The sequence below is a fragment of the Canis lupus genome, chromosome 1, assembly GCF_003254725.2.
Source record: "Canis lupus dingo isolate Sandy chromosome 1, ASM325472v2, whole genome shotgun sequence".
In the NCBI taxonomy this organism is placed as follows: Eukaryota; Metazoa; Chordata; class Mammalia; order Carnivora; family Canidae; genus Canis; species Canis lupus.
Genome location: NC_064243.1, coordinates 98241341 through 98312809, shown reverse-complemented (window position 1 = coordinate 98312809; position 71469 = coordinate 98241341). Strand labels below are relative to the sequence as shown.

Sequence of the window (71469 nt, the reverse complement as noted above, 5' to 3'; positions counted from 1 at the left end):
GTATGGTACTGGCACAAAAACAGACACATAGATCAGTGGAACAGAATAGAGAACCCAGAAATGGACCTCAACTCTATGGTCAACTCTATTGGTCCAACCAATATTAGACATAGCAGGAAATACTATCCACTGGAAAAAGGACAGTCTCTTCAATAAATGGTGCTGGGAAAATTGGACAGCCACATGCAGAAGAATGAAACTGGACCATTCTCTTACACCATACACAAAGATAAACTCAAAATGGATGAAAGATCTAAATGTGAGACAAGAATCCATCAAAATCCTAGAGGAGAACACAGGCAACACCCTTTTTGAACTTGGCCACAGCAGCTTCTTGCAAGATACATCTATGAATGGAAACAAAAGCAAAATGAACTATTGGGACTTAATCAAGATAAAAAGCTTTTGCACAGCAAAAGAAACAGTCAACAAAACTAAAAGACAACCTACAGAATGGGAGATGATATTTGCAAATGACATATCAGATAAAGGGCTAGTATCCAGGATCTATAAATAACTTATTAAACTCAACAGCAAAGAAACAAACAATCCAATAATGAAATGGGCAAAAGACATGAACAGAAATGCACAGAGGAAGACCTACACATGGCCAACAAGCACATGAGAAAATGCTCCACATCCCTTGCCGTCAGGGAAATACAAATCAAAACCACAGTGAGATACCACCTCACACCAGTGAGAATGGGGAAAATTAACAAGACAGGAAACAACAAATATTGGAGAGGATGTGGAGAAAGGGGAACCCTCCTGCACTGTTGGTGGGAAGGTGAACTGGTGCAGCCACTCTGGAAAACTGTGTGGAGGTTCCTCAAAGAGTTAAAAATAGAGCAGTAATTGCACTGGTGATGAATGATGCTGAGCATCTTTTCATGTGTTTGTTGATCATCTGGATGTCTTCGTTGGAAGAATGTCTCAAGTCCTTTGCCTGTTTTTTAATTTGATTTTTTAATTTTTGGTATTGAGTTGGAGTTCCTTATATAGTCTACATATTAATTTCTAATCAGATAGGGGGTTTGCAAATATTTTATCCCATTCTGTAGGTTGCCTTTTCATTTTGCTGATTGTTTTTTGGAGTGCAGAAGTTCTTCAGCTTGATGTAGTACCACTTGTTTATTCTTGCTTTCATTGCTTCTGATTTGGTGCCATATCCAAAAATTTTAGGCATAGATTAATGTCAATGAGCTTTCCCTCCATATTTTCTTCTAGTTGTTTTATAATTTTGGGTCTTTCATTTAAGCCTTTAATCCATTTCAAGTTAATTTTTGTGAGTGGTCTGAGATGGGATTCTAACTGCATTCTGCATGTGCTAGTCCATTTTCCCCATCATCATTCTCTGAAAAGACTATTTACACCCCATCGAATCTTCTTGGCTCCCTTGTCAAATATTTGTTGGCTGAATATGCATGGGTTTGGGGCCCTCAAGTCTTTTCCATTGGTCTATGCATCCATTTTTATGCCAGTGCCACCCTGTTTTGATTACTATAGTTTTGTAATAAAGTTTAAAATCAGGAATTATGATTCCTGAACTTTGTTCTTTCTCTAGATTGCCTTGGCTACTCTGTGTCTTTTGTTATTTTATATGAATTAGGATTTTTAAAAATTTCTGTGGAAAATATTGGTGTTTTGATAAGGGTTGCATTGAATCTATAGATGGCTTTGTGCAATATGGACATCTTAACAATGTTAGTTTTTCTGATCCACGAATATGGACTATCTTTCCCTTTATTTGTGTCTCTTAAAATTTCTTTCATCTGTATCTTATAATTTTAGTGTGCAAATCATTCACCTCCTTGGTTAAATTTTTTTCTAATTATTTTTATTTTTTGACCCTATTGCAAATGAGATTGATTGATTGGTTGATTGATTGATTTAAGATTTATTTATTTATTCATGAGAGACACAGACTGAGAGAGAGAGGCAGAAACACAGGCAGAGGGAGAAGCAAGCTTCTTGCAGGGAGCCCAGTGTGGGACTCAATTCCGGATCCCGGGTTCATGACCTGAGCCGAAGGCAGGCGCCCAACTGCTGAGCCACCCAGGCATCCCTCCTTTATTTCTTTTTCAGGTAGTTCATGGTTATATGTAGAAATGCAATTGGTTTTTAAGTATTGATTTTGTATCCTACAACTTAACTGAATTTATTGATTAGTAGTAATAGTTTTTGGTGGCGTCTTTAGAGTTTTCCACATGTAAAATCATAACGTCTGCAGGCAGAGACATTTTTACTTCTTGCCTTCCAATTTGGATGTCTTTTATTTCTTTTTCTTATTTAATTCCTCTGTCGAAGACTTTCAATACTATGTTGAACAGGAGTGATAAAAGTGGGAATTTTTGTCTTATTCCTAATCTGGCCAGGAAAACTTTAAATCTTTCACCTTTGAGTATGACATTTTCTGTGTTTGTTATATATAACCTTTATTATGTTAGGGAAATTCATACTATACCCAATTAGTTAAAGGTTTTTTGGTCATGTTCAATTTTGTCAAATGCATTTTCTGCATCTATTGAGATAATCATGTGACTTTTATCTTTCATGATATTATTGTAGTATATCACATTTATTGATTTGCATATGTTGAAACTTCCTTGCACCTCAGGATAAATCCCATTTGATCAAGGTGTATGATCCTTCTATTGTATTGTTGAATTTGGGTTGCTAGTATTTTATTGAGTTCTCTTACATCTGTGTTAGTCGGGGATATTGGCCTTTAGTCTTCTTTTCTTGTAGCATCCTTATTTGACTTTGGCATCAGAGTGATTCTGGCCTCATAAAATGAGTTTGGGAGTATTATTTCCTTTTCAGTTTTTTTGGAAGAGTTTGAGAAGGATTGGTATTAATTCTTAAAATATTTGGTAGAATTCACTAGTGAAACCATCTAGTCCAGGGCTATTCTGTGTTGGGAGGTTTTTGATCACTGTTTCAATGTCTTCACTCATTATTGGTCATTTCAGATTATCTATTTCTTCATGATTCAGCGTTGCTCTCATATCTCAATAAAGCTGATTTTAGACGCCATATCCCGAATCCATCCCCTACTGCCATCTCCTGATGACCCTGGGCTCTTGCAAGGCAATTGCATTTGCCTCCACACCGGAGACCCCTCCTGTCCATTCTCCATACACAGCCATAGGGTTGTTGGACACTGTAGAGTGCTGGAATGCATCTTTACAAACATACATCAAAATCTCATAATCTCTTTGTTTACATCCCCACAGCAGTGTCTTGTTAACTTTGGAGGAAATCCACACTCCTCTGTGGCCTCTAGGTCTCTGCTGACCTCTGACTCCTGACCACCCTTCCGTGGTCTCCCACTTGTTCATTGCCCTCCAGCCACACTAGGCTGAGCTTGCAGAGGCTTCAGGGCATTGTGATGTGCCACCTTCCTGCCACCATTTTGGCCCTGACCTCTGCCCCTCACTTCAGAATTCAGCCCAACTAGTGCTACTTCCAAAAGCCTTCAGCTGGTGTTTCCCACATTTTACCCATTTGTGAAATTCCCCCCGATTTTTGCTGTATCAGCATAATATCTATACTGTCATTTTGAAATATTTTATTTAAACCTATCTTATTTTTATTTAAACAAGTTTACTTCAAAGAGGAAACTAGGGTGTGGGGGGAGGAGGGAATTGGATGTGGCTCTGAAAGGGCCATGTAAGGGGTCCTTATGGTGGAAATGTTCTGCAGCTTGACTGCACCTGGTTGTTATCAGTGGGAAAACTGGGTGGAGCATACCCTGGATCTTTGGTATTTCATACAACTGATTGTGAATCTACCATCATCTCAAAATACAAAGTTTACATGAAAATATGTAGAATAGGGGGGGGCGGGATCCCTGGGTGGCTCAGCGGTTTAGCGCCTGCCTTTGGCCCAGGGCGTGATCCTGGAATCCGGGGATCAAGTCCCGCATCAGGCTCCCTGCATGGAGCCTGCTTCTCTCTCTGCCTGTGTTTCTGCGTCTCTCTCTGTGTGTCTCTCATGAATAAATAAGTAAAATATTAAAAAAAAAAAGAAAGAAAATATGTAGAATGGGGACAGCTGGGTGGCTCAGTGGTTGAGTGTCTGCCTTCAGCTCAGGTCATGACCCCGGGGTCCTAGGATAGAGTCCTGCATTGGGCTCCCTCCATAGAGCCTGCTTCTCCCTCTTCCTGTGTCTCTGCCTCTCTCTGTGTGTCTCTCATGAATAAATAAATAAATAATCTTTAAAAAAATGTAGAATGAATGTGCACTGCAACAATGATACAAGAGGCAGAAGGCGGTGAATGGAGTTTGTGTCATAAGATCCTTGCACTGCCTAGCAATTGGTAAAAATACCAATTTAAATTAGATTTTAATAAAATAGGGTTGCATATTGTAATCTCTATCGTTACTATGAAAAGAGCAGTAAACAAATATATTGTATTACTAAGAAGCTAAAAGAATGGAGGGGGAAGATAAAATCCAGAATAAAGCAGGAAAGCAGAGAAAAAAAGAACACAGAACAGGTGAGACAAATAATAGTAAATGTATATTTAGATGCAAATATATCAGTAATTACATAAAATGGTGTCAAATATAAGTGGGCTGAGTATCCTACGTAAAATATAAAGATACAGGACTGGATTTTTAAAAAATCAGCAATACGGGGCAGCCCTGGTGGCTCAGTGGTTTAGCACTGCCTTCAGCTTGGGGTGTGATCCTGGAGACTCGGGATTGAGTCCCACATCAGGCTCCCTGCATGGAGCCTGCTTCTCCCTCTGCCTGTGTCTCTGCCTCTCTCTGTGTGTGTCTCTCATGAACAAATAAATAAAATCTTTAAAAGAAAATCAGCAATACGTTGCTTACAAGAAATATGCTTTGGTTATAAGGTTAAAAAGTGAAAGGACGTAAAAAGTGTTATCTTTCAAGCTATCAAAAAATGAGCCAATACCAGTCAAGAGACACATTTAGTAATAAATATAATTTAAAAAGAAGGGCAACACACATCATTCAATTTTATTGTTTTAAGTGTCCGTACACCTTAGTAATAGAGCCTCCAGATATCGAATGCCCACCATGGACGAAACTGAAAGGAAGCCAGGCCCAGAATTGGGTGGAAGACTTTCACGCACCTCTCTCTCTCTCTCTCTCTCTCTCTCTCTCTCTCTCTCTCTCTCTCTCTCGCCTGGTGGCTGATGGAGCGAGCGGAAATGCATCTGCGAGTGCAGAAAAGAGGTGCCTGGGAGTAAAACAGGGCAGCAGGCGAGGAGGATAAGCTACGAGAAGGAAGCGGCTGCGGGTAGAGCAGGAACGGTGGGTGCCGAGAGTCACGGGTGGTTTTGGCCCTCGTTGGATTCCAGTTGTGTGTGTAACTCATGCCAGTGGTGATGGAATCGGATTCGCAGCTCCTCTGACGGTTTGAAACGGAGTCGGAACCTTAACTGTAAAGAAGCAAAGTCTTGCGTGTTGTGCTGTTAGTGTGAAAATCACTTTGTATTTTAAACTAGAGAAATAGCACCTTCCGTAAACATCAAAGGGCCCCCTTGGGTTCCTGACACGATCGCTCGCATAACCAGGACACAGAGTTTCCAGCACCCTGGACAGGTCCCCAATGTCTCTTGGAGCCGCCCTGCCCCCAGAGGTGAGCTGCCCCCCCTCGCCCCCCTCTGCTTTCTGTTGCCAGCACCTGGTGCCTGTTCCGGAACCACTCTGCCATCTACCCGCCGCACTATCTTGCTGGCTGGCTGGCTTTCTGTCCAAGGGAAACTGAGTCATGCTCATAAAGCAACAACCAGCATCGCTTTCCAGGAACTGAAGTCACCTGTCACAATGAGCCAACGGAAGCTTAATGTGGGTGTTGACCTGGGGCAACCTGTTACTGAGGTGGCTGAGTGAACCGAGGTGATGCTCTTTTCACTCCAAATGCCTAGAAAGGCGTTCAGGGGATGTGATCATGAACGGAAACTTCCTCCCTGGTAACATCAGAGTCAGGATAACAGACCTGCAGATGCTCTCACTGGATGATGCTGAGTCATTCAACTCTGCCTCGGGGACACTCCAGAGCCCCCAGGCTGTCCCCGAGGGACACGTTCCATCATGCATTTCTCAGAGCATTCTGAGGAGGGTCTTGTGGCTGAGACCTCCAAGCAGGTGCCTCTGCCTCCGGGGTTGGCCTCGGTCCACACCAGGCCCTCGTGCTTCGGTCTGCCCTACCTAACACACAGCTGAGATCCCAGCTCTGTACCCTGGGGCTGCGGGAAAAAGCTGCAGGGTCTCCCCTGGCCTGGCCTGTGCTCTCCAGCACGGCAGGCATGAGAATCACCGCCCCATGCACAAAGCAGAGCTGTGACTATCACCTGTCCCAGCCACACTCCCTGGTTCAGGTGTGCCTTGCAAAGGTTCCACTTGTAAGAGGTCCATGCCGTCCCACCTGAGCTTCCTGAGGCCCAGGGTGGCCTTGCTTCCCAGTGTCCCCGAGCCCAGGGCAGCGATGTCCCAGAGCTGGTGCTAATGAAGGCTGTAGGATCGAGGGGCCGGCCCCCTGATCTGTGGACTGGACTTCCAGCGTAGAAACTGAGGAAGGTGACCTCAGCCCTGCCAGTAAGGTCCTACCCTGAGTTTGGCACCACGTCTAAGGTTAATGATCACCCAAGGCCTGAGGCCTGAGCGCACCCGGTTGCAGGCCTGTAGGTGTATGTGAGCCAGAAGCCCAGGGTCCTGGGGTGCAGCCTGGCCTCACCGGGTGGACACATACGCTGCCTCCCCCCTACCCCTGGACTGCCGTCAGCTCCAGGCCAAGGCCAGCACCCCCATCCCACACCTCAGCGGCCTCTGAAAGTCATCAGCCAACCGTGGGCGTGGGACCCACCAACTGCTGAGCACCCAGCTCCCTGCTGTTCTGGAAGAAAATCGGTGTGCTGCCTGAGGTCCACCCCAAGGAGGAAAGGGGAGAAGGCATTTGTTTCCTGGGGTCAGCAGGTGGCTCGGAGAAGGAGGCTGTGGCCTCCCAGACTGCTCTGGGTGTTGTGGGTCACCAGCCAGACCCTGGTCCTGGTGTGTGACCCCAGGTAGCAATGCCCCCACTCTGACCTCAGTCCCCCCACCAGCAAAATGGGATCGTGATGGTGTGAGCTCGTGCAGTGAGAGTGGAGTGCATGCAGCTCTCATTGTAGCTGCGATCACCCCCCACAGGGACCAAGGTGACCCAGAGCCCAGCACAGGTACAGGAGTACACAGGGTATACAAGGCGCCAGGCCTCTCCCGCTGGCCCTTTGGGGGCCTTGCCAGGATGCAGGCCTGCCAGCTTGCAGTTAATTACGGGCTGGCAACTGGTGTCTCTGGCTGTCCTTGGCCAGTGGCATGTGGCCGTGTGCTCAGAGCGAGTGCCCCACAGACCTCACCTTGTCAAGTGTGGGTGGTCCAGCCTTCTTCCAGGAAGGGAGACATGGGCAGCCTGCTGGAAGAAGTGCAGGGAGCGGGATCCCTTCCAGGGCAGGCCCAGGGACAGCCCCATGCTTCTTGGGACAGGCCTCGTGGTGTGGAGCAGGCCCTAGCTTCACTGTGGGTTCTGCCCTCGGCTATGTGGCTCCTCTGTGCCTCACCAGGCTTGGCTGCTCTGTGTGCATGTCACAGGCCTCACGGGGTCCATTGGAGGGATAGGCCTGGCAGGGAGCAGACAGGAGCTGCCCACCTTCCCTCCATGCTGCACACAGCAGTGGTCAGCCAGCCGGGCTCACAAGGTGCACCCCGCCTCCAGGCCTCCCTGGAAGCCCCGTAGCACATATGGCACACACCCTGTACAGCTGGAGCAGGTGTTAGCACTTTCAAATGCGGCTGCGGCCTTGGGGACATGCAGGACCTCACGTGCCATCCCGTAGTGAGGCTTGTGAACCCCTAGGGCTGGCAGGGCACTGTTCCCACCTTGGGCACACAGCTGGGGACAGATATGAAGATGCAGACAACGCAACAAGGCTTGGGAAGGTCAGCAGGCCTCCTACAAAGGGAAGGGGTCGAGATAGCAGGTGGCGGTGCCCCCTGGACAGAAGGCAGAGCCGGTTCTGCAGGCTGCGGGGAAGAGTGGTCTCCCTGGCCCCGGGCCGGGCGGGGGTGTAGGGAGGGGGAGGATCTGGAGTGGCCAGCTCCACGCAGCAGTGGTGGCTGATGGTGACAGCGAGTGCTGACCGCATGCCATCCTGAAGCCTCTCTTGGAGCTCATGTGGCTTTCAGGATGGCGACCTCAGGCCCAGGCTCCTCAAACCCTGCAGGGTGTCCGCTCTGGGTCCCTGAGGTGGGCCGCTAGCCAGGGAAGTCTGTGACCTGGGCCCCCTGTGATGGCTCCCCTGGGCCTGGAGGCACACATCCTGGGGAAGCAGGGATGGGTTTGGTGCTGCCTTCCTGGGCTGTCGCCCAGGGGACAGTGAGTTCCAGGCCCAAACTCATGCCAGATCTTGGCCATCTTGACCTCGGCCACCTGTTTCACATATATTCATCTAGGTACACCTGCCATCATGCCACGCCAGGAGCAGGGCTGCTGTGAGGACCTGTCAGCTCTCCTGGGACTGATATCAGAGATGATGTGTCCACGGTCACACAGCAGGCAGGTGATGACCAGGAATGGCATCCAGCTCTGTGACCCAAGGACTCCCTTTGACCCAAGCAGGGTTCACCATGTTCAAAGTCTTGTATGCAGATTGTATTATTTAATCCTTGCAATGGACCGATTGCTGTGTCCTTGAAAACCCACACACTGCAGCCCCGCCCCCCAGGGGGATGGTGTGGAGGGGACTTTGCAGAATGACTAGGGTAAGATGGGGTCAAGAGGCTGTGGCCATGATGGGATTGGTGCCCTGGGGAGAAGAGACACCAGAGCTTGCCCTCTCACCACCACATGAGGACATGGCAAGGGGTCGTGTCTGCAAGTGGGGTCCCCCACCCCAAGGTGGCCTCCACAGCCCTGAGAGTCAAATGCAAGCATCTGTGCTGTCTCATTCTTGCACATGTGCTGAGACATTCTGAGGTGGTCATCGTGCCATATTATGGATGAAAGAGCTGACAGCAGGGGCTCAGCCACTGGCCCTGGGCGCCCGGCCTGTAGGTGTGGAGCTGGGGATGTCCCCGGAGCTGTCCCTCCCGCCCTGGTGTCAAGGGCGCCCACACGCGGAGGACAGTGCTGCTGACCTAGGTTGGCAATGGGATTAGTGGTGCCTGATTGTGCTCATGGGGCACACGAGTGATAAAGAGGCTTTAATGTTTGTTCAATGGATGCTGAACATTAAAATGTAATAGTGTCAGTCATGCCTGTTGATCCAGGGATGTGACATGAGTGTTTGGGGTGAGGGCTCCAGTGGAGGTGGGGGCGCGGCACACAGCTGGCTCACAGCACCCCGGCTCAGGACGGGCATGATGGTCCTGGTCCCCTGGCCCCCGGCTGCACGCCCAGACCCTGCTTTTGCTCGGCAGTGCCCCCTCCCACCCACCTGTACACTGCAGGTGTTGGTGGAGTTGCTTCTCCCACGGGTCCAGGTGAGCTCATGCTGTGTGACCCCTAGCTGGTCAGCCCCTCAGTGCCTTACTCCCTGCTCTGGAAGGTTGGGCAGCAGGAAATGCCCGCCCAACACGACTGTCCTGAGGATCACTGATGCTACCTGTAAACCAGGTCCGACCCGCACAAAGCAGGCACTGCATAAGTGCTCACTTCTACCTGGGGCTGTGGCCCATTAGCCCTAGGAAGGGGGAAGGTCTGGGGTCCCTGTACCACAGCCACCTTGGGGAGCCCCTCTGGCCACCCGCCTGGGAGCTGGTGCCAGGCTCTGTGTGCCAGCAGAAGGGGCTGCCTGGCCCAGGGACCGAGTCCTGGCCTCGGGCTGCCGGCCCCAGGTGTGGGTGTGCAGTCCCCTGAGACCAGCGATGCCCTCATGTTCCCCCACCCAGGTCTGGGCCTCACCTACCCTGGGGTTTAGAGGAGGACTACCTAGGTACTTTGGGCTCAAACAGACCTGCCCCCCCAGGCCTGCAGTGACCACTTGTGTCTCCTGCCCGTGGCGCTGCCCGTCCCCTGGCCCATGACCTTCGGGTTCACACAGGGGGCAAGCACTCACACTGGACAATTGCAGCAGGTGGGCGCTTCCCACCCCTCCCAGTCGGCCCCCATCCCTGCCCCCACCCAGTGGGTCCCCTCTCCCTCCCCATGTCCATTCCCTCCCCCTCCCCCTCCCCCATGTCCACTGCCTCCCCTCCCCTCCCCCCACCTTGTCCTCCCTCCTCTGGGTCCCCTCAGCCTTGGGGAGTGGCTGCAGGCCGTGTCTGAGTAATTGGGGCCCCTGTTTAAGGAGAGGAAGCAATAATAGTGACTATAATTGTCCAAATTACTGCTGCCCCTTCAAGCTTGACATCTGCCTGATGGTGGCGGATGGAAACCTGACCTGGGCAGGCGGCGCAGCCTGCCCCGGGAGTGGAGCGGCTCCAGTGCTGGAGCCCTTGTCCGTGCAGAGGGGACAGCCCACCTCTTGGGGGCAGGCGGCCTGTGCATTCTGGGCCTGCTCTGTGCCAGGTGGGCGGGCAGCCCTGGTGCCTCGGGCCTCTGAGCGCAGGCAAGGGCAGCAGGGGCAGGGGGGCAGTGGGGAGCCCGAGGGGGCCTACTCTGTGCTTCCTGCAGCCCGGTTTCCTTGCCTTTGGAGGTTCCTGTTTGAGAATGCGGGTGGATGGGAGGTGGACTTGGTGGAGGGCCCTGGAGGATCTGCAGGGGGGCCAGGGTGGAGGGGGAGGGTGCTGGAGGACCCGCGGGGGTGTTGGCTGGGAAGAGGTCAGCTGGGGGGATGCCCCTGCTGTTCTCAGAGAAGCCAGGCCTTGTTCTGGGGTTTGACTCCAGGGATGGGACAGGGAGGGGCAGCAGGCAGGGTGTGGTGTGGCCAAGAAGCACTCTGGGCACCCTCCCGCCCCATGGACACCACTGCGCACACTGTGCCCCCAAGGGAGGACTGTGTCAGGGACGGGGAGGGGGTCTGTCACTGGCTATTCCTTGGATTTTGAACCAAGTTTTCTGTTACCCATTAAAATTTTTGAATAACCAGCACAGCCTGTCTTCCCTTGGTGGTTGGATCCCTCCCCAGGGTCAGAGACACCTGCTGACCTGGCCTGCCGGTAGCCAGTACACATGCCTGTGTCACCAAGGCCAGAAGGCTCTGAGGGTCAGGGAGGACCTGCCGGAGCCGCACAGAGTCGTCATGCAAGAACCCGCTGCTACCTGTTGTCCCCAGGAGCATCGGGGCAGGCCTGGTGGGGCGGAGAGCCAGCAGAGGGGACGGCTTCTGGGGAGGGTCACCACCCACTTCCCCACGCCCCACCATCTGTTGTCCCCACGCTGGTCAGGACCCCTTCTCCCCACCAGCGCCTTCGGTGTTTGGGGAAACCCAGACCCACTAAAGAGATGGAGCTGGGTGTCTTGGGGCCCCTGGGGAAGGGACCAACAATGACTCTGGGGTGAGGAGAGAATGAAAGGAGCCCAGGAGAGGGGCCCTGAGGCCCGCCCAGCCCTGGGGCTCTGGACAGCCAGGCTGTTGAGTAGAAACTGTGGCTTTCCAGGGCTTGGAGGGCTTGGCATCCCGCCAATGCCCAGCCGGGGACCAGGGGGCTGGGGCACCCCTGCCGCGGAGATCCCGACACTGAGGTGGGCCCTGGGGTGGGACACAGGGTCTGTCCAGGTGACCTGAAACATCTAGGAACCTTCTGTGTCTTCCTCCCGAGTGGCCCCTAAACAGCTCCATCCACTTTTCCGGAACACTCAGCACTCCCGTGGGGCGGGGCTGCCAGCTGTGGTCGGCACCCCCCACTGCAGCCTGTTGCCTGTTACCTGCCTCCGGTGTTCGGGGCCTGGACCCCTTTGTAGGGAGTCCCTGTCCTGGACACTTGAGTGTTCGGGCCCCCTTGGGGGGGTCTCCGTCCTGGACCCTTGGGTGTCTGGGCCCCTGGATGCAGCCCCAGGCTCTGCTCCATCTCGTGTGCTTGGACATGGTGTGGCCACCCTTAGCCTGGGGATCTCCCAGGTCAGGTGGACCCTCCTTTCCTGAGCTCCGAGACTTAGGGAGGGGCCCAGGAAGAACCCCAGTGAACGTGTGTGAGGTGCTGGCCCTGGTGAGAGGTTTCCCTCTCAGCAGGGTCCTGCTGACCCTCCAACTTCAAGGAGGCACTGGAGTCATAGGCCCTGAGCCTCTGTATTGGGAATGGTGATGCCACCGGGCCAGGTGCCTGGGGACAGCCAGGCTTTGACAAACCGGGACTCTGCCCACACCCTGTTGGGGGCTCCTGAGACCAGGTGCCCCCAGTGTGCATCTGTCAGGCTGCCAGTCCTCCCGGATTCCTCCCTGGAGGGGCCCTGGGCCGTGCCCACGTCCCGACCCCAAGCTCCCTCTCAGGCCTGGAACCTGCTAAAAGCAGCCGCTTCCTCAGGCCACAGTTAAAAGCCCTGGGTCCTTCCGGCCGCGCGGCAGCTGGGGTCTCGGGAGGAGCATAAAAATGTCTGGATGACACTCTTTCACCTTTATTATATACAGAGGCCCCTCATCTCCTGCCTTTCAAGAGGGCCTCTCCGCTGGCTGCTGCGGGGGCGGCCGCTCGAGGCCGTTTATCTGCAGGAGGAATGTCTTCGGGAATGGAGCCTCCCTCCCCATCCATCACCGCCTGCCCCTCGCTGAGCGGGGCCGGGGGCGCCTGGGGGGTGGAGGCCTGACACAGGGGCTCCCGCCCAGCTGGGGCCCGAAGGCACGGCCATTCAAAAGGAGTGGGCCAGGCTTTGCTCGCTGGGTCCAGAGGGACAGGGGCAGGGGGGTCAGGGTGCGGGTTAGGGCAGCCTATAGGCCCTCAAGGGGATGCCCGGGGTGTCGCCACACCTGTGCAAGGTCCAGCCCAGGCCTCTTGCTGGGGTCAGCACACACTCGTGGTGAGGGTCCCTCAGGGTCCCAGCTGGACCCTCAGCTCTTTGTCCCGTGGAAACCTAGAGGACCTTTCTCCGGTCCTGAGATTTCCACGGACGACGGCACCGCGTTCTGCGATGCCTCCCCAGGCAATTCTCAGCTCTGCGGGAGCTCGTGCCCCGTGTGCTGGGCCACGTCATGCAGTGTTGTGGGAATGGAGCCCCAGTCCCCTGGCCTCCCGCGGTAACAACGGGGTCAGCAGTGCCTGGCCAAGTGCCTGGCTCAGGTCTGTACTGGCTCTGGCCGGGCCCATAAGGTCCTGTGGCTGTGTCCCTCGGTGGCTCCCCTAGAGGGTGGCCGTGGTGGTACCTGGGCTCGGCCCCATGGGTGGGTTTGTGGTGGGGACAGGCCAGCAGGCGAGCTTCTGTGTTGCATAAAGGAGGCTCACACTGCGCACGAAGCCCTGGGAACTCCATTGGGGCAGACCAAGTGGGGGTGGCCCTGGGGCGCAGGCTGAGCACTTGTTTGTGTCCTAGATGTTTCAGGGCACCCATTCTGTGCCAGGCCCTGCTCCGGGCGACAGACACACACGGGACCCCGGGTGTGCAAGAGCCCAGCCCTGCGCTGTCAAGGAGGCCAATGGGGGAGAGACAACGACTGTGGGGAGAAGTCACACAGGGCACGGCTAGGGTGAGGACCGGGGGCGCAGCTGTTCTCCCCGTTTGGCACCGGGCGAGGGCTCTGCAGTGCCTGATGGGCACGAGGTGGCTGCCAGCACTCCCGACAGCACGCACGCACACAGGACCACAGCCGGAGGACAGGCATGGAGCACCTGGGTCGGGACATCTCCTTGAGGAGGATGGACGTCTCAGACTCCCCACCCTCAGGGACTCTTCCCGACATCTGGGGGACCAGAGCTGCTTGCTGTCCTCCGCCTTGCACTGCTGCAGGGTGAAGTGAGGGTCTGGCCCTTTATCCCTGACAATAAGGGAGTGAGGGGGCTGGGGCTAGCAGAGGGCTGGATGGTCCTGTGGCCGGGCTGCTCAGAACCCGCTCGCCCCCCCTACCTCCCACCCTCCCTAGGCTCAGCCTTGCCGGCTTTTTCACTGTTCCTTGAATCCCCAGTCTTGCCCCATGGCCTTTGCACAGGCCCTTCCCTGGGGCCCCTTCCCCAGATGCCTGCCCTCACCCCCTCAGGTCTGTCTCCAGCACGCGCCCTCCCCAGCCGACCCCGGGGCTCCCCCGGGGTCTCCCGCAGCAGGACCACCACCTGCCCCCTGACATGCTGCTCCTGCCTGCACCCCCCCCCCCACCCAGGGTCTGGTGGGGGTGGGGGGTGGTGTGCTCAGGAATTCATTCATTCCTTTGCGCATTCATTCAGGAAACACTGATTAGCGCTGACAGAGGAGGTGGAGGTCATTAAACTCCCTCCAGAGCCCCTCCGTCTGGTGCGGAAGACAGCCTTGTAAACAGACCATCAGGCCGCATGGTGAGTGCTGGGGGCACAGGGCTGCCCGTGAACCCCGGGGCTGGGGGACACAACACCATCTGGACACAGAGTGGGGGCGCCCAGGTGCCTGGCGGGTGTGGGAGGGGATGCGGCCTGAGTGGGGGTGGGTGGGTGCTGGGCACTCGGCAGCTCCCCAGCGCTCAGAGCCCCCTGTGGGGCACCTGGCCCACCTCCACTCAGGTGTCCCAGGTGCACCCCCGCCCCCTCCGGAGCCCGCGCCCTGAGCCCCATGTTTACATGAGCAGCAGCCGCAGGACAAATCACCTGCCTCTGCTAATGGACACTCCACCCGCCCAGGGCGGCCCCTGACAGCTGCGAGATGCTTTCGGGAAAGGCTTTTGACATCAGGGTGCAACCTCCTGCCCAAACCCCCACCCCTGCCCCGCTGCCCCACACAAAGGACACTCGAGAGCAAAACAAGGCAGGAAGGCCAGGAAGGGGTGCAGGGTGGGCACAGCCCCACAGCACTGACCCAGGGGAGAATCGGGGGTGCCCTGAGGGGGGGTGAGTGTGGTTCACCCTCTCCAGCCCCTCGGGAACCTCTGGGGGCTCCAGGAGCAAGCCCCACAGTTCCAGTCTCTAGCTAGGGTTGAACCTGTTTCCATCCACAGGTTTTATGAGTAAACATCTCCTTGGAAGTGAATCAATTTGAGGGAAACAGAGCAAATCCAGGGAAGGGGAGATGGGGAGGCACAGCCTATGCGTGCACTGAGCCCCAAGGTGGCCCGAGACACGTTGGTGGCCAGCGGGCCTAGGTCCACAGCCAGTGGGAGGGGGGCACTTGCCCTGCCACATCCTGGGGTGAATTCCTGGGTGAGTGGCTGCTCTGTGTCCTCGGGAGCAGGGATCACCAGGGGCCTCTGTGCTCTGCACAACCTGCTGCTCCCTGCGCTGGGGGGTGAGCGACTGGGCGAGTCCCTGACGAATGATGACTGATGACAGGGACGGGCTCCCTGCAGCTCGGCCAAGGCTGCAGTGTCCTGAGCGGGAGAGCCCTGCGCACCCACAATCTGCGGATATCGTCTCCCACTCTGCGGTGGTCCTTTTACTTTCATCACCGGGTCCTTTGAAGCACAAAAGTTTTTAATCTTGATGACTTCTACTGTAGTCATGCTTCTTCCCCCTGCGCGTGCTGCCTGCATCACATCCAAGGGACACCATCCACCCCAAGTTTAGCACACACCTACTGCATTTTCCTCTAGGAGCCTCCCCGTTGTGTCTCCTACACTTGAGCCTTCCATTAGTCTTTGCAGTTGAAGGCAGACTCCTAGCCCGACCTTTACCAGGTTCAGGGAGCTGAGGCTGCGGGCCTGGTTCACGTTTGCCATTGAGTTTGTGAGGACGCTCGCTGGGAGGAAGGAGATGTCATACCCCCTGCCCTCCCCACCACTGCCCTGTGTGACCCTCAACAACTCTGCTCTAGGCTGAGGGGAGGAGGGTGACTGAAGCTCCTGGAGGCAGAGGGAGGAGGAGGGGGAGGGAGGAAGGGAGGGAGGAAGGAAGGAAGTAGGGAAGGAGGGAAGGAGAGAGGGAGGGAAGTAGGAAGAAAGGAGGGAAGGAAGGAGGGAAAGAAGGAAGAAGGGAAGGAAGGGAGAAAGGGAGGAGGGAGGGAAGGAGAGAAGGAAGAAAGGAAGGAAGAAAAGGAAGGGAGGGAGGAAGGAGGGGGGAAAAGAGAAGGAATAAAAGAAGGAAGGAAGGAGAGAGGAAGGAAGAAAAGAAGGAATGATGGAGGGAGGAATGAAGGAAGGAGGGAAGGAAGGAAGGAAAGAAGGAGGGAAGGAGGGAGGAAGGAAGGGAGGGAGGGAGGAGGGAAGAAAGGAGGGAGGGAAGGAGGCAAGGAAAGAGGGAGGAAGGAGGGAAGGAGGGAGGGAGGATGGTACTTCCTCAGAGCAGAGCCCGATCCCCCGCCCCATGTAGACCCCAACGGGACCCAGGAGGGCCCTGGGGGACAGCAGACAGCGGGGGGTGGGGGGTGGGGGGTGTAGGTGGCAGGCCATATCATGGCCCCGTGCACCCTGGAGGGGCTGTGTGCCCCTCTGTTTTCCGTGGCTGGGCAGTGGTCAGGCTGACGGGGAGACGAGAGCTGGGGAGCCCCAGGGCCACGGGCTGCCTGGTAGCTGCATGAGTGATGGTCTCAGAGGACTGACCGCTGTTTGCCCGGCCCATAAACAAGGGCCGAGAGTGGCTGGGTGGTGCCATCCATCACTCATGGACCCCGCGGCTCTGGCTGCAACCTGGATTGACGCCGCCTGGGCCCCGCTGGGGTGTGCAGGTTGCACCTGACCACTGACGGCTCCTTGATGGATGGGCCCCTCCCTGAAGAGGTGCCACATCTGGCAGCCCAGGGACATTGGGGGCCTCAGCAAGAAGAATCCAGGTGGAGGGTGACCCACCAACCACCCGTCTGCTCACACCCTGCTGACACCACCACCGGGCAGCCCTCCAGGGTCCCCCCTGGATGCAGGCAGAGCACGGGACCAACTGGCAGGAGAAGGCTGGCAGGGGGCCTGCAGGGGAGCAGAGCATGCTGGCCAGACCTCCAGGGACCCATCGACAGCAGCTGCATCTTCCACCTCTTCCAGGGACTCCCAAGTGACCCCAGCACAGCCACCCCCGCGGCCTCCGCCCTGACCACGGCCCAGGTCCTCCTGCCATTGCAGTCAGTGCTGACGGCTAGGGAGAGAGCAGCGGCGCGACAGCAGCGCTGGGGCCTGACCTCATGGGGTCACTCTGCGAGGGCTCCACGGCCTTGGGATACCCCGCCAGACCTAGGGGGACGGCACTACTCCTGATGGGGACCCCGAGGGCCCTGCCCAGGACTGAGCAGTGGGGCAGGCCTGCGGACGCCACCAGGGCCTCCCACTGCCCCAGCTACCCGCAGCCCCAGCCACCCGCCACCTGCCCTCTCTCCAGGATACGCAGACTTTGGGGAACACAGACCCCTTGGCGTCCAGGAGCTCCCTGCACAGGGTCCCTAGAGTTTGGGCGCTGCCCTTGCTTACATGCCTTGTGTGATGGGGAGCTCATCCTCTGTGGTGCAGCCACCCGGCCCTGCTTTCTTACCGCTGACGGCATGCCTCCCTCCCTCCCCATGCCCGTCCTGCCGTCTCCCTGGGGTCCCAGCTCTGTTTTCCAGGCCCTTCCGTTGTCTTCGTTTATAGGGAAACCATTTAGCATTTACAGAAAGCTGCAGGAATAAGGACGGTGTGGAGGACGCCGACCTTGATGAGGGCAGACTGGTTCATGCGCGGTGCCACTGGCTCCCTTCCCGCTGTTCCGTGCACACCCAGCCTGCCGGGCACCACAGGCATCAGGGCGCCCCCAGCACACCCGCAGCTCCCTCTGCAGGAAACCTGGCCCTGGGGCCACACGTCCCCCATGTGCCATGTGCACGCCCTGACTCTGTTAGCTGACCCTGTGGTGTCCCTCCGGGGCTGCTCCCCCACTGTCTCCTGCAGTCTGACGGGGTGCCCAGGCCTTCTTTGCAGCAGCAACAGCAGCAGCAGCAGCCTGGAAGAAGGTGGCCTCTTGAGGGATACTCCCTCGTGGGTCTGCATTGCCTCCTGCTTGGGTTCAGGTTGTGTCTTCGCAGTTGTGGCTTCCCTTCAAGGGAAGGTCCCTCTTGGGGCACCACATGGAGGCGGCAAATTTTCCACCCGCTAAGGTCCTGCCTGCCTGCCTGCCTGCCGTTTGCTCTTGCGCTCCCCTTCCTCGCATCTGATCCGCTCCCTGCTCCTTGGGAGGGTTCCTGGCTTGGTCAGCATAGGGGGGAAAGGGGGGGAAGTGGGGGGAAGGGACCCTGCCAGAGCTTGCCTTCCTCACAGAGGCTGCTGAGAAGCCAATTTTCAACACAGGTCCCCCCACAGTCGCCAGCTGGTGACAGAGCCTGCATGTTGCCTTGTAAGAAAGACACCCCCCCCCCCACCCCACCACCCTCTCCTGGGACACCTAGCGGGCTCGGCAGTTAAGCACTTGCCTTTGGCCCAGGGCAGATCTGGAGTCGCAGGATTGAGTCCCCCATCAGGCTCCCCGCAGAAAGCCTGCTTCTCCCTCTGCCTGTGTCTGCCTCTCTCTCTCTCTCTCTCTCTGTGTCTCTCATGAATAACTAAATAAATAAAATCTTTTTTTTAAAAGACCCCCCCCCATCTATGTATGACGGGACAGGTCAGGATGGGGCCCACTGCTCACAGCCGTGGCTGTCCTGAGGGGCTGCGGGTGACCCCGCAGGCTGGTTCCTCTGACCCTCCACGGCGGCCACCGTTTTCCTGCATGCTCCCGCAGAACACACAGAACACGCGGTCCAGATTCATATGGCGCCCACCCCACCCCAACCCTGGGACGGGCCATATTCCCAGGCTCCAGGTTCCTTTCCCTGGGCACGGGCGTGCTCACAGCTCCACAGCCACCTTTGCCTCATGTGTCCTTCATGGCACAGAGCCAGGTACATGCAACGGGTGGTGACCAACACCTGACCTATGTGTGGGCTCCCTGGTGCTGCCCTGTTCTGGGTGCGCACGACCCCCTGGGACCATCTGCTATGCTGAAGTGTTCCGCCGGCCCACCCCCATGGCCCCCAGAAACAGGGCTTGGCTGACGTCCTCACAGCATGCCCGGGGAGGAGGGTGTCTTTGAGAGGCTGGACCTTGGGGGACCGTGAGGTTTGCCTGAGGTCACGGGTGAGAAGTGGGGTCCATGCATCAAGCCAGGGGGCCAAGCTGAGTGGCTGGGGGACTGGGCTGGGTGGCTAGGGGGCCGGGCTGGGTGACCAGGGGGACTGGGCTGGTGACCGGAGGCTGGGCAGCCACGTTTGCCCTGCAGCAGTGTGTGTCCCGGGCACCTGCTTCCCAGCTCTCTCCCCAATGGGGACGGGGCGTCCACGCCAACGGTGGGGCCAGTGCCCATGTCCTTGCAGTGGCCCCACCCCTGGGGGAGCCAGGGCCCCATTTTTCAGATAAGGAAGCCAAAACCCAGAGAGGCTCCGGCATGTCCATAGAAAGAGGTCATGGAGCCGACTCTGCCCAGGGCATCTCCCTGATGCATAGTGGACACGCACCAGGGGCCGGGTCCCCTGTCTGCGCAGAGACAACCCAGCCTTGGCCTGTTGGGGCCCCTCTGCTTCTCAGATGGACACTGGACATGTGGTAGTCCTCAGTGGACGTCTAGCATGGCAGGCTGACATGGGCGAGCCCCCTGACGTGCCTGTCCCAGTGCCAAGGGTTAGGGATCCCCAGGGTTTGCCCTGTGGCCCGTCCCCACCCTGTCAGGTCCAACCCTCTGCCTGGGCCCTCGCTTGGCCTGCACGCGCATGCTGTGGCTGCCTCACCCCAGTTTCCTTACCTGTAACTGGGGCTAGGCAGGATCATGGGGGAGGGAGCCCCACCTCCCCCAGAATGAGCCCCAGGGCGATCTCATCTCTGTCCCCCAAACCTCACTGGCTGTGTGACCGGCATTCACGAGAAAGGGGAGGGCAACTCATTTTTCAAACAAAACGGTATCAGATGTGTGATTTGGTTAAAAAAAAATTTTTTTCTGGCAATGGCTTGAGCTCTGCTCACAGGAGAGCGGAGTGGGGGAGGGGGCTGTTCCAGTGGCTTAAAAACCCCAGATAAGTGTGCGGTGATTAAGCGCGACCATTAGCTCTAATGGGCAATAATTGGCGATGAGAAATAATTTTCTGGGGCACAACTGCCCCTGGTGCCCCCACGCCCCAGCCCTGAGGGGGAGGGCCAAGGGGCTGATTACCTCTCAGGCTAGAGGAAATGTCGGAGGCACAAAAAGTTTCCAGATTCGAGGGTAATTGGGAGGAGTTAGTCCACTTTCCACATCAGGCTGATGAGGGGCCACCCACCTGCTGCTGAGGAGGGGCCGAGCTCTGAGCTGCTTCCTGCCCAGGACTGGACAGGGACGGGGACGGAGGGGACAGTGTGGGCTGGCCAGGCAGGTAACACCCTGCATGTGGGTCTTCAGGAGGGGGTGTGGGGGCCACGGGGCAGGGCCCAGCCCTCTGTGCAGACTGCCTCCCCCACCAACGCGGTCCGGTCCTCACCCTAAAACTCAGAGCAGACGCACCGCCAGGCCAGCCACCCGGGGCCCAAGCCCTCCCCACCCCAGAGCCCACCCAAGGCCCCTGCTGGCTTCTTGCAGGCAGGCAGGTGGGAAATGGCTGGACTCCACACAGCCCCTATGTGCAGTGTACAACCTGCACACCGCCATGACCTGCAGCCTGGCTGTGCTCCTGCCTCCTCCATCCACGTCCCCACGCCTCCCACTGGGCCCAACTCCAGAAACGGGTCTGGTCACCTCCTGCGGTTGGACCCCCAGGCCTCCTTCCAACCACCCACCTGCTCCCTGTCTCTAAGGCCTGGCCTCCCTTGCTCCCCATCTGATGCCCTGCTTTCCCCAGTCTGAAGCACGGATTCATCTTCTGTCTCTCCTTCCTTTCTCTGTCTCTGTGTCTGTCAAGTGTCCCACAGTGACCCTGGCCCTGTGAGGGGGGTGAGCAGCTGATGTTCTAACAGGGATGGGGACAAACCGCAAGCAACCCATGAACTGGCTCACCGTGGAGAGGAGTGAGTACCGAGACTACAGTGGAGCACGTGCCGGTGAGGGGACAGCTAGGTGGGTGGTCAGAGCGGCCTCGCTGCACAAACGTACGCTTGAATGAATGAATGAGAGGAAGAGATCCAGATCCTCCTGGGGCTTCAGAGCATAGACCCAGGACCGCCAGGAATGCTTTGTTATTTGGGGAGACCTTGACCCCCAGCCTAGGGCTGCAGGGCTCTATAGGGATTGGACTGAGCTGCCCGTCACTGGGGGTGTGCGGCTGGAGCTGAGATGCTGTGCGGGGAGTCCTGCCTGGCGTGGGGCTGGGTGGGCTGTCAGAACGCACACAGCAGCGTCTGCTGGACATCCCTCTGCCATCTGCAGGCCGGGGCCTCGGCCCTGAAGTGGCTCGTGTGGGCTGAGGCCACAGGCCACATCCCCACTGAGTGGCTGTGTGACCATGGGCCTCTCAGACCACGGTGTCCTCCTCTGAACGTGGCCTCAGAGTGGCGGCAGGTCAGGCATGTCGAGTGGTGGCCCCTGTGTAGAGAGTGGGGAGGTGCCTTTGGACAGCTCCAGGCTTCTCTGTGGGGGGCCACCTGGAACCCTCCCTGCATCCCGGGAGTCACGGTGAGCGTGACGGGGTGCGTGCCCCTGCCCAGCACTGTTCACGCAGCTGAGCGGCCCATCTGTCCTGCACCACACCTCCGGAGCTCCCTGCCTGCAGCAGAGTCGAGAACTGGAGCCGGGGCCTCCTGGGGGTGGGGGGCTGCAGGGCCCGGCCCGCAGTGCCTCCACGCTTGCCCTGGCTACAACCTGCCCTCTGCATGGAGGGATGGGACAGGGCGGATGGAGGCTCAGGGGCACCACCCCCAGGGCTCCGGGGCGCAGGGCCGCAGGTGCCTCCCCTGGAGTCCTGGCTTGCACACACCTGTGTGCTGGGCTCCCGCTGCGGCAGGAGCTGGTGGGGCTGCAGGGCTCTCGGCAGCTCATCGTGGAACATTTGCAGGTAATTTAGGCGTGGGTCACATGTGGGAGTCATCAGGCAGAGGAAAGGCTCAATCAGGGCCTAATCACTGTCTGTTTGGAGGGGTCTGGGCCCAAGTGAAAAATGAAAACGGGCCTATTTTGTTTGAGTGACAACCATCAGCAATCACCTTTGACCTCCCCACTGAGCTGGGGTCTGAGGAGCTTTAAAAACCAATCACCAGGGAGGCCCTCCCCCACTCGCTCTGGCATTCACCCCTCCCTCCCTCACGCTTCAGCAGTGGTGTGGGCAGCATGGCCTGGTGGTTAGGGCCCTCTGGAGCCGGCTGGGACCCCTGTCCTGGCCAGCGCTTGCCAGACAGGTGGCCCCGGGACGGGTGACCCTCAGAGTGCCATGTGCCCATCTGCACAAATGGTACGTGTGGCCTGATGAGGACAGCGCTCCGTACACACAGATGAGTGCAGTTCAGGTCCTGGAGGACCGTGCAGGGCTTCAGGCTGCAGCATGGGGGCGGCAGGCCTGGCTCTCCCTGTGCCCTCTCTGTGCCCTCCACAACCAGGGTGAAGGGCAGTGGAGACCCCACCCACCCGGGGCTGGGCCTGGCATGCAGGGGTGTCTGCCTGGCGGCCAGGAAGGAGGCAGTGCAGGCTGGGGGGCCTCCTTGAGAGGACCCTCAGGGCAGTGACACTCAGCTGAGCCCCCCCCCACACCGTTGGGGTGCAGAGCTCACCCCGCTTCACCCCCGCCCAAGGGACCGTGGCCTCCAGGAGGCCTCCAGGAGTAAGGGGCTGCCAGGTCCAGGCCCTCCCCTGACCGTCGCCAGGGCCGGCTTAGGGGGAGGCTCCCCGAAGCAAGAGCGAGTGACCACCTGTGTGACCGGGTGGCCCACCAGTGGCAGGTGCGGGTCCTGACTGACACGGCAGGGGGACGGGACGGCCCGGGACGGCCTGGCACGCCCAGCTCAGGGGATGCTCGGCCGCCCCAGCCAACAGGGCGACGGCCCAGGGGCGGGCACCAGGGTGCGTGGTGGGCCATGGGTCTGCCCCCTCAGGCCTGGGAGCCTACAGCCTGCCGCATTAGCACCCGGGGCAGCGCCCTGGGAGTAAACAGGGACGTGGAGCGGGGCCTCCAGGAAACCGTCTGGCAGGCCAGGCTTCAGCAAATGGATTGCCAATTAATCAGCATCTATTTATGAGAACCTTTAAACCATTATTAATGTAGTGTAAACACGGAACCGCTGGCGGCCCGGGCGGGCTGGGGGGAGGGGGAGGAGGGGGGAGGAGGGGATGAAGGGAGGGGAGGGGCTTGTCCCCGCCCCAGCCTTGGCAGTGCCCTGGGAGGGCCCGCACCGGCCAGGCTGTGGGGCTGCCCCTCGCCCCCCCTCCCCGTGAGCTCCTGGGCCCAGGTACAAACAGCTCCACACGCCCCACATGTGGGGCTTTCAGCACGTTCTCACTTCAGATGTTGAGCAGGACAAAGGGTCGAGTCCTCGTCACTCCCTCACTCGGCAGAGGCCTGGCAGCAGCCCTGGGCCCCCTTGGCTGGTACGTCTCCACCCTTGGGGAGCCCTGGGTGGGGGCCCCCACCACATCTCCCTCCTCCCAGCTCTGCACCCATGGCCAGGCTGGGGTCCGCAAACTGGGTGAGTCTGCCCTGCTCCCGGGCCATCCAGCTCCTACCTTTCCCTCGCCGGTGCTCCTTCAGGCCCTTCAAAGACCCTGGCCGCCACCTGGGGCCAACCTGGGCACACTTGGGAGCCAGGTGTGGGGATGCACTGGGGGGCCTCATAAGGTCAGACCCGATGGCACACCCCCTCCATCAGGGCCACCTCGGTGGGCTTTGCCATCTGTGCCCATTTTACAGGTGGTAGATGGTGCCACAGAAACACTGTGAGCCCCTGCAGTCACTGTGGCTGGCTCCTCGGGGAGCACTGACCCGAGGTCTTGTCTCTCTGATTAGGGTTCTTATGAACGCCACCTCCTGGGAGGTGGGGGACAGCAGACATAAAAGCCCTGTCAGCGGGGGGAGCAGCCGGAGGTTGTCTGCAATGGAGAAGATCCATTTGGTGTTGCAACCAGGAGTGTTGGTGACTCCAGGACTCTCCGGCTGTGGGTACCTGGGGTGCTCACTGACCCTGGCCCTGGGGAGGTGGGGGTGGTGCCCTTACACAGGGCAGGGTCACAGGCTCAGGTCACAGACAGCCTCCCAGGCCTGGCCTTGTCCTGGTGGTGGCGGGCGTCCCTGACCTGGGAGCCTGGGGCTGCTGCCCGGCCTGCGGTTGGCCTGCTGGCGGTGTCTGTGCCCCTCGAGGTGGCGAGCGGGTCCTCACCCCTTCACATGCCTCAAGGGGACACTGACGAGCATCTGTTGACTAACTGCCTCTTCCGGGAAACTTGCTCAGATGGGCTTCCCCAGGCTCCTGTCCTTCATCCCTGGCCCCGAACCCCGCTGGCCTCTGCTCCTGCAGCCCCCAGACCAGGCCCAGGGTGCAGAAGCCTGGACGGGTGGGACCGGTAGCACCCCCACCCCGCAGAACTGGCAGTCCCGTGTGACCCGGTGCCAACACAAGCCAGGGTCTCAGAGCGGCCGCTCAGCTCTCTGGGAGCCCGGCTTCCACCGCCCGGAGCCCCCAGGCTGGCCTGCCCCGCACCGGCCCGCTGGGGGATCCCGCCGCCCCGGCATGCCAGGGGAGAACAAAGAGGCCGCGTGCGCCCTATTTCCCGGCTGCTCCCCGCCCCCCATTAGCCGAGCGAGGCTTGTTTATATTACAGCAGGAATTATTTCAGCCCTAATCAGAGGCCCTGCGAGGTTTCGGCATTCCACGTATTTCTTTACCCAAGGACACTCTCCAATCCTATAATTTCCATTTCCCCAGACGCCCCTGATTGAAAGCAAACATTTTATATTTGGAAAGGAAAGGGGCCGTTTGCTATTCATAGCGCAGGCGGGCTGTCCGGAGGTGGGTCCGGGGCCTGGGCCTGGCTTGGTGGCAGATCCAGGAGTGCAGCAGGAGGTGTGGCAGGAGCGGGGGCTGAGACGGGGATGGAGGCCCCACAGCACCCTGGCGCCCTGGGAGGGAGACAGAGCAGGGGCGGGTGGCGGTGTGCCTCATGCAGGATGGGGCTGAATTCAGCACAGTCAGCACGGGACTGCAGGCGCTTTGAGAAGCTGGTGGTCACAGGGGCCCTGGTCTCTACCTAGGGTCCCCAGGACAGGACCCAGCTCCCACTGCCACCCCCGCCCCGCCCTGGGGTTTACTGCCCCACCCACCGCTCCGGGACCTCAGGGGCTGCCTGGCCCGGCTTCTCCCCTCTGGGCTCCTTCCACCTGTCCTCTACTGGGCCCAGAGCCCCCTGTGCTCAGGGCTGACATGCTGGGACGCTGCTAGGCCTTCTCTAAGACGCCTCCATAAATCCCTTGACGTGGCGATTATTGTGATTCCTGTTTCGTGGGAGAACTAACAAGGCAACAGCACCCTGCCACCTCTCAGCACCAGGAACCCCAGCCCCTGCCTCCTGCGCCCCCGCCCCAGGGCTGTGCCTCATTCTTAGCTGAGTGAGTGAGTCCCAGGGCAGCAGGGCCCCGGTGAGAGATGGTAGATTCTGTTCGGTAGAGATTTGTGTTGTGGAATTACTTAGAGACTACATTCATAAAAATTAAATTTCTTTTTTTTTTTTTTTTAGAGTTTATTTATTCTTGAGACAGAGAGAGAGAGAGAGAGAGGCAGAGATATAGGCAGAAGGAGGAGCAGGCTCCATGCAGGGAGCCTGACGTGGGACTGGATTCCAGGACCCCAGGATCACACCCTGGGCCGAAGGCAGGTGCTAAACTGCCAAGCCACCAGGGCTGCCCATAAAAATTAAATTTTAAGAAAATTTTTATTTTTATCAAAGTAACAGTTGCATAGTTTTGCTAGCTGCTTTATGGAAATATAACTGACATACAATGAAATGCTTACATGTAAAGTGTAAAAGGTGATACCTTTCATGCAGAGTTCACCCACTTAAAGTGCACAGTTGGATAGGGTTTTGTTTATCACAGTATTAATAATCTTCAATTGTGGTAAAATACATACAATATAAAATTTGTAGTTTTAACCATTTCAAGTATACAATTCAGCGGCTTTGCTTACAGTCACAGCATCTTGCAATCACACAGAAACTGTGTCCCCACTAAATACCAACTGCCCCCCGCCAATGGCCTGGAGTCCCCCTCCTGTCCCTGTGAATTCACCTGGCCCGTGTGGCTCATACACGTGGACCCCCACAGGATCGTCCTTCAGTGTCTGGCTGACTCCCTTTATCCTAGTGTCGTCAGGGTCCATCCAACACCATAGCAGGGACCAGGATTTCCTCCTTTTTTAAGACTGAGTACTGTTCCAGTCTGGGTGTAGACCACATTTTGTTTATCCATCCACCCTCAGTGGGAACAGGTTGTTTCTACTTTTTAGCTGTTGTGAATAATTAATGCTGCTTGAAACATTAACATATATACAGGTATCTGTTCAAGTCCTTGTTTTCAGTTCCTGTAGGTGTGTACCAAGAACTGAAATCGCCAGACCCTATGGTGATTCCATGTTTAATTTCTTGACGAACCACCAATCTGTCTTCCACAGCAGCTGCACCATTTCATGTCACCGCCAGGGTTCCAATTCTCCATGTCCATCTCCAACTTGTCACTTTCCATTGGTTGTTCATAGTCATCTCTGTAATTGTGGTGACTCATTTGGTTTTAATTTGCATTTCACTAATGACTAATAATAGTGTCTTTTCATGTGCTTGTTGGCTGCTTGTATATCTTCTTCGGAGAAACGTCTGTTCAAGTCCTTTGCCTGTTTTTTTAATTGAGTTGTTTGTTGTTTTGTTGTTGAGTTTGTAGTTCTTTATATATTTCTGGTTCTTAAAGCCTTATCAGTAGGTTAGGATTTGCAAACATCTTTTTCTTTTTAAAGATTTTGTTTATTTGAGAGAGAGAGAACACACAAGTGGGGCAGGAAGCAGCAGAGGGAGAGGGAGAAACAGACTCCCACTGAGCAGGGAGCCTGATGCAGGGGCTGAATCCCAGGACCCTGAGATCATGACCTGAGCCGAAGGCAGATGCTTCACCGGCCACCCAGCTGTGCCACAAATACATTCTTTCATTGTATAGGTTGTCTTTCATCTTCATCAACTTCTGATGAAGTTGATACAGTTTTCACACACACACACACACACATACACACACACACACACACACACATACACATCTCTCTCCCCTTCCCTCCTTCCCTCTCTTCCTTCCTCTAACCATCCTCATGGAACCCTCACTGCACTCAAGATACTGAACATGTTCATTGCCCTGGAAAGTTTGTGTACAGCTTTCCTCACTCTGCATAGTTATGTGGACATTCATTCATATTCTTACATCTCACCTGCATTGGTTCCAGGTTTAGCTGATGACTTTGGCCATCAAGGCTGCTCTACACATCCCTAGGCAAGTCTGCATGGGCTTATGTTTTCATTTCTCTTGAGTAAATACCTATGAGTGGAATTGCTGGGTCATCTGGTAGTTCTACGTCTAGTTTTTTGAGGAACAAACTGCTTGCCAGAGCAGCCCTACTATCTTACATTCCCACCAGGAGGTAGGAGGGTTTCAATTTCTCCACACCCTTGCCAACACCTGCAGCCATGTCCTTTTGGTTACAGCCATTCTAGTGGGCATGAAGTGGTATCTCATAGGTTGATGGTCATTTCCCTGATGGCCAATGATGGTGAACATCCTTTTGTATTCTTACTGGGTATTTGTAGTCTGCCTTGGAGAAAGGTCTATTCAGATCCTCTGTCCATTTCTAAATTGGTTATCTGTTGTCTTCTTATTGAGTCATAATAGTTCTTTATATATTCTGGATACTAGTTCGTTATAAAACACAGGATTTGCAGGTATTTTATCCCACTTTGCAGTTGTCTTTTTATCTTCTTGATGGTCCCCCTTTTTAAAATATTTTATTTATTCATGAGAGACACAGAGAGAGAGAGAGAGGGAGAGAGAGGGAGAGGGAGAGAGAGAGAGAGAGAGAGAGAGAGAGAAGCAGAGACACAGGCAGAGGGAGAAGCAAGCTCCATGCAGGGAGCCCAATGTGGGACTCGATCCCAGGACTCCAAGATCACACCCTGGACTGAAGGCAGGCACTAAACCACTGAGCCACCCAGGGATCCCCTGATGGTCCCCTTTAAAGCACAACAAGTTTTAATTTTGATGATCCCCAGTCTGTTTCTTTGGTTGCTTATTCTTCTGGGACCATATCTAAGGAACTATTTCTATCCAATATTGGGAAGACTTATGGTGGTATTTTCTGCTAAGGCTTGTATAGCTTCAGCTCTTGTGTTTAGATCTTTGGTCCATTTTGAGTTACCTTTTGTATGTGGTGTGAGGTAGGAATCCACCTTCATTCTTTGATATTGGTTGCAGTTGTCCCAACATCATTTGTTACAAAGACTATTTTCTCTCCACCAAATCACCTTGACACCCTTAGAGAAAATCAGTTGGCTGTAAAATGTGAAGGGTTACTTATGGACTCTCAATTGCATTCCCTCAGTCTACACATCTTTCCTATGTCAGCACCACACTGTTCTCATTACTATAGCTTTGTAGTAAGTTTTGAAATGGGCAAGATTTTGCTCTTTTTTCAAGATTCTTGTTGAATTTCTTTAAAAAAAAAGATTTATTTATTTATGATAGACACAGAGAGAGAGAGAGAGAGAGAGAGAGGCAGAGACACAGGCAGAGGGAGAAGCAGGCTCCATGCCGGGAGCCCGACGCGGGACTCGATCCCGGGACTCCAGGATCGCGCCCTGGGCCAAAGGCAAGCGCCAAACCACTGAGTCACCCAGGGATCCCCATGTTGTTGAATTTCTATATGAATTTTAGGATCAGCTTGTCAATTTCTGAAAAGAACTCAGGTGGGATTTTGATAGGGATTGTGTTGAATATCAGCATTGTAACGATATTAAGTTGTTCAGTCCATGAACATGGGCTTGGTGTGAAACACGTCTTTCTACTTATTTAGATCTTTTTCAATTTCTTTCAGCAATATTTTTCAATTGTCAGAATAAAAGTTTTCTATTACTTTTGTTAACTTATCCCCTAATTTTATTCTGATATTATTATAAATAAAATTGTTTTTGAAATATATTTGATTTTTATCTATTTTTTTTGTATTCTGCAGTTTTGCTGAACTTGTTTGTAAGCTCTAATAGATTTTAATGGATTCCATAGGATTGTATGCATACAATACCATGTCATCTGCAACTAGAGATAGTTTTACTTCTTCTTTTCCCATGTAGATGCCCTTTATTTCATTTTCTCACCCAATTTCCCCAGCTAGAAGCTTCAATACAAGTTAAATAAAAGAGGTGAGAACTTGTTTATTTCTGATTGTGAGAGAAAAGTATTTGTTTTTTCACCATTACATATGTGGATTTTTCATGTATGGCATTTATTAAGTTGAGATAATTCTATTTCTAGTTTGTTGAGTGTTTTTATGATGAAAAGGTGTTAGATTTTGTCAGATACCTTTTTCTTCATTAATTGAAATGATAACGTGATTTTTGGATGCCTGGGTGGCTCAGTTAAGCATCTGTCTTCAGCTCAGGTCATGATCCTGAGGTCCTGTGACTGAGCCCTGTGTTGGGCTTCCTGCTCAGAGGGGAGCCTACTTCTCCTTCTCCCTCTGCCTGCTGCTCTCCCTGCTTGTCCGCTCTCTCTTTCTCTCTCAAATAAACAAGTAAATACAGTCTCTAAAATAATGATAATGTGCTTTTTTCCCCTTCATACTACTGATGTGGCATACGATGTTAACTGATTTTCAGATGTTAAACCAACATTGCATTCCTGGGATAAATCCCATTTGGTCATGGTGCATAATTCTTTTTATACATTGCTTGGTTCCACTTAATAACATTTTGTTGAGGATTTTGTGTTTATATTCATAGGAAAATATAAGTGAATGGTGTCTCATTTTCTTGTGATGTCTGTCTGGTTTTGATATAGGGACAATGCTGGCCTCATAGAATTAGTCGGAAACTGCCCTGTTCTCTTTAATTTTAGGAAGTGTTCATGAAGAATTCGTATTAAGTCCTTTTCAAATGTTTGGAAGAATTTACCAATGAAGCCATTTGGTCTTGGACTTTTCTTTGTGGAAGTTGATTACTAAGACAAACTACTTACTTGTATGGGTTACTTAGATCTTCTATTTCTTATTGGGTTATTTTTAGTTCTTCTTTCTAGGGATTTGTCCATTTCATCTAACTCATCTCATCTGTGACATACAGTTCACAGCATTCTTTTAAATTATTTTTATTTCTGTAAGGTCTGTAGTTATGTCCCCTCTTTCATTTCTGACTTTAGTAATTTGAATCTTCTCTCTTCTTTTCCTCTTTGGTCTAGTTTAAGGTTTATCAATTTTGTGCATCTTTTCTGAGAACAAACACTTGATTTAGTTGATTTTTCTATTGCTTTTATGCTAATTCATTAATCTCTACTGTAGTATTTATTATTTTGTTCCTGCTGCTTGCTTGGGGTTCAGTTTGCACTTCTTATTCTAGGATCTTGAGGTAGAAGTTTATTGATTTGCAATCTTTTTTCTTCTTTGTAAGTTATACCTACAAATCGCCCTCTAAACTGCATCCAGAATTATTCATGTGTAATTTTTATATTTTTTATTAATCTCAAAATATATTCTAATTTCCGTTCTGATTTTTTTCCTTTAAGCCATTGGCATTTAGTAATTTGTTGTTTAATTTGCACATATTTGTGAATTTCTCAACATCTCTCTCTTATTAATTTTCAGTTTTACTCCAGTGTGATTGCAGATCATACTTTGTAGAATTTCAGGTTTTTAAAAAGTAATTGAAGTTTGTTTTGTGACTTATTATCTGTCCTGTAGAATGTTCCATGTACATCTGAAGAAAATGTATATTCTGCTCTTGTTAAGTGCAGCGTTCTATCATATCAGTTAGGTCTACTTTGTGCATATTGTTGTTCAAAGTCTCCTGTTTCCTTATTGATCTCCTACCTCATTCTATCCATTACTAAAAGTTTAGTGTTGGGGTGCCTGGGGGGCTCAGTCAGTTAAGCATCTGCCTTCAACTCAGGTCATGAACCCAGGGTCCGGGGATCGAGCCCTGCATTGGGCTCCCTGCTCAGTGAGGAACCTGCTTTTCCCTCTCCTCTCTGCTCATGTTCCCTCTTCCTATCTCTGTCACAATCTCTGTCTCTCATAAACACATACATACATACATAAAATCTTTAAGAGAAAGTGTAGTACTGAAGGCTCTGATGATTATCGTTGAATTGTCTATTTCTTTTTTTTTTTTTATGATAGTCACAGAGAGAGAGAGAGAGAGAGAGAGAGAGGCAGAGGGAGAAGCAGGCTCCATGCACCGGGAGCCCGATGCAGGATTCGATCCCGGGTCTCCAGGATCGCGCCCTGGGCCAAAGGCAGGCGCCAAACCGCTGCGCCACCCAGAGATCCCCTGAATTGTCTATTTCTACCCTTAATTCAGTCAGCCTTTGCTTCACATATTGCAGGGCTCTGTTGTTTGGTGCATATATGTTTATAATTGTTATAATTTCCCTATGGATTAGCTTTATAAAATGTCCCTCTTTGTCTCTAGTAATAAATGTTAAAGCTACTTCATCTGATATTAATATAGCCACTCCAGCTTTCTTGTGGTTGGTATACACATGATCTAACTCCTTTCATCCTTCTGCTGTAACCTTTGTGAATCTCTGGATGTAATGCTGTGAGTCATATAACCAGCACATAGTTGGATGAAGTTTTTTATCAAATATGTCATTCCCTGCCTGTTGATTGGATAGTTTAATCCATTTGTAGTTAATGTAGTTAATGTGGTTATTGATATAGTTAGACTTATATCTGCCATTTTATTTTTTATTTACTCTGTCTCCTCTACTTCTTTTGTCCCTCTCTTCCTCCTTTACTTCTTTCTTTTGCATGAAGTGAATGTTTTCTAGTATAAGATTTTCCTTCATTTAGTGATTCTTTAGATTTTTTTGATTACTATTTTAGTGGTTGCTCTAGGGCCTACCACACAAATCTTATAAAAAAAATCTAATTTGGATTTCTTTTAACTCCATTTTAATGTGATACAGAAATTATATTCCTTAATAGATCTATTCCTAAATAGATTACAGAATAGCCCTTTTGTATTATTGTTATATATATTAAATTTATACATGTTCCAAACCAAACAGTACATTGTTATAATTGCTGTTTTTTAATAATGAATTTATTTTTTATTGGTGTTCAATTTGCCAACATACAGAATAACACCCAGTGCTCATCCCGTCAAGTGCCCCCCTCAGTGCCTGTCACCCATTCACCCCCACCCCTCACCCCCCTAATTGCTGTTTTATATAAAGAAGCTGAGCAAAGGAGAGGAAGGATGTATTTATTGAATTGTTCTATTTATCTTATTATTTACAATCTTTGTTTTTTTTAATTGGTTCATGCAGGTTTGAGTTACAATCTGGTGTCATTTCCTTACTACAATATAACTCAGCTCCTATGTACCTCATTTATGTTATTATTGTCAAATATATGACTTTTGTGGCTCAATAATACATTGATATATGAGTTGTTTCATATATTTTTTAAATCAGCTAAGAGGAAAAATAAAATAATATGTATTCTGCTTTTGTTTTTGTTTTGGAAATAATTACATAGTTACCTTTAATGGTGCTCTTTTTTCCATGTGGATTAGAATTTTCATCTGTGAGTACTTCCTTTTAGCCTAAAAAGCTTCTTTTCATATTTCTTTTATAAGATGGATCTGCCAGAATAAAATTTGTTCAGTTTTGGTTTCCTGGGAATATTTTTATTTCACTCTCATTTTTAAAAAAAGATTTTATTTTATTTTTTAACTTGAGGGAGAAAGTATGAATGGGGGTGGAGTGGGGTGGGGGGAGAGGCAGATGGGGAGAAAGAGGCAGATTCCCCACTGAGCAGGGAGTCTGATGTGGGCTCAATTCCAGAACCCTGGGATCATGACCTGAGCTGAAGGCAGAGACTTAACTAATTGAGCCACCCAGGCATCCCCACTTCATTTTTGGTAGGTATAGGATTCTGGGTATTTTTCTTGCAGCACTTTGAATATGTCGTACCACTACCTTCTGGCCTCCATTGTTTCAGATGAGAAGTCAGCTGTTATCCTATTTGGATCCCTTTGTGTGTGATAAGTCATTTTCTCTTGTTGCTGTCAAGATTTTCTCTTTGTCTTTGTCTTTCAGCAGTTTTACTCTGGTGTATCTGGGCATGGATTTCTTTGTACTTGTCCTGTTTGGACTTTGCTAAGCTTCGTGAACATGTAGATTAATGTATTTCAGTAATTGAGAAGTTTTTCAGCCATTCTTGTTTCTTTGCAAGTCATAATTTTTTGTTGAAAATCAGACATTTTGGGTAATATATATTATAGGAATTTTGGATTGCCCTTCCTCCTCTTGGGGACTTATTTTTGCTATTTGTTTTGTGACTTGGCTAGACCATTTTAGTAAAGTCTGCTTCCCCTATAGCATGAGGCCATTGCTGTTGCTCCTTTGGGAGGGGCAGAGTCTTGAGCATGTACACAGTTCCCCTGTTTTTTTTTTTTTTTCTTTCCTAGTAAGACCAAGCCCATTGCTTTATTCAGATTATTTGTACATTACAGCAAGTTTGGGGGTGGAGAGAAGGAGCCACAATGAAGCCACAAATGCATGGGGGGAAGATACTAGAAACTGTTGTGTATTGTTTTGGTTAAAGAAAAAAAATTTTATAATCAACATCTCACTCGTTAAGTCAAAGTGAACAGAAAAACTTGATTGTTTTTAATCTGGCATTTATGTGTAGCTTTGCATTTCATATGTATAATTTATTGGGTACTGCTACTGTCGGTCGGCAGAATACCTAAAGGTAAAAACAAATATCAGGAGGGAAAAAGTATTAACAAAGGGAAGCTCAACAAGATGGCTTCAGGAGGGGGCAGTGCGCCGGGCCAGGCAGCTCAGCAGAAGCAGACCGTGTGCAGGAAGGCTCTGCCACTCTTCTCCTCCAACTCCTGAAGCAGCTCGCCAATCTCATTCTCCATGTCCTCCGTGTGCTGAATACACTGGCACAGCTCACAGATGAGGAACGCCCCCAGGGTGGCCTCCTTGTGGTTGTCCTGAATGTCCACATTGATCACGTGCACCGGCTGGCAGGTCTCCTGCTCTCTGGGATTCAGATCTTCTACCACCTGATCGTACGCTCTCTCTTCACAGGTGAGGATCAGATGGAACAGGTCTCTGCAGTTCGAGACTTGATTCTCTTATTTCTGTCCAACATATGTAAGATGCCATTCTGCTATAGAGTTCTTTATCCTTCCTAAGGAGATCATTGTACATCTGATCATATGTAGTTTTGAAATCATAAACATTTGGCTTGTCAGGTGCTAGTCCTGGGAGCTTCACGTGAGTTCCTGTTCCAAAGGACCGGACACTGAATCCATGTTTGCTGAGGATGTTGTGCGCCTCCATGCTCCGGTTCTGGTTGCTCGAGCACACCACCACCACCCGTAGTGGCGACGACCGCATAGCAGTGGCCACAAGGACCGCAACATGACTGCTCCGGGAAGCCACCCAGCCATGCAGAAATAGAATGTGAGACACATACCCAATTTTGAACCTTCTAGTCACCACGTTAATAAAAGCCAAAAAAACCAGGTACTGTATCATACACATTATTCAATGGCTCCAAATATTAGCACAGGGCCCTAGCCCCATCATGGCCACCATATTGGATGGCACAGCTCTAGACTCTACTTCTAGAACTGTCTGCTGGCTGTTGGCAAGCTCCTTCGGGCCCTGAACCTTGGGTTTCCCCAGCTGTGAAACAGGAGTCTGTTCTCCTGTGCCCTGTGCCTACCTCAGGGAGAGCCCGGGGCTGGGGTTCCAATGTCTGGAAGCTCCAGGGAAGATGGAGTGAGTTCTTTGGACTCAAGCTGAAATACAAGCCTTACATCGCCTTATGCTTTATTTGTTTATAATGTTTTTATATATAAAAATAAGGGTTCTTTAGTGGGTTTTGGGCACTGTGTAGAATTCTGCATCTAGCCCGAAGGGCAGCATGCTTGGACCATTGGTGTTTTATTCGCCGATGCACTTCACCCCAGTGTGTGAAGCCTGCTTCTCTCTCCTCTCAAGGACAGGGGCAACTCCTGCTGGCCAGAGGGCTCCTGGGCCTCTGGGAGTGGGAGTGGGGGTGGGGCAGGAGGAAGAAGAGCCAGCACCCCCCACAGGTAGATGGCTGGTGCATTACGTCTTCAGCTTCAGCCTGCCTGTTTTCCGCACGCTGGGGATGGCCCTGCATTGGGGTCAGCTGGAACTCTGCTGTCACCTGTTCTCAGGAGCTACAAAGATCTCATTCTCGTTCTAAAACTGCCAGACCCCAGCAGCCTTGCATTCAGGGCCCCACTTGTGGGGTGTGTCTGGAGGGGCAGCTCTGTGCCTTACTGGCTCCCAGCAGGCAGAGACCTCTCCAGTGTCGCAGCTGTGCACTCCCTGGGGAAGGAGCCACCCGCAGAGTCCACTTTGGTGGACGGTGGTATGCTCTGGGTAACCTGAGTGTCTGCTGGTCGATTCAGGCACCTGGGGGACTGCAATCCAGGCTGGTGCCATGGGAAGAACTGCATTCTGTGTGTTTTCTTCAGGGTTAGAATCATGGATGGGGTGTGGTGAGAAGGCGGGATGCAAGTGTAGTAAGGTGTAACTTTTCCTTAAAGTGAATAATGGGTAATTTGTCAATAAAGCATTCTTTTGTGGAAGAGCCCCCCCCCAAAAAACGGGAACAGTCCCCTGTTTTTTTATGAATTTATTTAACTATTTTGGAAACAACCGCCCCCAAATAATGCCTGAACCCAAAAGGTACATAAAAATGGCCAAAAATACTTTAAAATAATAGATCTGAAGATCATTTGTAGTTTTTTCCTCATAATATGAATGCTTTCAGCAGGACAATAAATTACAAACCATATCAAATCATGTTAAGGCAGATGATCAATCTGGTTGCATTTGTAACTACTCCTGGGAAAGTAATCATGTTGGAGCTGTTCCTCCCAGCCATTTGGTCAGTTGGTCCAGGAAAGGGCAGTCCTGGAGTCAGCAGGTGAGGAGCTGGGCTTGCCTGTCTTGTCATTGCTCGTTCTGCTGGCCCTCTGTGACAGAAGCAGACAGAGATCCCTGGCCCTTGTTGACATCACTGATGCACACCCACTGTCTGTCAACGGACTCCTTCCACAGGGTCACCTTATTGTCTCCGCCCGAGACAGCCAGGATGTTGGCTGTGATGTACCAGCTCACATGCCACCCAACATCATTGAACTTGTGCAAAGTTTGGGTGACCATGTATTGCCTGAGGTGTCATCACAAGTCCAGATGAACACACGACCGTCCTGGGAGCAACTGGCGATGATGCTGGTGGGCAGGCCAATGGAGGGGGCCCAGGCCACATCTCGAACCCAGTCACTGTGCGCTTCTAGCTTCTGTTCCTCCTTCCACTGGCCATCCGCCTCTTCCTTCCACAGTTTGATGAGGTTGTCACAGTCGCCTGAAGCAAACCCCTTGATGTAGTTGGGCTTCTGTTCCGATGGCTGGTCTATGAGGCTTCCAGGTACAACAGCAGGGGCCCAACTGATGGCATTGCAGTCAATAGTATGAGCATTGTTGATCTTCTTTACTTCCCACTGGCCCTCTCCGGTGTATGTCAGCAGGGAGATGGCCCCATCTGAGCTCCGACAGGCCAGTATTAGGCTGTAGTCATGGGGGGCCCAGCACACAGAGTTTACTGAGGAGTCGTGTCCTGTGTGCTCAGAGTCTTCTCCCAGGTGCCATTCTCCTCCTTCCAGATAATGACTTTCCGGTCATAGGAGCCGGATGCCAGGATGTTGCCATACATGGGGTGGGCCCAGGCCACTTGCCACACAGGACCCTCGTGACCTCTGAGGTTGGCAATAAGGATCTGTCCTCCATTTCGCACATTGAAGATTTTGACGGACCTGAGGAGCAGGTTGCCAGGCGGGTGCCATGGTAGTCCATCTGGGCATCATGAATCATATCCTCATGGGAGGTGTCCACAGTGTTAATTACTGCATTTCAATTAAACAAAGTGTGACAAATACTGTAAGAGGTTCATTCAATATCTATTCCAACCACTTATCCCTTGCCTTTCAGAACTAGAGACTAAAAAGTAAAGTATATAGTTTCCAACCTCCCTTACAGCTAGGAATAGCAACCGAATGAAGTTCTGGCCAATAAGATATAGACAGGAGTCCTAAGGGAGAGCCTCCCTTCTGGAATAAAAAGGAAGCTTTTGGAGACCTTTACTTCCCATTCTCTTACTTCATTTATGGAATTCAGACACAATACCTAGAGGTGCCACAGTCATCTCGAGACCATGAGGAGGACTGTGCTAAGGAAGGTGGAACAGAAAGACAAACCTGGTTCTTTAGGACATATTCAAGCAGCTGCACAAACCTTGAGCTGCCTTCCTGTTTTATGAGAGGGGGGAAATCTCAGGTGGTAGCTTATGGGGCTCTCTTTCAATTGTCTCTTTCTCTGAGTTCTGTTAGGCTATTTTCTTTATTTGGTGTTACTCTCCACCCCTTAGGTGCAACTGATCACTAATTGCTTGCTTTATAGTTTTCGACAATCCCCTGGGCCATGTATTTCTTGGTAGTCTGATCCAATTCAATGTGACTATATTTTGAAGTCAATCTTTGAGCTTTGTTTTGTCCCCAGGGTGTCTTCTTAGCGGTTTCTTTCCCTAGTTCTCTCTAGGCCTATGAACTAGATGGCCTGTGGTTTAGCTTGTTGCTCCTAACTGAGAGGAATTGTTGTCCTATTAATTTAAGCCACTTTAAGCTTACATTTCTCCATGTTTTTTTTTTTTTTTTTTTCAAATAATGTCAGTTGCTTTGTGAAGAGTTTTGGAGCCCTGTTTTCTTATGGGATGCTTCTCCTCCTAGACAATATCTCTGATCCACTACTCTGGGCTCTGAATGGGGCAGTAGACTCTGGTCTGCATGACTTGACTCTCTTGTTCTGGAAACTCTGCCCTAATCTGGGGCAAGGGTGGTGAGGGCCCCAGTATTCTTGGCTGGCTATACCTAGGGCAGAGCGTCTATGCCATGGGTGGGAATTGGTGCAGGAAAGGAGCTCCTGATCTCTTGGCCACACTCCCCAGGCCAATTTATAATTGGAGGGCATTAGAAATGCTGGTGGCCTGCGCTTCTGGGTGAGGTATATTAAGACTTGGTGCCCCCCTTCCCCTTAGCTCCCAACCATCCTCTTGGCCATTCTTACAGAGTGGTGCTTCTATCAAGCTGAGAGTGGAGAAGGAAAGAAGGAATGGGCCATACCTCAAATGTCACAGATTCTTGCTGTTCTTACCAAGTTTTAGTATGTTTCCTTGAATAAACTTTTCGTCATTTTTTATATGCCCTTGGGACAATTTCCAGAGACTTTAAATAATTGTTTTTTTAATAGTTATTACCACATTTCTTTTTTCTGGTGAGTGAGTCCATGGAGTTCCTCATGCTGACATCCCACCATAAATTTTTAATGAACTGCCACATTGTTTTTGAATGTTTATACCATGTTATATCCCTACTAGTCTCAGTTTCTATACAGTCTCAGTCAGTTTCTGGTCAGTCTTCAATTTTATCCACTCTCATAAGTATGTAATGGTATGTCCTTATGCTTTTAACTTCATGTTCTGATGGGTAATGGTGTTGGGCATATTTGCATATGTCTATTTGCCATCCATATATGTTCATTGGTAAAGTGCCTGTTCAAAGATTTTTCCCATTTTTCTTTTAGATTTTATTAATTTATTCATGAGAGAGAGAGAGAGAGAGAGAGAGGCAAGGACACAGGCAGAGGGAGAATCAGACTCCATGCAAGGAGCCTGACATGGGACTCGATCCCAGGACTCCAGGATCATGCCCTGGGCTGAAGGCAGGAGCCAAACCACTGAGCCACCCAGGGATCCCTGCTTTTTCCCATTTTTAAGTTGGATTATTTTTGTATTGAGTTTTGAGAATTCCTTATCTATTATGGCTACAAGTTCTTTATTGGATATATGCTTTGTGAAGTTTGTCTCCCAGTCTGTAGCTTGTCTCAAGAGTATCTATTGTAGGGATGCCTGGGTGGCTCAGCGGTTTGAGTGTCTGCCTTTGGCTCAGGTCGTGAACCTGGGATCAATGAACCGAGTCCTGCATCGGGTTCCCTGCATGGAACCTGCTTCTCCCTCTGCCTGTGTCTCTGCCTTTCTCTGTGTGTCTCTCATGAATGCATTAAAAAAATCTTCATTAAAAAAAAAGTATCTATTGCAAAGTGGATGTCTTTTGATGAACTCCAAGTTATCAACTTGTTGTTTTATATAGCTTTGGTGCTGTAGCTAATAAATCTTTGCCTATCCTAAGATCATAAGGTTTCTCCTAAAAGTGTTATAATTTGGAGCTCTACATTTAACTATAGATCCATTTTTAGTTCAATTTGAAGATATGAATTTTGGATGGAACTTCAATTTTTATCCCCTACTGATATCCAATTTTTTCAGCATAATTTGTGGAAAAGATTATCCTTCTTTCCCTGACTTGCCTTTGACTGTTGTTAACAGTCCACTCACTATATTTATATATTTGTGAGAATTGATTTCTGGACATCTTTACCATTTTTGTGCCAATATCACACTGTTTTGATTACTGTAGTTTTATGCTAAGTCATGTGATCAGCTAGTATTAGTCCTTCAACTTCATTTTTATTTTTTAGAAAAGAATTTTGGTTTGGGGTTTTTTTATATCTTCCACATCTCTAACTTTTTAAACATAAAGAATACAATAACTGCTTTAATATTCTTCTCTGCTAATGTTAATATAGTTTTCACTTCTGGATCAGTTTTTTTTTAATCTTTGAAAAGAATATATATTTATTTTGAATTAATTTGAAAAAGTGAAAAATATTCCTAGAAATGTAATATGAGTCTATTATGTCCATATGTGAATTGAATGCAATCATAAATACAAAGAAAGTCTCACTTTGTACTTGAATCCAATTTCATCTTAAGTCTCCTAAACTTCAGAAAGTTACTATTCATATATCATCTGGGTCAGTTTTGGTTAATTAGCTTTTTTCCTCATTGTGGGTTGTGTATTCCTACTGCTTTTAATGCCTGGTAATTTCTTTTTTTTTCCTCTTTCTCTTTCTTCCTTTCTTTCTTTTCTTTTCTTTCTTTTCTTTTCTTTTCTTTTCTTTTCTTTCTTTTCTTTTCTTTTCTTTTCTTTTCTTTTCTTTTCTTTTCTTTCTTTTCTTTTCTTTCTATTTTTTATCCTAGGCATTGTGAGTTTTACCTTGTTCGGTACTGAATAATTTTGTATTCCTACAAATATTATTGTGCTTCATTCTGGAACACAGTAAAATTACTTGGAAACAGTTTTATGATTTGAAGTCTTGCTTTAAGATTTATTACGTGGGGCCACAACAACATTCGGTCTAGGGCAAATGACTCCCTACTGACAAGACAAGACTTTTCTTGTATTCTCCACTGTGCCCCGTGAATCATGAGGTTTCCAATCTAGCTGATGGGAACAGGCACTCTTCCTGGTCTTGGGAGAGCTTCTAATCCTCTCAGGTGGCTCTTTCTCCATCCTTGGATAGCTTCTTCACATGCATATGCTGGCCCATACTCTGCTACATCCTTGAAGGCAGCCCTCTGACATTCTTTCTCCATGCAGGTCTCTACTCTCTAGTACCCTGTCTGATGACTCTTGCCATTTGGTCTCCCTGGTCTCAGCTTTGTCACTCAACTCATGTTCTGATGGGTGTACTCTGATGCACCCACTGTACTCTATCTTTTCCCTCTCCCTGCATCATGAGCTGGAAACTATCAGAGGAAGTAAACTGGAGTAATCATAGGTCACCTCCTTTGTTTCCTGGCTCTTAGAGATCAATCACTTTCCTTCATTGTCTGATGTTCAATGTCTTATGTCTTGGGGAAAAAAAAACACGTTGTTTCATACATGCTATTTGTTTTTTGGTTGTCTCATGTGGGAGGGTAAATTTGGACTCTGTTACTCTCTGTTGGTCAGAAGTAGAAGTCTTTTCGTTATTTAATATAAGTTAATTTTCATAAAAAATATTACTTTGGGAGACATAGAGGGTGGACTGAAAAGCTGGAGTTTGAAGGGGCTGGATTAGACTCTGAGATGAGCATGGAGTCAAGCAAGAAGAGAGAGACCAGAAGGTCTCCAGCCAGGCACATTGGGATTTGACTCATGATTCATGGTCCAGGAAGGTCTCTGCTTTTGTAGCCATTGCCCCAGACTTGTGGCTCAGGGTTGTTGGAGACTTGGCAAGAAGGGTTCTGCATGGGGGTTATGACCATCTCATCCTGGGGAGGAAGGACCTATTTCTGGCCCCTTTTGTATCTGAACAAAGCTTTGTCCTGAGTGTTTCTTCTCCCAGGGTATCTTTATCTCCTCACATATGGTAGGCAGGAACATCTTAAGGCCTGGCATATGGTGTGGCCACAGCCAGGTGTTACTAGCACACTTCAGCTCTCACCTAAGACTGCTACTGCTATCTTGGTGACTGACAGTGATTCCTCATGTAAAAACACAGTTGTTCCTGACCTATTTGTTAAAAAGCCTTTTTCTTTCTCCATTCAATTCCTTTGGCACTCTTGTCAAAAATCAGTTAACCCTGTAAGGTTCGGTTTACTCCAGAACCATTTCTATTCCATTGATCAGTTTGTCCATCCTTCTGCCAATACCATAATGAGTCTTGAAATTAAATAGTGTTAAGTCCATCAATCTTTCTTTACTTTCCAAGATGGCTTTGGATATTCTAGGTACTTCACATTTCTACATAAATCTTAGAAGAAACTTGACAATTTCTAAGAAAGGGGCTGCGAGATTTTGATTGAGATTGTATTAAATCTCTAGATCAGTTTGGGAATCAACATCTTAGCGATGTTGTCTTTCAACCCAAGAATATGATATGTATCCACCCACATTTATTTAGATCTTCCTTGGTTTCTCTTAGCAATGTTTTGTAGTTTCCAGTATACCAGCCCAGCACAACTTTGGCTAAGTTTTCCCCTAGTCTTTGTACATTTTTAAAAAAGATTTTATTTATTTATTCATGAGAGACACAGAGAGAGAGAGAGAGAGAGAGAGGCAGAGATACAGGTAGAAGGAGAAGCAGGCTCCATGCAGGGAGCCCAACGTGGGACTCGATCCCGGGTCTCCAGGATCAGGTCCTGGGCTGAAGGTGGCGCTAAACTGCTGAGCCACCCGGGCTGCCCATCTTTGTACATTTTTGATGCTACATAGATAGTACTGACTTTTTTTTTTTTTTAAGAATCATATTCTAATTGTTCATTGCTTTTATATGGAAATATAATTGATTTTTGTCTGATGACCTTGTATCAAGAAATCTTGCCTAATTCATTTATTATTTCCAGTAGATTTTTTTTTTTTTGTAAATTCTTTAGCCTTTTCTATGTACACAATGTGTTAACTGAAGAATGAAAATACTTTTGTTTCTTATAGATACCCTTTATCAGGCTGAGGAAGTTTCCTTCTGTTCCAAAAGCTCTTTGCTAAGAGTTTTTTTTTGTCCCCCAAAATCATGGGATTCGGATAGGTGTTGAATTTGTCAAAATTTTTTTCATTTATTTATGTGATAATATATTTTTTCCTTCATTGTTAATGTGGCAAAATGTAGTGTTTTTAAAATATTAAAGCATTTTGCATTTCTAGTATTAACATATATGCATGTGCATGCATATGCACACACACAATTTTTCTGCAATTGATTTGCTAATATTTGTTAATGATTTTGTGCCTATATTCTTAAGGAATATTGGTCTATAATTTCCTTTTCCTATAACGTCCTTCACTAGTTTTGTTATTAAGGTTATGATTACCTCATGGAATGGTTAGAAATTTTTTCTTCCTGCTGTATTTTTTGAAAGAATTAGTCTAAGATTGGTATTATTTCTTCCTTAAATATTTGATATAATTCACTAATGAAGCCACCTGAGCCTAGACCTTTCTTTGTGGGGAAATTTCAAAGTTTTATAAGTGTAGTGCTACTCATGTATAACATATGTGAGTGAGTGTGTGTGCATGCACATGCATGTGAATTATGGAATTTTATGCCTTTGAAGGAATCTGCCCATTTTATCTAAGTTGTCAAATCTATTGGTATAAGGTTGTCCATAACTTTCCTTTATTGTTGTTTTACTGTCTTCAGGACCTGTAATTACATCTCCTCTTTCACTCTTAATAACAGCAACTTGTATTTTCTCTTTTCTTTAATTGAGCTAGCTAGGGTTTTTTCAGTTTTATTGATCCTTCAAATAACCAATTTTGTATTTTCTTGATCTTTCTCTATGGTTTGTTCATATTTTACTTTATTGATTCCTGCTGTTGTCTTTATTTCCTTCTTTCTATTTTGATTTAATTTGTCCTTTTTAAAATTCTTAAGATGGAATTTAGATAATTCATTGTAGGCATTTAAAGCTGTAAATCTTTCTCTTTTTAAAAAGATTTTATTTATTTATTCATGAGAGACACAGAGAGAGAGGCAGAGACATAGGCAGAAGGAGAAGCAGGCTCCCTGCAGGGAGCCCGATGTGGGACTCCAGGATCACGCCCTGAGCCGAAGGCAGACGTTCAACTAATGAACCACTCAGGGGTCCCTGTAAATTTTCCTTTAAGCTTGACTTTTGTCCTTCCACATATTATGATAGGTTTTGTTTTAACTTTCACTTCAAAATATTTTCTGATTTCCTTTGTGATTTCCTCTTTGACCTATGAATTATTTAGATGTGTGTTCCTTTTAAAGATTTGAGGATTTTCTTATTAGCTTCTTATGGATTTCTTCATCTCTACTAGTGTCTAGAGAACATACTGTATTATTGCAAAATGCTTTTTCATTGAGTATGACTCATTTTGCTGAATTTCCATGTGCATTTTAAAAATGTGTATTCCTCAGTATTGTGTTTTGTGGGTTTCATTTAGGTTAGTGTGATTTGTGATGTTCAGATCATCCATATTCTTTATTGGATTGTCTATTTTTCATCAGTTACTTGGAAAGGAGGTTAAATCTCTGTGAATATGCCTATTTCTTTAGTTCTCTCAGTTTTTGCTTCTCTGCATTTTGAACATCTGTTATTAGGTGCATTAATGTTTAGAATGTCTGTATCTTCCTAAAGGGTCCACTTTTATCATTATGAATCCATTCTCTTTCTCTAGTGGTACTTCAACGTCCTTTCTATTTCCCACACATTTGTCCTTTTTTTTTTTTTTTCACACATTTGTCCTTGTTGGTACTCCTCACTGCTCATGTAAGTAAGTTTGCACCTGATATTATTCCCTTTCAGTCAGAAGAACTTCCTTTAACATTTGCACTGGTTTAAACCTGCCTGTACATGAATTATCTCAGGTTTGTTTGCATGAAATGTCCTTATTTCCTTTTATTTTTAAGGGGTGATTTTGTGCTGGCCATAGAATTCTAGATTAAAATTTTTGGTTGCATTTCAAAGATGTTATTTGTCTTTAGAGAGAGCTGACCACTTTCCCTACAGGCAGTTAGCTTACTGGCCAATGAATGTGATCCTGTTGGGGTTTGCTGGTAGGTGTTTTGGGTGGGTGTAGAGTAACCCCTCGCTGCGAAGCAGAGCACCAGTGTCCTCAGCATTGTGCAACCTCCCAGGTCCCCATCCAGCTCTCAGCTTGCCCTGGCTGCTCTCTGCTTACCTAGCGGAGCACAGCCCTGTGCACCTACAGCCAGTATTCTGCTAAGACTCAGAGGTACTCTCTGCGGAATTCTGGTGCGTCTCTACATCGCTTCCTCCTTCCAGCCCTTGCCCTGCAGCTCTAGCTACCTCCGCAGTCCTGAGCACTAGCAGGTTCCCTCTTCCCAGTGAGCTGTCTGTTTAGGTTCTCCAACCCTGTACCACAGTCGGGTGAGTGCATCAGGCGTGAAGCCAGAATGTGGAGCTCGAGTTACAGCCCTGCTTTGTCTGATGACTCTTGCCTGAGCAGTTGCCTCACATAGACGTTGTCTAGTTTCATAGTTGCTTGTGGGGACAGGGTAAATCTTACACGAAAGCACTTCATCATGATTGGGGCTGGAAGTTAAGACTTCCTCTTTATGGTTCCATCTTTTCTATTTGAACTATTTTTTTAAACCTGTACATGTATTATTTTTATATCAATTTTTTAAATGATGGCATAAAAAATCCTAGTGCAGACAGTGCTAGCTTGCCTGCTGGTTTACAGGCTGCTTGCCTAACAGTAGTTACATGGGTTGCCCTGAACCCCCACTTTGCACTGGGGAGTTTGGGAATTTGAAATGAGCTAGCCTCACTATGGATACTGGTGCAGTCACTTAGTGGTTCTCTGGCCTCGAGTAAGCCGTGTGGTCTCTCTAATCTCCACTTTCTTCTGGGAAAAATAGAGCAGATAATCCCTCTGTCCTACGGTAGTTTTGAGAAACAGGAAGAAGTCCTTTCTTTGAAGTCCCTACCATGGTCCAGGCTATAGTATCAGTGTCCCATGAGCCTTGTTTCTTTATTTCCTATCTTCTTCCTCACCCAGTGTTTGAGCAACGGACAGCCTGAAAGGTGTCCAGGCAATCAAGAAGGCAGTGGAGTCAAACCCTGCAGGGATATCCCTGGGTGGGTGGATGGGTGGGTGGATGCATAAAGAGGAGAATTAGTATTTATCCTATTTGCCTCTCTAGGGTCTTAGCTCTTTGAAGGCCATACCCCCTTCATCTTACGCATTTAGAGCCTTTGTACAGAAATGAGTTGTTCTCTATGTCTTTACCACCTGGAAGCCGAGGACACAGGTTTTGTTCCATACCCCACAGGGTCTGCATCAATCCTTCAATGACTCCCTAGAATAAAATCCCAGCTCCTCACTCTGCCCACAGGCCTTATGGCCTCACCAGCCCCACTGGAGCCCTCATGCCTGTACCCAGACACATCGACCTCCTTGCCATCCTATAGACAGGCTCAGCTCAGGTCTGCTTTAGGATAGCTGAACAGACAGGCTTGGTAAACCCAGTCACCTGTAGGCAAAACAAGATAGGGTTACAGGGCAGAGGGGTAGGGCAGGAGGGGCTTCCAGGGACCTCAGCCCCAGGTCAGGGCCCTCCTTCTCTCCAGGGTGGGGGGCCTTTGCTGGGTCAGGGGTGTCCTGGGTAGAGGAAACAGCAGGTGCAAAGACCCTAAGGCAGGGACAAGAGGTAGCTGGAGCATGGGAGTGAGGGGAAGGATGGGAGGTGTGTGGTTTGTGATGCCCACGGTTTAAAAACATGAAATAAGTCACCAAACTTGGAAAATTGGGATATGAAATTTTTATTTATTTATTTTTAAGATTTTATTTATTCATGAGAGACACAGAGAGAGAGGCAGAGACATAGGCAGAGGGAGAAGCAGGCTCCCTGCAGGGAGCCCAATGTGGGACTCAATCCCAGGACCCCGGGGTCATGACCTCAGCTGAAGGCAGAGGCTCAACTACTGAGCCACCCAGGCATCCTGGGACATGAAGTTTTTAAAAACTAGACTCTTAGCTTTTAAAATTTGAAATGGCTGGTGCCATCAGGCCCACTGGCTGGAGCTGAGACTGCTGTCCCCACCCCCACCCCCACCTCACACACTGGGCTGGGTAGTAAGGGATGGGCCCCACCCCTCATGGCACCTGTGCCCTCACTGCTCCTGCCCTGCTGGCTACAGTCTGTCCTCTGCTTCCACCTTCCCACTGTTGCTTCTCCTCCTCCTCAGCTCAGCTCTGGCCTGTGTGTCTGCAGGCTCCTCATCCCTGGACAGCTGGGCCTGCAGGGATGGGAGGGGAGGGGGGCTGCATCCTATCCTGCAGCTTGCCCCCTCTCCACCCTGGGAAAAGACAGGCCTTCCTCCTGTGGGAGGGGAACACACCCCTGGGCCCCCTCACGGCTCCCCTACCTTCCCCGTGGCTTCTGAAATCCTCTCCATCCCTCGCCTCATCTGGCACCCTCAGCAACTTTGGTGCCCCCATCTTAGGCAGGAGGGGCCAAGTGACCTGCCAGGGGGAGCGGCTTGGCAGGCTTCCGGGAGGCGCCCATCCCTCTCAGACATGCAAGGACCTTGAAGGTTTGCATGGGGAGGGACAAGGTCCAGCTAAGGTGGAGAATGGAGTGTGGGGACAGGCAGGTTCCCCAGTCCCATGGGGGCCCATGGAGGCAGAGGTGGGGGAGAGGAGGGGCATCTGGGCCAAGTCCCCACTTTGTGCCTATGACCCCTTCATCCTGTTGGCACTCGAGGGGACACGGGCAAGACAGTCCTGTGCCCCCTGCCCCGTCCCCCAACACAGGCCTCAGCTGCACGCCAGACCCCGGGAGCACTGTCCTATGACACGGGCGCTCACCTGTGTCCCAGGCCCCGAGCGACCTCAAACATCCTGCTTCCCCAGCAGACCGTGAGCAGGTCATTAAGACAGAGCAGGACTTTATAAACATGGCTTAACGTTAAGTATGCAAGAAAATCTCTGTAATTTCCCGCCGGGCAATGGGGATGTTGTCTGATTCCTACAGGCCATAATTTTTGGGGAGAGAAACGTTTTTTTCCCCACAAATGATGGGAAGTCGGTGGTTACGGTTAGGGCTGGCTGTTGACGTTGGGAAGCTGTTCTGATGCCCAGAATCCCACCTACCTCAGCTAAATGGTATCTTTATGAAATTAGCAGAACGTGGCTGCACCGACGGGAGGCAAAAAAAAAAAAAAAAAAAGAAAGAAAAAAAAAGCTTCCAAATTTTAAGTATAATTGGAAAACTGACCTTTGGAAAATATTTTCCCACCTAGCCCCACGCCGGGAAGAATGGGCGCTTTATGTGGAGGGTGAGTGGCGTCCTTGAAGAATGAGCTGGTCTCTCTGGAGGTAGAAGCAGGGTGGCGTGAGGGGTTGTGGGATCTCTCTCAGGGTGTCTTCAGGTTACAGGGGTGGTGGTCACTGACCAGAGGAGCAGAGGACACTGCAGGTACCCTGGACTGGGTGTACCCAGGAGCAGCTGAAGATGGCCTGGCCAGGAGGATTCACAGGTCTGGCGGGAAAGTGGGGAGATGGGAGCCTGGGGTGTGCCCCTCACTACTGTCCTGTGTCCCCCCCCCCCGCCCCCCCTCCTCAGACGGCAGAGAGGCAGTGTCAGGGCTGGTGCAGGTGGACCGGGTCCTGGACTAGGTTCTGGACCCCATGAGCTGGGATGCCGTTGACCCTGCAGTCAGAGAAGACAGGAGGGGCCAGGTGGGCTTCCCCTGCGGGCCGTGCTCCCAGAAGGGTCACAGGGATATGAAGAAGCCCCGAAACCATCCAGCAACTTGGCAAGTGTCTACTGAAGCATTGAATGCCCTCATGTCCCCTCTGAGCCTCGGTGCCTTATCAGTAAAGTGGGGTGATCACAGGGGAGGAACAGACAGACAACTGGCCAACTGGGGGAGCCCCGAAGTCCTCGTGTTGTGGAGGACACGCAGCCTGTGTCCCTATAGGCCTGGAGCCCGGCCGCCCGGCTCATGGTTTGATGGAGCTCAGAGCACTGGCCCGCCGGACTCCTGTCTCCCTGCAGCCCGTTGCCCTAACCTTGGCCCAACCGGGGACCATCTGCCCACCCACCCTCGGTCAGCCCCGGCCAGCGAAGTGTAAGAGCAGGAGCCCTGGGCTCCTGGGACCTCTGCAGGGAGGAGCCTGGGCGCTGCTTCCAGTCCTGCGGGGAGAGGTCCCGTGTTCCGAGTGACCCCTGCGCGGGCCTGGCCCGGCCCCTCCCGGCGGGTGTTACCCCTGGGGGCCACGCTCCTGCAGCCCACCTCTGAGCGTGCGCCTGTCTAGCCCCCGGGCCTTCTGACCCTAGGAGGCAGACAGCTACCCAGTCCTCTGTCGCGAGAGGTTCCCGCTGTGTGGTGCCCAGGGAGTGAGGGGCAGAGCTGGGGCGCTCCGGGGCTGGCACCCCAGCTTACCGCGAGGTGGAGACGTGCTATGGTGGGGGGGCACGGTGGCAGCTCCTTAAGTGACTTAGGCAGGAGGTGTGGGGGCGGGGTGGGAAGCGGTGGCGGGACCACCCCACCCCCAGAGCAGCTTCTGGCCTCCATCCCCTCCCTAGGGGAGCGCCTGCCCCGCCTCTCTCCCTGCAGCCCTACCCGCTGGCCAGTCCTCCGGATTCTTGGTGGCAGCTGCGGGAATGCGCTCGCCGGTCTACACTGCCTACACTGCCTACACTGCTCTAAGCGCTTGGCGCCGCGCACGCTCCATCACCCCGCTGCTGACAGCCGGGGAGACTGAGGCACGCCCAGCCCCTGGCCGCAGCCGTCCCCCGCACGGCCTGGCCTGGGACAGACAGACACACGCTACGGATCGGCCACGTCGCCCTCCTCGGAAGGAGCGCATCTGCTAATTACCCGTCCAGCTTTCTCCATAAATGTCTTGGGATTTTAACGGCGAATTTGAGTAGAAACAGCCTCAGGAGAAGAGCCAGAGGCACAGGCCCCGGGACTGAACCGAGGAAGTGAGGTGCGCGGCCGGTGGGAGCTCCGAATTGGGGTCCCCGTGCCACGGAGAGGGAAACCGAGGCCCGGGGCACGTGACCCGGCGGGGCGGGGGCGGATCGGCGGGGCGGGGGCGTGTCGCGCACCCGGGGGCTCCTGAGAGCCCCGACGACCACGCGCCTTTCCTTGAAGCTAATTGCTTTAGTTGGAGGCAATATTGGTCACAGAAACACCAGCAGTAACCTTTGGTCTTGGTGAATTCTCCTCTCAATCACGGAACGTAAACAGCGATAAACGAGGGCTTTTTAAGGCTTTCTCGGTAATGCGGAGCACATGCCCCGTTACCCAATCTGCCTCCGCAGCCCCGAAACCTGAGCGGCCGGAGGGGGGCCGCGGGCGCCCAGTGGGGTCAGGGCTCCCGGGGGACGCAGGCGGCTGGCCTCCCCCCTCCCGCCTCCCGCCTGCCCTCCTTCTCTCTCCCTCCTCCCCCCACCTCCTCCCCTTCTCCCCCCTTTCTCCCTCCCCTTCTCCTCACCCTGCTCATTCCCTCCTCCCCTGCCTCCTCCCCTCCTGCCTCCCCTCCTGCCCCTCTCCCCACCTCCCTCCTCTGTTCCCTTCTCTCTCATCCCTATTCCTCCTCCTTCCTCCTCTTGGTTCCTCCTGGGGGAGAGCAGGGAGTTCCCCTAGCTGCTGGGTCTGTCTTCCTCCCCCTCTCTCCCTGTGTCTCACCCCCACTTGTCTCTCGCCCAGGACTGCATCAGCAGCGCATCCCCTGCCCTGAAACCTGCCCTGGCCTGGAGGACACAGGCCTGGAGCAGCCTCTGCCCTTCCTCTACCTGCTATCCAGATCTGCGGGAGCTCCCGTCCTCAGCCCTCAGCCCCTCAGCCCCTCCTCCCTTTCCCTCCCCTCCCTGCACCCTCCTCCACAAGGGACACACAGTCCACTTATTTCTGGGGTCCCTCCCTGACATGGACATTGTCTGTGGGGCAAGTGAGCTCCTTGCTCAGTCCTGCAAACTCCTCACCTCAGCAGTAAAAGAGCCCAGGGGGGCCGGCTGGGTGTTGTGGAGGAGCCTGGGGTGGGAAGTGATGGGGGGGTTCCAGGCTGGGGGACGAGGCTGGGGTGCATGTAGCAACTTGGGGAGTGCTGGGGGATCTGCACCCTTCCCTGTGGCACCTCTGGCCCCTAGGTGCCCTGCACCCCACTCACTGGGCTCTGGGATGTCCCATGCAGCAGCTGCCCCAGGAAGGGAGCCAGAAGGCCTCGTGCTGCTCAAATGTCAAGCAAATTGAAAATTGAGGCAATTTAGGTAAAAGGCAATTCTCCAGCAGCACTTACGTTAGTGAGCTGGAGGGAGATCTGAAAGTGATTTCCTGAGGGGCCCAGGTCCAGGCACCATCCCCTCGTGTCCCTCATCCCTCATCCCTGGAGGCCAGCAGAGTCTGGGGCCGCCTCTCCTGGGGGGCCCTGGGCGCCTGCCCCAGCCCTCAAAGTACTGGTGCCCATGGGGGCATTCCGGCGGACACCCCTCGGTTCTGGAGGCCACTTCCTCAGGAGCGTGTCCCCACCCCGGCCTCTGACTTCTGACCAGGAATCCCGCAAGACCTCCTCCTCCCACATTGGGGGTGTTACCTGTTTCTCCAATTCCCCAAAACAAAGCTGAGATCACCCCTTGTTCCTTCAAGGAACCTGTGGCCAGAACGTGCTGCCCCAGTCCCCCAGACAGCACCCTGTGAGGACAGGCCATCAGTCCTCATGGGCCTCATCTTTCTCATCTGTTGGATGGTCATGAGTTCCCACAGACGTCATCAGTGTGATGAAGCAGAGTGCTTGGCACTAGGTGTGTGCAGTGGGCGTGGGTATGTTCCTGCGTGTGTGTGTTGTGTGCCTATGAATGTATGTGCATTCAAGTGTGTGTGGATATGTGCACATGCATATTTATATTGTGTGTACAATGCTTTGTGTGCATCTCTGCATGTGAATAGTATGAGTCTGTGTGTATGTGTGTGCTTATACTGTGTGTGTTTGAAGTACATGTGTGAGTCTATGCATGTATATATGTGTGTACTTGTGTATGTGTGTTTTCATTATCACACCAGCCCTATGGGTTTTCAGTTCCAGAACCCACTTTTATCTCAGACGTTTCCCCAGGGGCCTGGCTGCCATTGGCTCAAAGCCATAGGACATGGGGGTCTTTACTGGGACTCCATTCTGAGTTTGCTGGGACACTAAGGGCGTCTGCTACTTTCAAGAGTGTCCCCATTTCACACAGGTCCTGGGGGGACCAGGAGGGCTGAGACCAGAGGTGGCCGGGGAAGGGGGTGCATGCAGCACACACAGCTCAGAGGGCTGAACAGCACCAGGAGACAGGGATGAGCCTCACAGACACAGGGCTGAGTGGAAAATGTAATAACCCAAATCAAGAACTCTCTTGCATAAAACACTGTGTGTTCAGGGGACAGACCCCAGACAAACAGCAACAGTAAGCACGTCAGAGCAGGCCTCTGGGGTGGGGCCCAGAACAGGCACTGGGGCTCTGGTTAACTCACCCAGATGAAAACAATTAGCATTTCACACACAAATAATCACAATTTATGCATAAAAGGCACAAACCTGTGACCACTGTCCAAGTGAGGCATGAGGGTGGCACCCAGCCTGGGAGCTCCTGGGGCTTCCCGGACTTTGCTTCAGGCTGTGTGTGGTGGGATGCGATCTATACCATAGGGCTGGCTCTTGCCAGGTTCCTCTGCCTGCTCCCACCAGGAGTCCTGGCTCTGAGCTGGAGCAGGCCTCTGGGACCTGAGAAGTGGCACATTTGTAGGGAAAGAGCCCTCACCATCAAAACCTGGGCTCCCTGTGCACTGAAGCTGTGGGTGGAGGCCTCTGGAAAGCACGTGGGGGACAAGGCCACGTTCTGCTGTGAGCCCCTCCCGTTTTCCTGGCCTGGCAATGGCGAGGGCCAAGGATGAGCCAGAGCTCCTACGTCTGCCGCACACTAGTGGAGGTGGCTGCCAGGGAGCCCTGCCCTGATGGACTGCCCCCGTGGGGAGGAAACGCCAGCCAACCATCAGGCTGTCCTCTGTGTCCTGCCTTTCCTCCTCTGAGAGCCCCAGACCAGGCCCTGGACATTGGGCTCCACCTGTTTGCTTGCTACTCAAGAGGCCAGCGCTGGGGCAGAAGCAGTCTAAGGGGACAGGCCCAGGGGCATGGCCACTGCCTGCCCCAGCCAAGGTCCTGCAGCTTGTAGGGTTCACCTGGGAGAGAACAGGAGGGTAAGGGATGACTCACAGACACACACACCACACGTGTATACACACAACATGTACACATATATACACACCACATGCATAGAAACCACACATGTACCCATGTACACACCACATATACATGTGACACATAGGCACACACAGACCCTCACATACACCCTGCCACACACATACCACACACGTACACACATTCATATACACTCACATGGTTCTCAGCCCTCCCAGTGGCCCTGGGGCTCCCAAACAGGGAACTCAATGTGTGAGGCTATGATGCCTGGCCACAGTCACACGCTTACCCTGTGATTGAGCCCAGGCGCCTCTGACAACCTGCTCCAATTCAGGAATTCCTTCCTCTTATGGGTGCAGAAACTGAAGTCCAGGGGCTGATGACTCCCCTGACCAACCGAGCTGGCAGGGGACAGGGTCATCCCAACACCACCAGACTCACAGCCTCTCCTGGCCTCTGGCGCAAAGGGATCCCCATTTGCTGCTGCAGGATGGTTTACTTGCTGTCTTTATGTAAGAGATCCTCTTTGCTAACTCTTCTTCCAGGAAGATTTCCTCAGCACCTCCTGCCAGCCAACCCCAGGACTCAGAGCATCTTCTTTTCCAAGCCGGGATGTGCATAGTTGGGTATCGGAAGCAGAAGAGGCAGGTGTGCTCAGATGAGTAAGTGACCCCAACAGGGAACATCTCAATGTCCTTTTGTTCATTCAACAAAGTGGGGCAATATGGCCACTCAGTCCCTCATCCCCACCAGAGGGCTCTGGAGGACTGTCCATCTGTCTCCCTGCAGGGTACACCAGGCCTCGTGACTGTGTTAAAAGCCTCTCATTGCCTACAGCTGGACAGTGGACTGGGAGGAGCTGAGAGTGGCCAAACCACAGGGAAGACTGAATTCTCAGCTTCACCCTGAGTCCTCAGGGGGGTCAAAAAATCATCCTCTTACTGTTGCATAGGCCAGAAGGTCAGGAGTCCCAAAACCTATAACAACTGCTAAGACCCTCTTCGCAGGGTCTCCAGGGCTGACCCATGGTGATAGCCAGGTTGTACCCCCTCCTGGAGCTGCTTAGGCACCCCCATCCTGTGGCATTTGATTATAGCAGCCTGAGCTATAAACTAAGACCACACCAGTTAGGGTGCCCGGAGCTGGTCTTAATGCCTCATTGGGACAGCTCCTGGAAGCTTGGAAGAAATGGTGGTCTGCCTGAATGAGATGCAGATGTCAGAACACTTTGGCTTGGTGATGTGGTTGGGATCAGACACTTAGAGAAGTTAGGGTGCTTGAAACAACGTCTCCTAAGTCCTGAGAACCCTCCTGCTGACTATGCTCCCAGGAAGGATTCAGAGGATGTTTCCTCTCTGGAGCAATAAGGATGAGGAACTGCTATGAATCTGGACACTGTATTATGCTCAGCTCACCATCACCAAGAAGGGCTCTGGCAACAGCTGCTAGATCTTTGTGGAAAGAGGGAACCAGTAAGAGTAGGGCTTGATAGACATAATCCAACGAGATTAAGAATGCATGATGACAGGGAGTCAGCAGAGGAGCTCCAAATGTCCGTCCCTTTACAGAAACATCGAGAAACAAGCAGAAACTGTCAGAACTCTGGAAAGCAGTCAAAGGTTTACGCCAACCAAATAAAAAACAAATCAAGAAGAAGACAACTTGAGAACAGCAGGAAAGCTCTGGGGCATTTTACTTGCCTTTGGCCTACCTACCTCTTCTCTGGTGTGGTGATAGTCTTCACATGGCAGCAGCCCAAATTCCAAGTCTGAAGTTCTGGTCCCTGATTCAAGGGAGCAAAAAGACCTTATTTGAGAATTAATGTGTATGTCTGTTCTAACTGGTCTGGGGGCCACCTGGAGGACTGACGCAAGGAAGCCATCTCTATTTCCCCTGACTCAGACCTCAGTCTACAAAAGGGGTGAGTGTTGCCTTTAGTTTTGCAAGGCAAACTAACAACCCACAAATGGTTTGGACAAAGATTATGGTTGAGACCTATAACAACTGCCTAAGGCCCAAGAGGAAAAACTGGGAGATTCTTGATTCTTTGGGAAAAAAAGAATATTCAAAAGCATCAAAAATACAGAGGATCTTTGAAAGCCACACAAATACCCAGGACAAGATACTTGCTCAGAAATAACATGAGAAGATCATAAGCTTTCATGCTGGGATTATCCTGATGCTGAGTGCAAGCCTGCCTAAGTGTTGGAGGACCCCAGCAGAGAGACAATTCAAAAGGCTGGGAGAGGTGTTTGCTTTTGTTTATTGTTTGTTTGTTTGTTTTTTTCTCTCCTTTTCTTTAAGTTCCTGACATGTGAGGAAATCTCTGTCAAAATATTAGCTGAACATGAGGTAAAGAACAAGAGTTTAATAAGCACACATGACAAAAATTAAAGTCTTTGCAAAAATACTTTGGGAAAGTCCCTAAATAAATATACTACTAAAACTACATCTTTCAACAATCAAAACAAAACAGCAAATACTGAGAAAGAGGAAGAATCTGATTTTCAAAGTTACCACAGTATAACATCAATGTCTATTTTTCAACAACAACAAAAAAATCACAAGGCATATGAGAGAGACAGAGAGAGAGAGATCTATTCAAAGGAAAAAATATATTGACAAAAATTGTTCCTGAGGAAGCCCAGACACCAGACTTACTAGATGACAAAGACTTTAAACATGGACAAAGAACTAAAGAAAATCAGAAAAAAATAATACATAAACAATATGAGATTTTGAATAAAGACAAAGAAATTATAGAAAGAAAGCAAACAAAAGTTCTGGAACTGTAAAGTACAATAACTGAAATAAAAATTCACTAAAGGGGTTTAACAGCATATTTGAGCAGGAAAAAAAATCATCAAACTTGAGGGCAGGCCAATTGAAATTATTGAATCTGAAGAGCAGAAACATAGACCAAGAAAATATGCAGAAAAGTGAGTGAAGCGTAAAGAACCTGTGGAATGCATCAAGTGGGCCAACATATGCATAATGGGAGTCTCAAAACCAAGAGGAGAGAGAGAAAGGTGTAGGAAGAATACTCTGGATAAGTAGTAGCCAAATATTTCACAAATTTGATAAATCTACAAATCCAAGGAGCTCAACAAGCTCAGAGGATAAACTCAAAGAGACCCCACACTGAAATACATTGTAATCAAACTGCTGAAAAACAAAGACAAAGAAAAAAATCTTGAAAGCAAAGCAAAAGAGAAGTGATTAATTACATACAAGGGATCTTTTAAAATATCAACAGCTGATTTCTTATCAGAAATCTTGGAAGCTGGGTATGGGTAACTGGGTGATGGGCATTAAGGAGGGCACATGATGTGATGAGCAATGGGTGTTACACACCACAGATGAATTACTGACGTCTATGTCTAAAACTAATGATGTACTATATATTGGCTAATTGACTTTAAATTAAAAAAGAAAAAACAAAAACCTTGGAAGCCAAGAAGTCAGTGCCAATATGTCTTGTGTTCATGAATTAGAAGAATTAATATTGTTAAAATGCCCACACTATCCAAATCCATCTATAGATTCAGTGCAATCCCTATCAAATCCAATGGCATTGTTTACAGAAATAGAAAAAACAATCATAAAATTTGTATAAAACCATAAAATAGCTCAATAGCCAAAGCAATCTTGAGAAGGAAGAACAAAGCTGGAGGTATCACACTTCCTGATCTCACGCTATATTACAAAGCTCTAGTCATCCAAACAGTATGGTACTGGCATAAAAATAGACACATAGACCAATGGAACAGAGCAATACCTGAGAAATAAACTCATGCATAGATGGTCAACTAATACTTGACAAGGATGACAAAAATACTCAATAGGGGAAAAGAGAGTCTCTTCAATAAATGGTGTTGGGGAAACTGGATATCCCCATGCAAAAGAATGAAACTGGATCCCTATCTTACACCATAGCAAAACATCAACTCAAACCGGATGAAAGACTTAAATATAAGAACTGAAACTGTAAAAGTCCTAGAAGAGAACATGTGGAAAAACCTTCAGACATTGGTCATCACAATGATTTTGTTTGTTTGTTTGTTTGTTTAATACCAAGAGCACAAGGAATGACCAAAAATGAATACATGGGACTACACCAAACTGAAATGTTCTGCACAGTAACGGAAGTAATCAAGAAAATGAAAAGGCAAGGTATGGAATGGAAGAAAATATTTGCCCACCATGTATCTGATAAGGGGTTAATATACATAACATTTAAGGAACATATACAATCCAAAAGCGAAAAAAAATCTGATCAAAAAATGGACAAAGAACACGAATAGACATTTTTTTTCTAAAAAAGACACACAAATGGCCAAGAGGTACATGAAGTGGTGCTCAATCATTAATCACCAAGGAAATACAAATCAAAATCATGACAAGACATCACCTCACACATATTAGACTATTATCAAAAAGACAAGAAATAACAACAAGTGTTCATAAGAATCTGGAAAGAAGGTAACCCTCATGCACTGTTGGTGCATGTAAATTCATGCAGCCACTATGGAAAATAATATGTAAATTCCTTTAAAATTAAAAAATGTAATTACCATATAATCCAATGATTCCACATCTGGAAATAGATCCAAAGGAAACAAAATCACTATTTTCAAGAGATATCCACCTTCCCATGTTTGTTGCAGCACAATTTACAACAGCTAAGACATGGAAACAACCTAAGAGCCCATCAGCAGACAAACGGATAAAAAAAATGTGCTTGATGTAAAGGGATATTATTCAGCCAAAGAAAAGAAGGAAATCCTGCCATTTGTAGCAACATAGGTGAATCTTGAGGACATTATGCTAAGTGAAATAAATCAGAGAGAGGAAAACAAATAACTGTATGAACTTTCTTATATGTGTAATCTTTTAAAAACTAAGCTAGAAAGGGAAAGTAGATTGATAGTTGTCAGGGGTGGGATGGTGTGTGATGTGAAAGTCATTGGTGGTACAAACTTCCAGTTATAAGATGAATAATTCTGCAGATCTGAAGTACAGCATGATGACTGTAGTTAACTGTACTGTAACGTACACTTGAAGGTTGCTCTGGTCCTAAAATTTCTCACCACTACCAAAAGGATAACTATGTAAGGTAATGGAGGTGTTAGGTATAACCCTACGGTGGTAATCATTGTGCAATATACATGTATCAAATCGTAATGTTATACACCATAAACTTACACATTGTTATATATCAATTATGTCTCAATAAAGATGGAAAAAACAGCTCCAAACTTTGTCAGATTTCAAGGAAGAAATAGGTCTACATTAATAATTGTAAACGGCAAAATTCTACTTTCAATAAGAGATACAATGTATAGACAGAAAATTAATAAGAAAATAGAGGACTTCTTTTAAAGATTTATTTATTTATTCACAAGAGATATACAGAGAGAGAGAGAGAGAGGCAGAGACACAGGCAGCGAGAGAAGCAGGCTCCCTCTTCCCACAGGGGAGCCTGAGGTGGGACTCGATCCTGGAACTCCAGGATCACTCAACCACTGAGCCACCCAGGCATCCTGAAAATAGAGGACTTGAACAATACTCTAATCCAACTAGATCCAATAAACATATAAAACACTCAACCCAACAACAGTAAAATACACATTTTTCTCTGGAACATTCTCTGGGATACAACATATGTTAGACCACAAAACAAGTCTCAGTAGATTTTAAAAGATAAATATACAAAGTAGCTTCTCTGACCACAATAGAATGAAGCTAAAAATCAGTAACAGAGAAAATCTGGGAAATTTACAAATATATGGAAATTAAACAGCATAATCTTAAATAGCCAGGGGTTCAAGAAGAAATAATAAGAGAAATCAGAAGATACTTAGAGACTACTGAAAAAGAAAACACAACATACCAAACAAAGAAAAATTCAGACCATATAGCTCCACTGGTGAATTCTACCAAATACTTAAAGAAGATTTAACACCAATTCTTGTCAGATTCTTCCAAAAAAATACAAGAGGACAGGGGCACCTGGGTGGCTTAGTTAAGCATCTGACTCTTGGTTTTGGCTCAGGTCTTGATCTCAGGGTTGTGAGATGGAGCCTGCTTAAGATTCTCTCTCTCCCCCTGCCCGTCCCTCCATGTATGTGCTCTCTCTCTCTCTCTCTCAAAAAAAAAAAAAAAAAAAAAAAAAAAAAGCAAGCAGTGAACACTTCCTAACTCTTTCTGTAAGATCAGTACTACCCTGATACCAATGCTAGATGAGACATCATGAGAAAACAAAATTAGAGACTGACTTTTATGAGTAAAGATGTAAAAATCTTCAGCAAAAATACTCATGTCTTGGTATACAACAGACATTTATTTTCTCACAGTTCTGGAGGCTGGGAGTCCAAGATCAGGGTGCTAGTAGGTTAGGGTTCTGTTGAGAGACTTCTTCATGGCTTACAGATGGCCCCTCTCTCACTGTGTGCTCATATGGCCTTTCCTCAGTGTACGAGTTAGGCAAGGGCGGTGGAGAGGGAGTGAAGGAGTGAGGGAGGGAGAGAGATGGTGGGGAGAGAAAATAAGAGAAATCTCTCTCTTCCTCCTTAATAAGGACAGTAATCACATGATGAGGGTCCCACCCTCAGACTCATCTAAACCCAATTACCTTCCAAAGGGCCCCCCTCCAAATACCATCTCACTAAAGGTTAGGACTTTAACATATGAATTTGGTGGTGGTCGAGAGGTGATGCCAACATAAAGTCCATAACAACTTAAGCTGAATCTAACAGTATTTACAAGATTATACACCAAATTATACACCATATAGGATTTACCCTCTGACGACAAAGTTATTTCAACATAAGAAAATTAGGAGGCCTGGGTGGCTCAGTGGTTGAGCATCTGCCTTTGGTTCAGGTTGTGATCTCAGGGTCCTGGGATCAAGTCCCACATCAGGCTCCCTGCAGGGAGCCTGCTTCTCCCTCTGCCGGTGTCTCTGCCTCTCTCTTTCTCTGTGTCTCCCATGAATAAATAAATAAAATCTTAAAAAAAAAAAAGAAAATCAATGTAATACATCATATTAATAGAAGGAAAGAATGAAACCACATGATCATCTCCACTGATGCAGAAAAGACGTGACAAAATCTAACACTGTTTTGTGATAAAAATACTCCTTAAACTAGAAATAGAAGGGAATTTCCTCAAACATGACACAGGATATTTATGAAAAACCCACAGCAAGCATCATATACAATGGTGAAAGTCTGGTCCAACCTATGATCAAGACAAGAATGCTCACTTCCACTACTGATATGCAGCATTACTCTGGACTAGCCAGAGCAATTGGACAAGAAAAAGAAATCAAAAGACATTCAAGTTAGAAGGATAGATGTAAAATTATCTCTATTGTAGATGGTATGGTCTTCTATAGAGAAAACTCCAAAGAATCCATAAGAAAGCTACTAGAACTTATTGAAAAATTAGGAAAAATGTACAAGGTACAAGACCAATACATAAAAGTCAGTTGTATTTCTATATACCAGCAGTGAACAATTTTTTAAAAAAAGGAAATTAAGGAAGCAATACCATTTATAACAGTATCTATAAGACTAAAAGAATAAAATACCAAGTAGTAAATTTAACCAAGGAGGTAAAAGACTTAAACACTGAAAAACTATAAAACATTGCCCGAAATGAATTAAAGATCTAAACAAATGAAATATGTCCTGTGTTCTTTGACAGAAAGGCTCAATACTGTTAAGATGTCTATACTACCCAGAGACTCTACAGATTCAACACAAAAACACAACCTTTATCAAAATTCCATAGCATTGTTTCTGCAGAAATGAAAAACCTGATCCTCAATTTTACATTAATTGAGAGGAGCCATGAATATCCAGAACAATCTTGGAAATGAGGGATAATTTGAAAGACTCACAGTTCTCAATTTCAAAACTGAATACAAATTTACAGTAAACAAAATAGTGTGTTACTAGCATAAGGATGGATGTACATACCAATGGAAAAGAACTTTGAGTCCAGAAGTAAACCCACAAACCTATGACTTTTGACAAGGGTGCCAAGTCTGTTTTTGAGAAAAGAATAGTCTCTTCAAAAAATGGTGTTGGCACAACTGAATTTCTATAAGCAGAATAATGAAGTTGGATCCCCACCTCATTCCACATATAAAATTAACTCAAAATGGATCAATGTCCTGAATGTAAGAGCTGAAACCATAACACTCTTAGAGGAAAATGCAAAGGTAAATCTTCATTCTCTTGTTTCTTGCAATGGATTCCAGATGTGACACCAAAAGTGTGAACAATTCAAAGATAGGTAAATTGGATTTCAATAAGATTCACAGCTTTTGTGCATCAAAGAACATTATCAAAAAAGTGAAAAGACAGCCTACAGAATAGGAGAATATATATCGCAAATCACATATCCGATAATGGTTTAATATCTAGAATATGTTTTTTAAAAAACCCCTACAACTTGACAACAGAAAGACAACTCAAATAATGGGCAAAAGACTCTTATCCAAGAAGATATTAAAATGGCCAATAAGTACACAAAAAGATGTTCAATATCATTAGATATTAGAGAAATACAAATAGAACCACAATGAGATGCCCGTTCACATCTACTAGGATGACTATAATTAAAACAGAAAATCACAAGCATTGGTGAGGATGTGGAGAAATTGGAACCCTTATACATCGCTAGTGGTGATGTAAGTTGGTGCGACAACTGTTATTAGGTGGTTCTTAAAAAAATACTGAATATAGGGGTGCTGGGGGTGCTCAGTCAGTAAAGCGTCTGCCTTTGGCTCAGGTTATGACCTGAGGAGCCAGGGTCCTGCGATCGAGTCCCTCATCAGGCTCCCTGCTCAGTGCGGAATCTGCTTCTCGCTCTCCCTCTGCCCCTGCTCGTGCTATATCTTGTGCTCACGCTCTCTCTCTCTCAAATAAATAAATAAATCTTTTTAAAAAACTGAAAACAGGGACTCGGATATTTGTATGCTAATACTCATTGAATGGTTATTCATAATAGTCACTATCTTGGAAATAGACAGTTGTGATAGTTGCACATTGTGAGTGTGATTGATGTCATGGGGTTGTCCACATAAAATGGTTAAAATGGAAAATTTTATGTATATTACCATAGTTTACAAATAATTAAAAATGTAATGTGCCATTGAACTATACCCTTTAAGTGGGTGAATTGAATGTTACATGAATCCTTTTTTTTAAAGATTTTGTTTATTCATGAGAGACACAGAGAGAGGCAGAGACACAGGCAGAGGGAGAAGCAGGCTCCTCACAGGGAGCCTGATGCAGGACTTGATCCCAGAACCCTGGGATCATGCCCTGAGCCAAGGGCAGATGCTCCACCACTGAGCAACCCAGGTGCCTGAATGTTACACGAATTCTATCTCCATAAAGTCTTATGTGTATGGTTTCTCCAATGGTAATGAGGCATTAGGAAGCACAGGGAGGAAAGGGGAGCAGACACCCCTGGGAAGCACTGACATGAGTGCAGACCCAGAGCAGGAGTGGACTGAGTGGTGAGGAGTCGGTGGTGGGAACAGCAGGAGGAACAGCCAGTGCCAAGTCCTGGAGGCAGGTGGAGAGGAGGTGGAGCAGAGGAAATAGTGGAGAAATGGGCTGGAGGTGAGGTCAGAGAGGGGTGGTACAGGGCTTCCAGGCACAGAGATGAGGCGGGGCGGGGGGCTGAGAGGTCACCAGCCAGAGACCATGGGTGCGCAGGATAGGGTGATGGAAGTGGTGAGGTAACATTCCCTGCTTACAGGATGACTCCACCTGCACGGCAGGCAGCCTGGAGCCAAGGCTAGGGAGGAGTGGGAGAGGTCAGTGGTGACAGGGTCAGGAGAGGGATGGATGAGCGGGGTGCGCAGAGTGCTTACAGTGATCCGACCACTCTGAGGACTCTGTACTGGTGGATACAAGGCACTGCACATTTGTCACACCCACAGCACTTTATACAGCAGAGAGCGAACCTTTATGTGTGAAAAAAATATTTAGTCATTTAGGATGTTAAGGATCCTGGAACGGAGGAGGAGATTGGAGGAGGGGATTGCATTACAAACACCTGATGCGACCTCCCTGAAGGGGCAGGGCGGGGTGGGGGCTGGGCTGCAGTTGAGCAGGGTGCGGCCTGCAGGAAGCTGCAGGAAGGCGAGGGCAAGGGCTTGAGCAGGGCACTGTGGCAGCAGGGCTGTCCCCGGGGTCTCTGCCTGCCTGCTGCGGTGAATGCACCATGGCCGAGGGGGTGTGGGCAGGAGCCCCACTGGTGGCAGGTTACACATATGCAGGGGGTGGTGGCTGTAACGGCCCCGCCTGGTGATGGAGGCAACTGGGAGCTGTTAGCACCCGCTCAAGTTGACCAGAGAGATGATGGCCCCCATAGAAACATTTACAGATGTGTGCATGCATGCCAGGTGCATGAGTATGTCTGTCCTTGGCCTGGTCAGCTGAGGGGGCCTGAGACAAATGACCCCCCAGTGGCAGCGAGCGCAGCACTCAGATGTGGGTTTCTATCACCCGGGTGCCTGGCCTCTAAGAAGAACGGGGGCTCCTTGGGGAACTGAGTGGTTCTAAGGCCAGGGCGAGACCTGCAAGGAACGTATTGGGGGACGCTGCAGTGGCAGAAAGTAAAGACGTGCTCACACACACACACACACACACACACTCACGTGCCCACAAGGGAGGGGACAGGTGTTCCAAAGATGCAGGAGCCGCCTGGACGAGCTCCCCATGGCCAAAGCTGCAACAATGTGAGCCACAGGATCCTGAGTGCAGCACCAGGTTGTAACCCAGACTAAGATAACAATCCATGAGATCATATGGACACGAGTAAATGACTGAGCAAGTTGGGACATGGGCAGAGACACAAACCTTCCAGGCGGGAGAATTTCAAATAATTTATGATAGTCTGCCCTCCGGGCCAGGAGCACAAGTCCCCAACCCTAAGGTGTGAGCTGACAAAGCAACTTCCTTCCAAAGAGCACAGTGTGCGGAGGAAAGGGAGCTTTCCAGGAGGGAGACCCGACGTGGGGTCCCCGGGCCGGATGGTCCAGGCCAACGCCAGCGCAGGTGCGGCGTGTGGCCAGAGGCGCCCTTGGTAGGATGTGGGGACATAGGTGCACAGTGCCCGCGGCTCGGGCTTGCATCCAGAACACTGTTGGCTCCTCCGGGTCAGAGCCCGAGGGGGTGGCCCAGATTCCCAGAGCCTACCTTTCCATGCACCCTGCAGAGGGTGCAGGCACAGGAGAGCCTCAAAGACTTTTTTAAAGATTGTATTTATTTATTCATGAGAGACACAGAGAGAGAGGCAGAGATATAGGCAGGGGGAGAAGCAGGCTCCCCACAGGAAGCCCAATGTGGGGCTCGATCCCAGGACCCAATGTGGGTCATGACGTGAGCTGAAGGCAGACACTCAATCTCTGAGCCACCCGGGTTCCCCCAAACCTCAAGAACTTTTTGCAATCAGTCTAGTACCAGGGACTCCACCCACTGCCTGTTTATACAAATAAAGTTTTATCAAGACACAGCCACACACACACACACACACACACACCCCGTTTGCAGCCACTTAGAGCTACTCTCCTACTACAGAAGTAAGGTGAGTAGTTTCAAAGTGACATGCAGAGCACTTCTCAGGAGCATGCTGGCCCTGCCCCAGCTCGGGGGCAGGGGGACTCCCCAGGCACAGAGCCTTTGGGATGCACCTGGAAGGACCGAGGAGCCAGCTGAGGGCCCTGGGAGAGGACAAGCCTAGGAGAGGACGCTGATTTTGGTTAAGAGGCAGGAATCCGTGGCCTTCCCACCTCATCCTGGCTGTATCCGCTGTATCCCAGAGTGTGCCACCCTTCCCTGAGCGCAGCCTGGTGCTGGTATGTGCCCACAAAGCTTCCAAGGGCACCTATAGAGGGCCCTCCCCAAGCCCAGCCAGGTGAACGCCAAGTGGCACTCACAGGTCCCCCTCCCTCCTCGGCCTGGCCCTCCCACCCCTCTGCACCGAGGCTGCTGCCGCTGCTGCCCTGCCGCGAGGGCGCATTCCTGCAGCGGAGCATCTGCAGGGAGATCTCCTTCCCTATCTGTGTTCTGCTAATCAAGAGAAACACACTTGGTGAGGTTAGACAAACAGCAGCGAGTGATTGACGCGGCCACAGCCCGTGGCCCGGCCGCCCGTGTTTGCTTTCCATTACCCTCACGTTTTGCCCGTTAGTCACACTCTCAGGCCGGCCCGGGGAGGAGCCTGCCTTCCACAGCGGGTCTCCCACGTCCCCCCCGCGTGCCCCGGCTTGTCCTGCGGCCGCAAGGGTGGCTCTGCCGGGGGCTCTGGGCCAGGTACCCCTGTCTGGAGTCCCGGCTGGGCCACCCTGGAGCTGGACTGGGGCCCGGGTGGAAGAGCTGCCCTGCAACGTCGCCCATTCGTCCCACGGGGAGCTCCCTGGGGCACAGAAGCCCAGGATCTGCAGGCCAGCATGGCCATAGGCGGCAGGGCATTGGCCCTGGTCACACAATCCACAGCCCCCCTGGTTTCCACGGTGGGCCTGCCCAAGGTAGGGGGATGCAGCCGTGTCCCCCGATGTCCCAGAGGCTCTGACCTCAGCACCCGTGCCCCTTGCTGCCTCTCCCATGGGGCTTCCCTCACCCTCCCCCAGCACAGGATGCACACATGGCTCCCCGCAGCCGTTTCCTGGATGTCCTTGCTGGCGGGGCTCGGGGTGCTGAGTGGAGGGCAGGGAGGACATCCCCGGGGCCTCAAGTGCGGGTGTCACAGGTGGCGGAGCCTCATGCCGGTCTGTCCGATACCTCCTCTGAGAGCACTTTCCGCAGATGCAGCTCGGCATGGGCAAGGCAGCTGCCCGAGGCCATGGAGGGGAGCCAGGATTCCGGCCCAGGGCCTGTGCCCCGTTCTCTGTCCCCATCCCCCGTCCCTGTCCCACACCAGGACCGGTGTTGGCTCCGAGGCCGGTTGTGGGGAAACCAGACCATCCTGTGCCTTCCCTGGGTTCCTGGTCCCTTTGCTCCATTTCCTGGCGTCGTCAACAGCACAGAACTCATGGAGTGGCAGCCCGGCTGCCTGCTGCCTCAGTGTCTGCCTGTTGGTGGGGACCCCGGGGGCGGGGGGGACACGAGGGTCCGCCAGGCTCCCCGTGGGAGGGCCGCATGCTGCCTGCCTCCCCCAAGGCTCTTTCCCACTTCCTCCCCCACTCGAGGGGAAATTACCCATTAATGAGAGAGAATCACAAACGAGGCGTCTGGCCCCACGCCCAAGGTCTCTGGCGGGCAGGGGGGAGCCCTGCTGGAAGGCAATTGGAAACAAATGCACGGGGGTGTTTCCCTCGGTGGATGCGCGGCCCCTCCCCACCGCCGCTCCTACCGCTGTCCCAAATTTGGACTTTCACGGAAACAGATTTCATGCCTGGGCTTCCCGTGAACTCTCTTAATTCAATTGAAGAACCATTATCGGCTGGGTGTAATGGGCGGTTTCCGCAGCCCCAGGGAGGCCCATGGAGGCGAGGGGTGGGTGCGTCTCCCCCTGCAGGTGGGGGTCCAGCCGTGGAACGATGTTCCTGCCCAGGCAGGTGCCCAAGGGGCACAGGGGAAGGCTGCAGCTGCCTTGAACAGGGGCACCAGGCCTGGGGTGTGGGGGGGTGTTGGGAGGCAGAGGAACAGTGGGAGAGTCTGAGGCTGACAGGGCCCCTAGGGTAGGGATGATGGGGTCCTGGGGGCTGTCTGCCAAGATGTAGGGATCTGTCCCTGGGAGAACCATGCTCTCTGCTGCACCCAGAGAATCATCTCCCACCTGCCCCACCCCTGTGCAGGGCCCATCCTGCTCACCTTTTGGTTGGGTGCACCACCTCCTCTTCCAGGAAGCCCTCCTGGCACTGCGCTCCTGGTACTGTGACTGTGAATGGCCGTCTCCCACCCTCAGAGCTCTGGGGGGACAGAACCAACCCCGGGGCTGACATAGCACAGGGTCCTGGAGGGAGGGGCAGGGAGGTGGACTGAGGTGGGGAGAAGGGGCAGGGGGTGGACAGGCAGGGCATGGCCTGGGGACAGGCCTGTGGAGCTCTCCACAGCATGGGGCATCACAGCGAGCTCCCTGTGAGCCTGGGGGTCAGGTGCACAGGGACGGTGCCCATGGCTCTCATGGGGCCCCTGCAGCACACAGGTACCACGGCCAGTGCAGGGTGGGATCCCAGCCCTGCCATGGGGACAGGCAGGAGGGACCGGTGGACCCCAGGGGGTGGCAGCCCCAGGGGCAGGCGCCCTGCAGAGCCTGCCCCACAGAGCCCCCACCCCCACCTCCTGGTCAAGGGCAGGAGCTGGCGGGCAGCCCTGGGCTTCAGAAAGCAGGCCCTGCGGGACTTTTGGGTTTTGCTCTTTTTGGATGCGATCCAGAGCTGAGGTTCCTGACAGCCTGACGGCCTGACGCCCAGAAGCCCAAGGTGATTGGGGGCAGTGGCGAGCTGCAGGCCAGGGCCCCGTGTACACTGGGCAGAGGAGGCAGGGAGGCAGGCTACCCTGCTGTCCCCACGGCCGCCTGCCTCTGGGATGCCTGGCTGGCCGTCCACACCCAGTGGCTTGAGCTCAGTGAGTACTCCAAGGCCCCAGCCCAGGACCTGCGGGCAGTAACAGGTGTCACTTCCAGGCTGGAACACCGCAAAGCCACCCTGTCGCCCGGTTCCCCCTCCCATGTGTGGCGCCACTGCTGGCAGCCCCAGCGAGGGCGTGCGAGGTGGGGCCTGAAAACGAGGCCACGTGTTCTTGTGGCAGAAACCTGCCCTCCCAGGCGCACCCAAGGGCTGGATTGGTGCCCGACCCATGGCACTCATGTGGGGGGCCCGCAGGCCCAGGCGGGGCTGGAGGGATGGTGGCCACGGGCCCACAGCAGCAAATGCAGCCTAGAACGCGTGGCGATGGGTGAAGGGGTGGGACCGGGCATTGGGGCGTGGGGGAGCAGAGGAAGGTGGGCGCTGGTTAGACTGCTGGTGGGCAGGGAGGGAGCAGAGCGGCCCAGACCCTCAGACATGACAAGGTGTCTCAACTCCAGATGCCCAGGAGACGGTGTTGTAAAACCCATCAAACTGCCCTGGGCCACACCACAGTGAGGGTACGTCAGGGCAGCTGCTTCCCGCAGGAGGCTGACCGCAGAGACAGAATTCGTCTTCCAAACTGTTCAGCAAACACCTTTAACCACATAGACCATCCTCCCCCGGTCCCCGGGGTGGGCAGGCCATCTCCCCGAGGCCTCTCTCCTGGCAGGTGGACACCGTCCTCCCCAGGTGCTCACGTGGTTGTCCTTCTGCCTGTCCTCATCTCCTCTTCACGGGGCCACGGGTCGTGCGGGGTCAAGGCTGCTCTCACACCCTCGTATCTCAATCACCTCTGTGAAGGCCCCTCTGCAGCCACCTGCAGGGTGGCCGAGCTGGGACTGCAGCCCTGGGGACACACCCGGGCCCAGGATGGGGGCTGAACCACAGGGAGCTGGGAACTCTGGGGGTTCCTGACCCCCCAGGCTGCCCGGGGCCCCGTGAGGCAGGCAGCTGGGGGCACGAAGGATGCTTGGGGACCCCGTTGGAGGCCACGCCAAGCCAGCCCCGGGGAAGGTGGCCAAGGCAGCCAGGACTTCAAATGCTTTGGGTTATTTCATTTTATTTTATTTTACTAAGTGGAGGCAAAAATTGGTTTCTCGTGTGGTCTCCTGCCTTCCAAGCCATGACGTCACCGCTGGTCCCACTCAGGGTGGAGCCGGCCAGGCCCCGGGTGTCGGGCTGGTGTGCCCCCTCCCACAGGGCTGAGGCAGCCTCACGGCCCCCCGATGTGCCCCACCAGACCCTCTGCTCTGGGCCCCTCTGGGCCGTGGGTGGTGGTGGGCAGCTCTCAGTCCCCCGACTGTAAACGCTGCGGGGGCTTCTGCACGTCCCCCCTGGGATGGAGGTTCCCAAGGCCGTTCGGTCTTCCAGCTCACCTGGGAGGACGTGGGGAGCCCAAGCAGCAACAGCACCAGCTCCCTCACAGCCGGGAGCACCCCCAGGGAGCTTCTTCCCCCCAGAAAGCTCAGCCCTCCCTCACCTGGGCAGGTGTCCCACTGGCCCCGGACGGAGCCACAAGACGTCCCCTGCTGCCTGGGCCCTCGGACACGGCCTCCCTCCTCTACCCCCATACGCCCCAGCACTCTGCCTCAGTTTATCACTGATGCTACCCAGGGCCCCTGGAGAAGAGGCTGCAGGATGGGCACCCTAATCCCTCTGGTACCCCACGCCACTGTCCTCCTGTTGCCCCCATGCTCCATGTTGACTGCCCAGCCCCACAGTGGCCGGACCCTGTGACGCTGACACCGCAGCCCTTGGGACAGAGTTCTCCAAAGCCCTTGAGGTCCTGCCCCTGACGCCCTCCTCCTCTCTGAAGGCCATGCTCTCCTTCGGTAGTGCAGGTGCTCCTCCTCCCAGAAATGACCCCCCTCCCATTGCCCCCTCCTCCCTCCTTCCTTCCTTCTCCCCCCTCCTTCCCTCCCTCCCTCCCTTCCCCTTCTTCCCTCCACACCCCTCCCTCCTCCCCCCTTCCCCTCTCCATCCCCCCTCCTCTCTGTCCCTCCTTCTCCTCCCTCCCCCTTCCCTCTTTCCCTCCCTCCCTCCCCCCTCCCTCTTTACCCCCCATCAGTTCCTACCACTGGAGGCTTCCTGTCCTCCATTTTCAAAGCCCATGGACTCCCACAGCCTGCATCCCTCTGGTCTCACTCTGTCCTGGCTCGCAGGTGCAGACAAGCCCTAGCACCCCTACTGCACAGGGGAGAACCTAGACCTCCACGGCCCGAACCAACAAGGGCTCCCTTTTCCTTCTAAGTCTGTGTTAGCACCCCCACTGTCCACCTCCAGTCTCAACTGACCCTGGCTGCCCCCATGGAGGCATCTGAGGCCAGGAGCTGTGTTCAGCTTCACTGCTGCATAAAGAATCCTCCTGCTTAATGGCTTAAAACAACACCCATTTGTCAGCTCAGGGCTCTGCAGCTCAGAAGCAAGGCATGGTCCTCGCCCAGGGTCCCCTGAGGCTACACCACGGTGAAGGCCCAGCTGCACTCTTGTCCAGAGGCGCTAGGGAAAACCCGCTTCCAAGCCCCTGCCAGCTGGACTCCACCTCTGGGTGGCAGGAGCTGCCAGGTCATGGGTCACATCCTGGCGCCCACAGTGGCCTGTGCAGCTATGTCCCCACGTGGGATCCCGGGGAGGTGGGAACCCTGTGGCCCCTCCAGGCCATGTCTACAGTTCATGCGCAGCAGCACCCCTGCCAGCAGCCATTAGGTGTACCTAGAGATGGCTGGTCACTGGTGCCCCCGGGGTAGGGGGCAGCCCTGTTCCTGAAGGGCGCCTCCCGGGCCTTCAGTCTGCCAGCTGAGCACAGGGATGGTGGGACTGGGGGTCAGAGCCCCAGAGGGGAAGACCAGGGCCCTTTATGACCGCATGGGGGGCAGCACTGGCCCAAGCTGCAGTGTGGCTCTGGGAGGACATGCTTGGGTCCCCCATGCCTGCCCCAGGCACTGGTTCAGCTACTCCCTCATGGCCCTGCCACCTGGGGTCCCTGGGACCTTCACATAGACACTGGGGCTCTGCCGGGAGGACCAAGTTCAAGACTGGCTGCCTGGGGGTTAGGGGTGGGGGGAGCACGGGATGAAGGAGCAGGGGGAGCCAGGGTGCCCGTGTGACCCCACCGTAGCCCGCGAGGCAGGAAAGGCTGTGCTCTTCACAGGACACAGACCCGGGGGCCTCCACGCTGGGAGGGCTGGACCTGAGGCCACCCTCATGCAGCAGCCGGTCTCAATAGCCGAGCCGAACTCAGCCCATGGAGCTGGGGAAGCTCCTCCATCACAGGCACAACCCAGGGCTGGACGGACAGCTGGGGGCACCTCCTGGGGCACACCAGGATCCCTGGCCTCTGTTCAACGGGCACCATGGACACCTGTGGCTGGGCCACCTCAGTTTGCTCATCTGTAAAATGCAGCATAGCACCCTCTGCCCTGGGGGGCTCCAGAAGCAGTCAGGCAGCAAGGGTAGGTCCCGGGTGCAGATCCTGGCCTGCTGTCTGGAGCCATGTGACCCATACCAGTAGCAGGATCCCAGGAGCGGCAGGTGGCCAGGTGAGGAGGACGTGAGGGTTCCAGGAGGCTTTGGCCACCCTGGGAGGGAGCGACCACAGACGCTTCTCGGGGCGGAGCAGCTCCTGCCAGGATTTACCCAAGGCGCTGGCGGGCCTGTCATTCAGCCTAATCCCTGCCCTTTGTCCGCCTGCCACAAGGCTTTGGGCTGCCACCTGCCTGTGCCAGGTGATGTCAGGGGAAGGGAATGTGGCAGGTGGGGCAGGGGATGGCGGGCAGGTGAGGGGGGCTGTCCTGGAGAACAGCCTGCCCCCCACCAGCTGCTGGTGGGCAGAGGGCTGCAGGAGACAGTAACTCAGGACCCCTTCCATGGGCCTCAGGCAAAATCCTGTCCTGCAGGGCCTCCTGGTCAGGGCCCCAGAGGTCAAGGAAACTTCCAGAGCCTTGTTAGAGGGAGGGACACTGCTTGGCTCATGGGCAGGACACAGAGCAGCTGGGGCGTCGGTATCGGGGTGCCTGTGATGCCCTGGGCCTGGACCAACCCTCCCAGGAGCGACCCTGCCTCTTCCGTCTCCATAG

The 71469-nt window shown here is 51.3% G+C and overlaps 2 pseudogenes; both read right to left on the bottom strand.

Annotated features, from left to right (window-relative positions):
* Positions 1 to 33953: 33953 nt before the first annotated feature.
* On the bottom strand, positions 33954 to 34531 carry LOC112643656 (RNA polymerase II subunit A C-terminal domain phosphatase SSU72-like; annotated as a pseudogene).
* A 1305-nt stretch (positions 34532 to 35836) lies between these two features.
* LOC112643867 (protein SEC13 homolog) lies at positions 35837 to 37078 on the bottom strand (annotated as a pseudogene).
* Between the last annotated feature and the right edge of the window lie 34391 nt (positions 37079 to 71469).